The sequence below is a fragment of the Triticum dicoccoides genome, chromosome 2A (assembly GCF_002162155.2).
Source record: "Triticum dicoccoides isolate Atlit2015 ecotype Zavitan chromosome 2A, WEW_v2.0, whole genome shotgun sequence".
NCBI classification, from domain to species: Eukaryota; Viridiplantae; Streptophyta; class Magnoliopsida; order Poales; family Poaceae; genus Triticum; species Triticum dicoccoides.
This window is the reverse complement of record NC_041382.1, coordinates 401,054,109-401,126,197: the sequence shown is the minus strand read 5'-3', so window position 1 is coordinate 401,126,197 and position 72,089 is coordinate 401,054,109. Positions and strand designations below refer to the sequence as shown.

General features: G+C 44.3%; 1 protein-coding gene and 1 pseudogene across 2 annotated transcripts; both read left to right on the top strand.

The window, feature by feature from the left end:
- The first annotated feature begins 26,153 nt into the window (after window positions 1-26,153).
- Window positions 26,154-34,411, top strand: LOC119354691. Of its 2 annotated transcripts, XM_037621436.1 has the most exons (17): window positions 26,154-26,308; window positions 26,710-27,161; window positions 27,284-27,691; window positions 27,834-28,059; window positions 28,139-28,387; window positions 28,484-28,599; window positions 28,704-28,799; window positions 28,885-28,972; window positions 29,431-29,660; window positions 30,152-30,336; window positions 30,488-30,687; window positions 31,063-31,395; window positions 31,504-31,605; window positions 32,116-32,413; window positions 32,908-33,056; window positions 33,354-33,638; window positions 33,803-34,411. In XM_037621436.1, exons 3-17 carry the CDS (start codon window positions 27,393-27,395, stop codon window positions 33,992-33,994), a joined length of 3,048 nt encoding a protein of 1,015 aa, XP_037477333.1. In that variant the 5' UTR covers window positions 26,154-26,308; window positions 26,710-27,161; window positions 27,284-27,392; the 3' UTR covers window positions 33,995-34,411. The 2 variants fall into 2 exon arrangements, with proteins under 2 accessions (XP_037477333.1, XP_037477332.1); XM_037621435.1 differs by lacking the exon at window positions 26,710-27,161.
- Window positions 34,412-34,489: 78 nt separating this feature from the next.
- Window positions 34,490-42,866, top strand: LOC119354692 (annotated as a pseudogene).
- Window positions 42,867-72,089: the final 29,223 nt, after the last annotated feature.

The window sequence follows — 72,089 nt, the reverse complement described above, 5'->3', positions numbered from 1 at the left end:
GCGGGAATACTGCTTGTGCATCCAATCCCATAAACCTCAAAGTTATTCCATATGAGTCCACCATACCTACCTATATACGGTATCCACCTGCCGTTCTAAGTAAATTTGTATGTGCCAAACTCTAAACCTTCAAATAATTATCCTATTTTGTATGCTCGAATAGCTCATGTATCAACTAGGGCTGTCTGTATCTTCCATGTTAGGCGGGTTATTCTCAAGAGGAGTGGACTCCGCTCCTCACTCACGAGAAAATGGCTGGTCACGGGGATGCCCAGTCCCACGCTTTATGCAAACTAAATCAAAATAATTGCAAACAAAACTCCCCCTGGGACTCTTGTTAGTTGGAGGCACTCGTTGTTTTGAGAAAGCCATGGATTGATGCTTGTTGGTGGAGGGGGAGTATAAACTTTACCATTCTGTTTGGGCACCGCCTATAATGTGTGTAGCATGGAAGATATTGCCATCTTTTGGTTGTTATGTTGACAATGAAAATCGCTCAAAATATTATTCATCTCTATTTCAAAACCGAGCTCTGGCACCTCTACAAATCCCTGCTTCCCTCTGTGAAGGGCCTATCTATTTACTTTCATGTTGAGTCATCATGATCTTATTAAAAAGCACCAGTTGGAGAGCACCGCTGTCATTTGCATTCATTACTATTAGTTTACACTGAGTATGACTTGACTGGATCTCTTTTACCATGAATTACGATGTCTAGTCAGTCCTTGATCTTTAAAGGTGCTCTGCATTTATGTTTTGCGGTCTCAGAAAGGGCTAGCGAGATACCATCTTGTTATATCATATTATGATTGTTTTGAGAAAGTGTTGTCATCCGAGATTTATTATTATTGCTCGCTAGTTGATTATGCCATTGATATGAGTAAACATGAGACCTGAGAGTTATTGTGAATATGGTTAGTTCGTAATATTTGCTGAAAACTTGAACGATGGCTTTACATATTTACAACAACAAGAGCAAACAGAGTTTGTATAAGTTTTTCTTTATCACTTCCAGTTTGTCAACTGAATTGCTTGAGGACAAGCAAAGGTTTAAGCTTGGGGGAGTTGATACGTCTCTGTCATATCTACTTTTCCAAACACTTTTGCCCTTGTTTTGGACTCTAACTTGCATGATTTGGATGGAACTAACCCGGACTGGCGCTGTTTTCAGCAGAATTGCCATGATGTTATTTATGTGCAGAAACAAAAGTTCTCGGAATGACCTGAAACTCCACGGAGCGTCTTTTTGGAAATAATGAAAAATATTGGCAAAAGATCAAGGCCAGGGGGCCCACACCCTAGCCACGAGGGTGGGGGGCGCGCCCCCTACCTCGTGGGCCCCCTGGAGCTCCTCTGACCTCAACTCCAACTCTATATATTCTCTTTCGGGGAGAAAAAAATCAAGGAGAAGGATTCATCACGTTTTACGATACGGAGCCGCCGCCAAGCCCTAAAACCTCTCGGGAGGGCTGATCTGGAGTCCGTTCGGGGCTCCGGAGAGGGGAATTCGTCGCCATCGTCATCATCAACCATCCTCCATCACCAATTTCATGATGCTCACCACCGTGCATGAGTAATTCCATCGTAGGCTTGCTGGACGGTGATGGGTTGGATGAGATTTATCATGTAATCGAGTTAGTTTTGTTAGGGTTTGATCCCTAGTATCCACTATGTTCTGAGATTGATGTTGCTATGACTTTTCTATGCTTAATGCTTGTCACTAGGGCCCGAGTGCCATGATTTCAAATATGAACCTATTATGTTTTCATCAATATATGAGAGTTCTTGATCCTATCTTGCAAGTCTATAGTCACCTACTATGTGTTATGATCCGGCAACCCTGAAGTGACAATAATCGAGACCACTCCCGATGATGTGTAGCGACCGACCTCAGACGATCAAGCCTCTGTGTATCTGTGCCATCCCTGGATCGATATGCTGGCACACACAGTACATCAATGTATATATCAAAGTGCAATCACATGTATAAATAACATAAAACTGATATATACCTCATAAGTCTCAGCGGAAACAAACAATCGGGTGTGGAGTCCCATCAACGCCATCGGCAAGTTGAGTGTAGACCGTAACCCAATCAATGGAACTCATTCATCGTATAAAATCCTGCAACATGATAAGCTGCAGCCGTGTAGATCAGTACATTGAATGTACCGGCAAGATCACTGTAAGAAAAACAGATGATAAAACTATTCTATATGCAATATGGCTTTGTGGCTCTGGGTCTGAGGTTTTTGCGTAAAAGCTGGTTTTATTGTCCCTACAACAAAGGAATATCAGGAGTCTGTACTATGGAGTTCTCTATCATGATATGGTTCCGCCAACCGATGTCTCATAGCCAAAATCATCATAAGTTCTCTCATAGCCCAAATAATCATAAGTTGCCCACAATTAAATTATGAGTCCGGTGTTGAGAGTTCCGAGATAGATCCAAGTCCAGAGGCTCAATTTGTCCATAACCGGGGACACGGCTAATCGATTAGGTTTTAACCCTCTGAAGAGGTTTGTACACTTTACCCGCAAGATTCGATCCCTCCCCTTTCGTCCTCGCACTTCATGATGTTTGAGAATAGGACGATCGAAACATGGTCTTCCGAAGAGTTCCTCTGACCACTGTCCGGTGCTCATCCAATCCTACCGTAGTTCTACATCTGCTAGCACTGTCCCAGCCAGAGTCACAACTAAGGTCAACCAAGCTAGAGCCCATAGTGACTTGTGGTTGCACAGGTAAGCTTCCGGGCATGAAGTATTCTTCCGTCTCTTTGAGTCTGGGTGAAGCTTTCCGCAAGATGTCATGGCGCTTCTCCATGCATCCCGGCCAACCACTGGTTTCTCCAGGGTGCCCGTCAACCGTCCTTCACCCAGTAGTGTGTATTGAATTCTTGTCTTGAGTCTCGAAATCTTGAGGAGTCCTGAAGATGCAGTCCTTGTCGGTGCCATCATGAAGTTGTCGCCATTGACGTAGAGTCCTCCTTCTTCACACCACTCTCATGCATTCATACCAAACCCCGTCTACTACAGCGTAGCATTAAAACTATATAACGTCCCGGGTTTGGTAACTGGGAGATGGGTTTCTACCTCATGCATTCTACTCAACTACAAGATTCAATAACACTACTGGAGGGATTGTTGAAAGGGTGCTACTACATGCAAATAAACATAGGTATGGAAAATATGGTCAAAGTGAACTTTCCTGGTAAGTTGATGAAGATAACAACGCTATCGAAATAACTTGATAGGACTATACGCAACTCTCCGATGAAATCTATAATAACAAACATGACATTTCACATAAGCAAGCATTCTAGCAAGCAAATCTAACAATCAAAAGAAAACTCAATAAGAAAACCCAATACAAAACAAATAACACGTCGAAAGAACTAATAGGGGAAACTATAAAGAACCTACTAGGAAAACCTTTTGCCTTAACTACAAAAATAGTTTTGGCCTAAGCAAAACTTAACAAAGAAAATACTAAACTAATAATTTTAACAGAAAATAAAATTTAATTCAACTAAGTTAACATAAAGTATTTTTCATAAAGTTTTACTAGCAAAAAGAAACACATAAAAAGCTAAATTAAAACTCTAATTATGCTTAAAACAAACTAGTAAGAAAAAGAAATAAAACATTTTACTTTTCTGTAAATAAAAGTTCACCCTCTAATACTACAGAAACAAATCTGAACTAAAATATAACAAAGGTGAAAATAAATTTTAATATAATTAATACAACAGAAAACAACAGCAAGTTAAAAATAACTAGTGCAGTGTTGTTTTCGTGAAAAACTAATTTTAATAAAATCTATAAGTACCCAAATTAATCCTACTGCTATGCAAGGTCAAAACAAAGCAGTGGCAAAAAGAATCGCCTAAAAATATTAATTCTAGCTCATATTATAGCAGAAATACTAATCTGACTAAAACCCATATAAAACAATTTTTAAAAACTAAAATATGGCCTAAACTATTTTATACAGAAACTTTAGGAAATTTGCAGACTGGAGCAAAAAGAATCAATCAAAAACTCTAAATAACCTAAGAGATATAAATTTTTCAAGATTGGAACTTTCTGTTTTAAAAATAGAAACGAAAATAACACACAAAAAAACTAACGGGCACTACTGGGCCAAAGGGGTGCGATCTGTAACAAACTAACGCTCACGTGATAACTAACAACTGCGTACAGTGGGCTTTATAGAATAAAACCGATCGGGCCGGTTTAAATTAAACTATGACTTAACGAAGTAAAAAATCGATCTAATGAAAAAAATCTGCTAAACTGATCTAATCTAACAAAACGATTAGATCTAAAGGAGGAAAAAACGAATAGTGGGGGAGCGCTCGTGCTTACAGAGAGGGCGGCGCTGGGAGAGAAGAAGAGTGCCGGCGAGGGCGATTGCTCCGACAGCTCGCGGTGGAGGCGGCGATGTCCAGCGGGTGGAGGACTCCGAGGGGGTCCGATTTTTAGTTGAAGGTGAAGGTCGGGGATGACGGACATGAGCGGAGCGTCGAGATGAACTCAGTGCTCCGGCAATGTCGGGGAGGTCCACGGCGAGGCTCCGGTGCTCCCTGGACAAGGAAACGATGTCAAGGAGATGCGCAAAGGTGAACCGTCTCGGCTCCGGCAAGATCCAAACGAAGATCACGTGAGGCAGAAGTGGTTTCGGCGTGGGGGTTTGGGGGCGTGGGCCGAGGAGGTGGCTGGGTATTTATAGGACATGTTCTTGAGGCAGGGGGCAAGCCGTAGATAGGGTTTCCGTCATTTGCGCGTGCGGCATCGCAGCCATGCCCGAGCTGGGATCCTCATGTTTCGTGCGACGGGAGAAGATGACAGGTGGGGTCCAGCGCCAGGGAAAGGGAGAGAGGGATGCACGTGAGAGAGAGGTGGCGGTGGCGCTCCTGGGAGTTCCTCTCGAGTGTACGTGCACGCGTGCGCTAGCCATAGCGCTAGCGCTAGGCTGGGTCGGCCTGTGGCTGGGCCTCGCTGCCCTGGCCGGGCGGATTAAAAAAACGTTTATTACTATTTTTAAACAGTGAGGAAAACTAATAAAAAGAAGAAAAACAAAATATTCTATATAGGCATTTTATATACCAAAAGTTTTAGAATAAAATTTCCTAAAACATGAACATATTTTGACGGACAAATAAAATACTAAAAACAACATTTGTTTTTGAAATAACTCCAAAATAGAATCTGAGTTTCAAATAATTTGCAAATGTTTTTTTCAAATTTGAATCTCAATCCAAACATTGTCTCTGATTTTTTGGAGTGTCATTTTCCTCCTCTCATATTATTTTTTTATCAGAGAATTTTTACAAGATCCAAACTAAAAATCAAATAATTACTCAAATAGAAATTTTTTGGGGAAGTCCTTCTATTCCCTCTCATTTGATTTTTTTTGTTTCAAATTCCACTCATTTTCAGTCAATCAATCAAACAAACAATAAAATTTATTTAATTAACATAACATTCCAAAATTTAGAATTTTGGGATGTTATATGATGACCGTAGTTTGAGGAGTTCATGTATTCACTATGTGTTAATGCTTTGGTCCGGTACTCTATTAAAAGGAGGCCTTAATATTCCTTAGTTTCCATTAGGACCCCGCTGCCACGGGAGGGTAGGGCAAAAGATGTCATGCAAGTTCTTTTCCATAAGCACGTATGACTATATTCAGAATACATGCCTACATTACATTGATGAATTGGAGCTAGTTCTGCGTCACCCTAGGTTATGACTGTTACATGATGAACCGCATCCGGCATAATTCTCTATCATCGATCCATTGCCTACGAGCTTTCCATATATTGGTCTTCGCTTATTTACTTTTCCGTTGCTATTGTTACAATCACTACAAAATACCAAAAACATTACTTTTGTTATCATTACCTTTTGCTACCGTTACCACTACTATCATATTACTCTGCTACTAAATACCTTGCTGCAGATATTAAGTTTCCAGGTGTGGTTGAATTGACAATCAGCTGCTAATACTTGAGAATATTCTTTGGCTCCCCTTGTGTCGAATCAATAAATTTGGGTTGAATAATCTACCCTCGAAAACTGTTGCGATCCCCTATACTTGTGGGTTATCAATGTCACTTGAAGCTATGTTGGTATTTCCCCAAAGAGGAAGGGATGATGCAGCACAGCGGCGGTAGGTATTACCCTCAGATGTGAAACCAAGGTTATCGAAACAGTAGGAGAACCACGCAACACAATGTAAACATCACCTGCACACAAATAACAACTTCTCGCAACCCGGCGTGTTAAAGGGGTTGTCAATCCCTTCCGGGGTACGGCGCCTCAAGATAGGCAAACGGACATGAGGTAAATTTGTAGTAGATTGATAGATCGAACGCCAAATAAAATAAATAAGAATAAATCGTAGCAAGGTATTTTTGGGTTTTTCGTTTAGTAGATCTGAAAATAAAAGCAAAGGAAAATAGATCGCAAAGGCAAATAATATGAGAAAGAGACCCGGGGGCCGTAGGTTTCACTAGTGGCTTCTTTCGAGAAAAATAGCAAACGGTGGGTGAACAAATTACTGTTGGGCAATTGATAGAACTTCAAATACTCATGACTATATCCAGACAATGATCATTACATAGGCATCACGTCTAAGATTAGTAGACCGACTCTTGCCTGCATCTACTACTATTACTCCACACATTGACCGCTATCCAGCATACATCTAGTGTATTAAGTTCATGGAGAAACGGAGTAATGCAATAAGAATGCTGACATGATGTAGACAAGATCTATTCATGTAGAGATAGACCCCATCGTTTTATCCTTAGTAGCAACGATACATACGTGTCGGTTCCCCTTCTGTTACTGGGATCAAGCATCGTAAGATCGAACCCACTACAAAGCAGCTCTTCCCATTGCAAGATAAATAGATCAAGTTGTCCAAACAAAACCCAAATATCAGAGAAGAAATACGAGGATATAAACAAACATGCATAAAAGAGATCAAAGAAACTCAAATACTTTCATGGATATAAAAAAAGATAGATCTGATCATAAGCTCAAAGTTCATCGGATCCCAACAAACACACCACAAAAGAGTTACATCATATGGATCTCCAAGAGAGCATTGTATTGAGAATCAACAGAGAGAGAGGAAGCCATCTAGCTACTAACTACGGACCCGAAGGTCTACAAAGAACTACTCACACATCATCGGAGAGGCACCAATGGAGGTGGTGAACCCCATCCGAGATGGTGTCTAGATTGGATCTGGTGGTTCTGGACTCTGCGGCGGCTGGATCAATATTTCGTCAACTCCACTAGGGTTTTGGGAATATTGGGGTATTTGTAGAGCAAAGAGGCGGTCCGGGGGCACCCGAGGTGGGCACAACCCACCAGCGATTGTCTGGGCCTCCTGGCGCGCCCTGGTGGGTTGTGCTCCCCTCGGGGCACCCCCCAGGCGCATCCAGGGCCCATTATGTTACTTCTGGTCCATAAAAAATCTTCGTAAAGTTTACTCCGTTTGATATTTATTTTCCGCGAAGTAAAAAACAACAACTGGCACTTGGCACTATGTCAATAGGTTAGTACCAAAAAATGATATAAAATGATTATAAAACATCCAATATCGATAATATAACAGCATGGAAGAATAAAAAATTATAGATACGTTGGAGACGTATCATCCCCCGATGTGAGAGAGCCACCCGAAATACTTTTTCCGCCACCGCAAGTTTCTGTTCTTGCGAGATCACAACTGGAGGCCTTCTCGGTACTTTGTCGGAGGAGGGATCGACCACGAAGGGGATCTACATCAACCTTGCTGCCCTTCCGATGATGCGTGAGTAGTTTACCACAAACCTATGGGCGCATAGCTAGTCGCTAGATGGCTTCTTCTCTCTCTTTGATCTTCAACGCAATGTTCTCCTCGATGTTCTTGGAGATCTATTCGATGTAATGACTTTTTGCGGTGTGTTTGTTGGGATCCGATGAATTGTGAGTTTATGATCAGATTATCCATGAATATTATTTGAGCCTTCTCTAAACTCTTTCATGCATGATTATTATAGCTTTGTTTCTCTCTCTCTGATCTATTGATTTGGTTTGGCCAACTAGATTGATTTTTCTTGCAATGCGAGAGGTGCTTTGTGATGGGTTCAATCTCGTGGTGATTTATATCCCAGTGACAGAAGGGTACAAGACACATATTTGTATTGTTGCCATTAAGGATAAAAAGATGGGGTTTATTCATGCATGGTTTACTTTGTCTACATCATGTCATCTTGCTTAAGGCGTTACTCCGCTCTTTATGAACTTAATACTCTAGATGCATGCTGGATAGCGGTCAATGTGTGGAGTAATAGTAGTAGATGCAGGCAGGAGTCGGTCTACTTGTCTCGGATATGATGCCTATATACATGATCATTGCCTTGGATATCGTCATAATTACTCACGTTTCTATCAATTGCGCAACAGTAATTTGTTTACCCACCCTACCCTATTTTCAAGGGAGAAGCCTCTAGTGAACACTATGGCCCCCGGGTCTACTTTTTATCACATATTAAAATCCTAAAAATACATTGCTGCAATTTACTTTACTTTACTTTATTTTATATTTTGTGTTATCTATCTATCACTACGAGATTTGATCCTTGCAATTAACCGCCGAGGGATTGACAACCCCTTGTTCGCGTTGGGTGAAACTATTTGTTATTTGGTGTGTAAGTACTACTAACGAGGTGTTGCGTGGTTCTCCTACTAGATTGATAACCTTGGTTCTTAACTAAGGAAAATACTTATCTCTATTGTACTACATCATCCTCTCCTCCTCGAGGAAATCCCAACGCAGCTCACAAGTAGCAGCAATCCCGTAGCTCCAGCCATCATGTCGTGATGCGCGGACCACTTAACATTACAACATATAACCATCGCATACATAAACTCATTGTCATGACGAAGGCTATACCACATCATATGCTAACCTGGAAAACCAAGTTAGACGTCCTCTAATTGGTTTTGAAAAAAATTAATTACGTGGTTGCTAGGGTTTCCGGATAACACTAACTACCTACGTGCATACATAAGGCAATAATTCTTGTTGCTAGATTAATTTTTCGGGTGTGTGAAAGAAGATACTTAATTAAAAATCTCTGCCCCCACAGTAAACTTCGTCAAATACGTGTGACCACCTAGAAGATCATTCAACTGAAGGAAATATGCCCTAGAGGCAATAATAAAGTTGTTATTTATATTTCCTTATATCATGATAAATGTTTATTATTCATGCTAGAATTGTATTAACCGGAAACTTAGTACATGTGTGAATAGATAGACAAACAGAGTGTCACTAGTATGCCTCTACTTGACTAGCTCATTGAATCAATGATGGTTATGTTTCCTAACCATAGACATGAGTTGTCACTTGATTAACGGGATCACATCATTAGAGAATGATGTGATTGACTTGACCCATCCGTTAGCATAGCACAATGATCATTTAGTTTGTTGTTATTGCTTTCTCCATAACTTATACATGTTCCTATGACTATGAGATCATGCAACTTCCAAATACCGGAGGAACACTTAGTGTGCTATCAAACATCACAATGTAACTGGGTGACTATAAAGATGCTCTACAGGTGTGTCTCCGATGGTGTTTGTTGAGTTGGCACAGATCGAGATTAGGATTTGTCACTCCGAGTATTGAAGAGGTATCTCTGGGCCCTCTCGGTGATGCACATCACTATAAGCCTTGCAAGCAATGTGACTAATGAGTTAGTTACAGGATGATGCATTACAGAACGAGTAAAGAGACTTGTCGGTAACGACATTGAACTAGGTATTGAGATACCGACGATCGAATCTCGGGCAAGTAACATACTGATGACAAAGGGAACAACGTATGTTGTTATGCGGTTTGACCGATAAAGATCTTCATAGAATATGTGGGAGCCAATATGAACATCCAGGTTCCGCTATTGGTTATTGACCGGAGACGTGTCTCGGTCATGTCTACATAGTTCTCGAACCCTTAGGGTCTGCACGCTTAACGTTCGGTGACGATTGGTATAATGAGTTTATATCTTTTGATGTACCGAAGGTAGTTCGGAGTCTAGGATGTGATCACGGACATGACAAGGAGTCTCGAAATGGTCGAGACATAAAGATCGATATATTGGATGACTATGTTTGGACATCGGAAAGGTTTCGAGAGAGTTCGGGCATATACCGGAGTACTGGGGGGTTACCGGAACCCCCCGGGGAGTACATGGGCCCTAATGGGCTTTAGTGGAGAGAGAGAGGCAGCCAGGGCAGGCCGCGCGCGCCCTCCCCCTCTGGTCTGAATTGGACTAGGAAGGGGGGCATCCCCCTTTCCTTCCTCCCTCTCTACCCCTTCCTTCTCTCCTAGTCCAACTAGGGAAGGGGGGAATCCTACTCCCGGTGGGAGTAGGACTCCTCCAGGGCGCGCCATAGAGGGCCGGCCCTCTCCCCTCCTCCACTCCTTTATATACAGGGGAGGGGGCACCCCATAGACACACAAGTTGATCATTGATCTCTTAGCCGTGTGCGGTGCCCCCCTCCACCATAATCCACCTCGGTCATATTGTTGCAGTACTTAGGCGAAGCCCTGCACCGGTAGCTTCATCATCACTGTCATCACGACGTCGTGCTGACAAAGCTCTCCCTCGACACTCTGCTGGATCGTGAGTTCGTGGGACGTCACCGAGCCGAACGTGTGCAGATCGCGGATGTGTCGTACTTTCGATACTAGAATCGGTCGATCATGAAGACGTACGACTACATCAACCGTGTTGTCATAACGCTTCTACTTACGGTCTACGAGGGTACATAGACAACACTCTCCCCTCTTGTTGCTATGCATCTCCATGATCTTGCATGTGTGTAGGAAAATTTTGAAATTACTACGTTCCCCAACAGTGGCATCCAAGCCAGGTTTATGCGTAGATATTATATGCACGAGTAGAACACAAAGGAGTTGTGGGCATGGGTATATACATATTGCTTGCCGTCACTAGTTGTTTCTTGATTCGGCGGTATTGTTGGATGAAGCGGCCCAGACCGACATTACGCGTACGCTTACGCGAGACTGGTTCTACCGATGTGCGTCGCACACAGGTGGCTGGTGGGTGACAATTTCTCCAACTTTAGTTGAATCGGATTCAATGAATAGGGTTCTTTCTGAAGATCAAAAAGCAATCACTATACTGCGTTGTGGTTTGTGATGCGTAGGTAAGAATGATTCTTGGTCAGCCCGTAGCAGCCATGTAAAACTTGCAACAACAAAGTAGAGGATGTCTAACTTGTTTTTGTAGGGCATGTTGTGATGTGATATGGTCAAGACATGATGCTAAATTTTATTGTATGAGAAGATCATGTTTTGTAACACAGTTATCGGCAACTGGCAGGAGCCATATGGTTGTCGCTTTATGGTATGAAATGCAATCGCCATGTCATTGCTTTACTTCATCACTAAGCGGTAGCGATAGACGTAGTAGAAATAGTTGGTGAGACAACAATGATGCTTCCATGGAGATCAAGGTGTCAAGCCGGTGATGATGGTGATCATGACGGTCCTTTGGAGATGGAGATCAAAGGCACAAGATGATGATGGCCATATCATATCACTTATATTGATTGCATTTGATGTTTATCCTTTATGCATCTTATTTTGCTTAGTTCGGCGGTAGCATTATAAGATGATCTCTCACTAAATTTCAAGGTATAAGTGTTCTCCCTGAGTATGCACCATTGCTACAGTTTGTCATGCCGAGACACCACGTGATGATCGGGTGTAATAAGCTCTACGTTCACATACAATGGGTGCAAGCCAGTTTTGCACACGCAGAATACTCGGGTTAAACTTGACGAGCCTAGCATATGCAGATATGGCCTCGGAACACTGACACCGAAAGGTCGAGCGTGAATCATACAGTAGATATGATCAACATAGTGATGTTCACCATTGAAAACTACTCCATCTCACGTGATGATCAGACATGGTTTAGTTGATATGGATCACGTGATCACTTAGATGATTAGAGAGATGTCTATCTAAGTGGGAGTTCTTAAGTAATTTGATTAATTGAACTTTAATTTATCATGAACTTAGTACCTGATAGTATTTTGCATGTCTATGTTGTTGTAGATAGATGGCCCGTGCTGTTGTTCCATTGAATTTTAATGCGTTCCTAGAGAAAGCTAAGTTGAAAGATGATGGTAGCAACAACACAGACTGGGTCCATAAGTTGAGGATTATCTTCATTGCTGCATAGAAGAATTACATTCTGGAAGCACCGCTAGGTGACAAACCCGCTGCAGGAGCAACACCAGATGTTATGAACACCTCGCAGAGCAAAGTTGATGACTACTCGATAGTTCAGTGTGCCATGCTTTACGGCTTATAACCGGGACTTCAAGCATATGAGATGTTCCAGGAGTTGAAGTTAATATTTCAAGCAAATGCCCGAATTGAGAGATATGAAGTCTCCAATAAGTTCTATAGCTGCAAAATGGAGGAGAATAGTTCTGTCAGTGAACATATACTCAGAATGTCTGGGTACCACAACCACTTGACTCCGCTGGGAGTTAATCTTCCTGATGATAGTGTCATTGACAGAGTTCTTCAATCACTGCCACCGAGCTACAAGAGCTTCGTGATGAACTATAATATGCAAGGGATGGATAAGACAATTCCCGAGCTCTTCGTAATGCTAAAGGCTGCGGAGGTCAAAATCAAGAAGGAGCATCAAGTGTTGATGGTCAACAAGACCACCAGTTTCAAGAAAAAGGGTAAAGGGAAGAACGGGAACTTCAAGAAGAACAGCAAGCCAATTGCTGCTCAAGTGAAGAAACCCAAGTCTGGACCTAAGCCTATAACTGAGTGCTTCTACTGCAAAGGGACTGGTCACTGGAAGCGGAACTGCCCCAAGTATTTGGCGGAGAAGAAGGATGGCAAAGTGAAAGGTATATTTGATATACATGTTATTGATGTGTACCTTACTAATGCTCGCAGTAGTGCCTGGGTATTTGATATTGGTTCAGTTGCTAACATTTGCAACTCGAAATAGGGGCTACGGATTAAGCGAAGATTGGCTAAGGACGAGGTGACGATGCGCGTGGGAAATGTTTCCAAAGTCGATGTGATCGCTGTCGACACGCTACCTCTACATCTACCTTCGGGATTAGTTTTAGACCTAAATAATTGTTATTTGGTGCCAGCGTTGAGCATGAACATTATATCTGGATCTTGTTTGATGCGAGACGGTTATACATTTAAATCAAAGAATAATGGTTGTTCTATTTATATGAGTAATATCTTTTATGGTCATGCACCCTTGATGAGTGGTCTATTTTTACTAAATCTTGATAGTAGTGATACACATGTTCATAGTATTGAAGACAAAAGATGCAGAGTTGATAATGATAGTGCAACTTATTTGTGGCACTACCGTTTGGGTCATATTGGTGTAAAGCGCATGAAGAAACTCCATTCTGATGGACTTCTGGAATCACTTGATTATGAATCACTTGGTACTTGCGAACCATGCCTCATGGGCAAGATGACTAAAACGCCGTTCTCCGGAACAATGGAGCGAGCAACAGAGTTATTGGAAATCATACGTACTTATGTATGTGGTCCAATGAACATTGAGGCTCGTGGCGGATATCGTTATTTTCTCACCTTCACAGATGATTTGAGCAGATATGGGTATATCTACTTAACAAAACATAAGTCTGAAGCATTTGAAAAGTTCAAAGAATTTCAGAGTGAAGTGGAAAATCATCGTAACAAGAAAATAAAGTTTCTACGATTTGATTGTGGAGGAGAATATTTGAGTTACGAGTTTGGTCTTCATTTGAAACAATGCGGAATAGTTTCGCAACTCACGCCACCCGGAACACCATAGCGTAATGGTGTGTCCGAACGTCGTAATCGCACTTTACTAGATATGGTGCGATCTATGATGTCTCTCACTGATTTACCGCTATCATTTTGGGGTTATGCTTTAGAGACGGCTGCATTCACGTTAAATAGGGCACCATCTAAATCCGTTGAGACGACACCTTATGAACTGTGGTTTGGCAAGAAACCCAAGTTGTCGTTTCTTAAAGTTTGGGGCTGCGATGCTTATGTGAAAAAACTTCAACCTGATAAGCTCGAACCCAAATCGGAGAAATGTGTCTTCATAGGATACCCAAAGGAGACTATTGGGTACACCTTCTATCACAGATCCGAAGGCAAGATATTCGTTGCTAAGAATGGATCCTTTCTAGAGAAGGAGTTTCTCTCGAAAGAAGTGAGTGGGAGGAAAGTAGAACTTGATGAGGTAATTGTACCTGCTCCCTTATTGGAAAGTAGTTCTTCACTGAAATCAGTTCCAGTGATTCCTACACTAGTAAGTGAGGAAGCTAATGATGATGATCATGAAACTTCTGATCAAGTTACTACCGAACCTCGTAGGTCAACCAAAGTAAGATTCGCACCAGAGTGGTGCGGAAATCCTGTTCTGGAGGTCATCTTACTTGACCATGACGAACCTACGAACTGTGAGGAAGCGATGATGAGCCTAGATTCCGCAAAATGGTTTGAGGCCATGAAATCTGAGATGGGATCCATGTATGAGAACAAAGTGTGGACTTTGGTTGACTTGCCCGATGATCGGCAGGCCATAGAGAATAAATGGATCTTTAATAAGAATACTGACGCTAATGGTAATGTTACTGTCTACAAAGCTTGACTTGTTGCAAAAGGTTTTCGACAAGTTCAAGGAGTTGACTACGATAAGACCTTCTCACCCGTAGCGATGCCTAAGTCCATCTGAATCATGTTAGCAATTGCCGCATTTTATGATTATGAAATTTGGCAAATGGATGTCAAAACTGCATTCCTTAATGGATATCTTAAAGAAGAGTTGTATATGATGCAACCAGAAGGTTTTGTCGATCCAAAAGGTGCTAACAAAGTGTGCAAGCTCCAGCGATCCATTTATGGATTAGTGCAAGCCTCTCGGAGTTGGAATATACGCTTTGATAGTGTGATCCAAGCATATGGTTTTATACATACTTTTGGAGAAGCCTGTATTTACAAGAAAGTGAGTGAGAGCTCTATAGCATTTCTGATATTATATGTAGCTGACATATTGTTGATCGAAAATGATACTGAATTTCTGAATATCATAAAAGTATACTTGAATAAGAATTTTTCAATGAAAGACCTCGATGAAGCTGTTATATATTGGGCATCAAGATCTATAGAGATAGATCAAGATGCTTAATTGGATTTTCACAAATCACATACCTTGATAAAGTTTTGAAGAAGTTCAAAATGGATCAAGATCTATAAAGATAGATCAAGACGCTTAATTGGACTTTCACAAATGCTACCCCTCTCAACAAAGCTGGCGACTTTAACCCTTCTTATGTGTTATGTCGTGCTAGTGATGGACATCTTTATGCCAAATTTGTTGGTTCTTCTTATGAGTACATTGAATGGTCTATTTGGTATCCTAAGACCCTTGTTACTAACATCAAAGGACCCATTACAAAATGGGTACCTAAAACCAAGCATTGATCTCTTGTAGGTGTTTGCTTCCGGTGGGGGATCATGGTTGCTCGACAGTGGAGCCACTAATCATATGACCGGAAGCAAGGACTTGGTGGTGGACGTTCACAAGATTCCATCTATGCCCACCAATGTCGAGTGGGGTGATGCCTCATCCTCTAAGGTATTGGGACTTGGCAAGGTTGTCATTTCTCATGATCTCACGATCGAGAAGGTCATGCTTGTTGAGTCCCTTGCATACAACTTACTTTCCTTTCGTCAACTTGCACTCATGGGCTTTGCCACTTTCTTTGATGTTGATACCGTGGCCCTCTTGTGGAGCAAGACTCTTAAAGTAGCCTTCGTTGGGCATGTCGAGAACGGTCTCTATGTGATTAACTTTTCGGAGCGACCCACTAAGACCGCGACATGCCTAATGGCTAAAGTTGACGTGGGATGGCTTTGGCATCGCCGTTTAGCCCATGTAAATATGAGATCTTTGCAAAGTCTTCTCAAGGGGGACCATGTCCGTGGACTAACAAATGTTAGTTTTGCTAAATATCATGCTTGTAGTGCTTGTATCGAAGGAAAGCTACATGAAAAAGCTCACCCTCCCACGACTATCATTTACTCGAAGAGGCCATTGGAGCTCCTTCACATGGATCTCTTTGGGCCTCCATCCTTTGATAGTCTTGGGGGTAGAAAGTATTGCTTGGTGATTGTGGATGATTATTCAATATACACTTGGGTATATTTCTTCAAGAGGAAGAGCGAGACCCAACAAACCATCATTGACTTTGCAAATGAAGCTCAACGTCAACACAATGCAAAGATCTTGACAATAAGAAGTGACAATGGCACCGAGTTCAAGAACTACACCTTGGATGAGTTTCTTAGTGATAAGGGGATCAAGCATCAATATTCCGCACCTTACACCCCTCAACAAAATGGTGTAGTGGGGAGGAAGAACCGGACGTTGATGGATACGGCAAGGACCATGATGGCGGAGTTCAAGTCTCCATACAACTTTTGGGCCGAAGCCATCAACACCGCGTGTCATGCATCCAATCGGCTCTACCTCCGCAAGGGCCTGAACAAGACTCCATATGAGATACTCACCGGTAACAAGCCCAACCTCAAGTACTTCCGGGTGTTCGGGTGTAAGTGTTTCATTCTCAAGAAAGGTGTTCATTTGTCTAAATTTGAGGCTAGAGCTCATGAGGGCATATTTGTTGGTTATGCTACAAACTCACATGCTTACCGTGTCCTCAATAAGTCCACGGGACTTATTGAGGAGACATGTAACGTGAAGTTTGATGAGAATAACGGCTCCCAAGTGGAGAAAAGTGGCACTTGTGATGTAGGTGATGAAATTCCTCCCCAAGCCATAAGAAGAATGGGTGTTGGTTTTATCCTACCCATTGAGGATCCCCTTATGGTCGAAGTAGAAGGACAATGTTCCACTCACGTGGAGCCATCACCAACCCAAGGCCCACACGCTTCCGAAGAACAAAGTGAAGGCCCTCAACCTCATGAACAAAGACCAAGGGCAATATCAACCTCAAGATGGTGTTGAATCACCAAGTGATGCCCAAGGTCAAGTTCTCTCATCCAAGCAAGTTCAAGATCAAGAACGAGCTCAAGACGACGCTCAAGATGATCAAGTAACCGCTTCTCAACTCTCTCCAGAGGAGGAATTAGAGCGTCGTGCCGCCAAGATAGCATCCATGCTATCCATCAAAGATCATCTCATGACAAATGTGCTTGGAAGCTTAAGAAAGGGGGTAAGAACTCGTAGACAATTAGCAAACTATTGTGAACATCACACGTTTGTCTCTTGTGTTGAACCCCGAAAGGTCTATGAGGCGCTCGAGGATTCAGATTGGCTTAATGCCATGCATGAAGAACTCAACAACTTTGAGCACAACAAGGTGTGGAGATTGGTGCCAAGGCCAACGGGGAACCATAATGTCATTGGAACCAAGTGGATATTCAAGAACATGCAAGATGCTTATGGGATTATCATTCGCAACAAGGCTTGTTTGGTAGCTCAAGGCTACTCCCAAGTCGAGGGTATCGACTACGGTGAAACCTTTGCTCCCGTTGCTCGCCTTGAGTCCATTCGCATGTTGATTGCTTATGCTTCTCATCATAACTTTAAGTTACAACAAATGGATGTGAAGAGTGCATTTCTTAATGGTCCTATAATGAGTTGGTATATGTCAAGCAACCCCCCGAGTTCGAGGACCCTTATTTTCCCGATCATGTGTACCAACTCGATAAGGCACTCTATGGCCTTAAGCAAGCCCCACGTGCGTGCTATGACCACCTTACCGAGTTAAGGTCATGGTTTCGAAATTGGGAAAATCGACCCCACTCGTTTTACTAAGAAGGTCAAAGGGGAGTTGTTTGTGTGCCAACTATGTGTTGATGATATTATCTTTGGTTCCCCTGACAAAGCTTTCAATGAGGAATTTGCCGCACTCATGACCTCCAAGTTCAAAATGTCCATGATGGAAGAGTTGAAGTTCTTCCTCGGGTTCGAAGTCAAGCAAGAAAGAGAAGGAACCTTCATCAACCAAGCCAAATACACTCAAGACATGCTCAAGAGATTCAAGCTAAGTGATGTCAAGCCGGCTTCCACTCCAATGCCCGTCAAATGCCAACTTGACATAGATCCCAATGGTAAAGCGGTGGATCAAAAGGTATATCGCTCCATAATTGGTTCCGTGCTTTACCTTTGTGCATCTAGACCAGATATCATGTTGAGTGTGTGAATTTGTGCACGGTTTCAAGCCGCACCTAAGGAAAGCCACTATATGGCGGTCAAGCGAATCTTTCGATATTTGGCTCATGCCCCAAACTTTGGCTTATGGTATCCAAGAGGATCTAACTTCAACCTAGTGGGCTATTCGGACTCCGATTGGGCGGGAGACAAAGTGGATAGGAAGTCAACTTCTGGAGGGTGCCAATTTCTTGGTTGCTCTTTGGTGAGTTGGTCTTCCAAGAAGCAAAGTTGCGTGTCTCTCTCGTCCATGGAAGCAGAGTATGTGGTTGCCGGTAGTTGTTGTGCACTTCTATGGATGAGGCAAACTTTAAAGGATTACAGTGTCATTTGTGACAAAGTGCCTCTTTGGTGTGACAATGAAAGTGCCATCAATATTTCTCTCAGCCCGGTGCAACACTTCAAGATGAAGCATATTAAGATTCGGTATCACTTCATCTGGGATCATATTAGGCGAGGGGAGATCGAGCTCAACTATGTCAACACTCTTGATAACCTTGCAGATATCTTCACGAAGCCCTTGGATGAAGCAAGATTTCGCGAGTTAAGGCATGAGCTAAATATCATTGATTCGAGCAATGTTGCTTGAACCCTTGTGCACCCCACCATACTCAACTTGTTATCTTGTTTAGGTGTAGGCATGGACATAGGGGGAGTGTTATTCTCTCAATGAACTCTTCCTCCCCCCATTATGCATAAATTGATCAGCTCTTTCACATTAGCCATTGTTGATGGTACTTGTGCTTCAAAGACGAGTTTTGATCATGGGCCCAAGGATAATTCTTCGCGGTGCCATACCAATTGACTCAAACATAGGTGGCTCCGGCCACCGCCCTCTCTTTGGAGAGGTTGGTTTGCTTGTTTAGTCATTGTTGTCTCTTGTCTCTCTTTCTTCATGTCTTGCTTGTGTGTGTTGTCTCATGTTTCTGCATTTTGGTGCGTCCGTTCGCTTGAAGGTTGCTTTGGAAAGGCCCTTTGGTCTTCTCTATTTTGAAACCTGCATTTTCTTGGGCACACGATACTACCGCGACATGCCCGGTATTACCGTAGGAGCTGCGCACTGTACTACCGCAGCCAGCACGGCAGTAATTTTTTACTGCCGCCTGGGGGAGCGGTACTACCGCCCTCGGTGCGGTACTTCCGCCCAGGCGGTACTACCGCGCAGTCGAGAGCGCGTGGGGGTTAAGAGCGGGCAGGGGAGTTCCAACTCCCCCATACCCATTCACTCTTTCTCCCCACGCAATTTCTCTCTCTCCTGCCCAAGAACGGCGCCGTAGACCCTTGCCGGATCTTATTCTCCGGCCGCTCTCCTCGCATTCCGTCCGGTGGGATCGTTCCCCACCACTTCCTCTTGCCATGGAACATGGTTTCTTCCCAAATCCCTCTCTCTTTGCTTCGTTCTTTCGTTTCTAGGTTTTTGGGGAGATGCATGTTGTTCTTGAGATTTTAGGCTAAATCTATGCAAGAGTAGGATGTAGGAGAGTAGCAATGCGTAGAGATGGTACTTGATATGTTGTCCCGTGGTAGATTTGATCAACAGTAGTACTGCTTTGTTGTCATGGTTGTGCTCGGATCCAGTTGAGGTTTCGGATCTGACACTGTGCGGTACTACCGCATCTCCGGCGCGGTACTATCACGCGTACAGTACTACCGCTCCTCAGGAGCGGTACTACCGCGTGAGGCGCGGAACTAAAATTTTACTGCCGCTCCGAGACACGGTACTACCGTGCCATCCCGGCGCGGTACTACCGTGGCTAGGAGCAGCACTAAAATTTTAGTACTGCGTAGCCATGCGGTACTACCGTTGTAGTCAAATCTCCCAAGTGGCAATTACCAAGTGCGAGTTCTACTTGTTTCACCTATTTTGCTGTGGTCTTTGCATTGTTCCTTCTCGCTTCTCATGCGTGTTTTTGTGTTCTATGTCTTACGTGGTGGCTCCGGTGCTCCTACTCGCCGTTCCAATCCCAGTCGTGACACGGGCTCCAAGTGTCTGCGCAACCAAGATGAAGCTCCAGAGGGCTCCAATTCCCCTCAACGTAGGACCAAGACCACTACCACCAAGCTCAAGGATCCCACCAAGGGCATGGATGAGATACCACTTGCTAAGTTTGCCTCTCGAAGGAAGATCAATCCCTATGTGAATCCTCATTCCAACTTCAGCGGGAATGATTTGTTCTGGACCAAGCAGCAGTATCTCACTTATGTGGATGTGATCAAGGACAAGCAGAACATCTATGTGGACGTGCACTGGATTGACATGCATCACATGAGGGATGATAGGCACCGTGCTTACTTTGGTGAGGCTCTGGACCTCGTGGAGTAGTTTGGCATTGAGAACGTGATCTCATTCCATTTGGATTGTGACCCTGAGAGTGTGGCCCAGTTCTTTGCCTCGGTCCACTTCAATACTGATGAGGAACGGAAGATGACCAACGGACAGCGGATGACTGCTACATGGAAGGACTTCATGGATTTGCTTCAGGTTCCTAATGAGGGGCTCAACACACCCGTTGGTGTATGCCCTCATGCCAATCCCGAGTCAGCCAACAAGAACAAGCTTCAGCCCTACTATGTTGAGAAGTTGCTTCCCAGTGGCAAAAGGCGTGGGTGCTGAACCCCTTCCTCGACATCATGTATCGCGTCTTCCGCAACTCTCTTTTCCCCGCATTGGTGACAAGGACAAAGTGCATGCCTATCTTGTGGATATGATGCTCATCTGTGAGGAGGCACGTCTCTCTCAGACTCAACCACTTGATGTCTCACATATCATGTGGTGCGAGCTTCGGTTTGCGGTGTTCACCCGTAAGGTACCCATCTATGGACCTTACCTATTTCTGTTGATCACGAGGACTTGGGAGAAGCTCTATACCAATGATGAGTTTCTTGCCCTTGACTGGATTCGTCATGAGCCCATCAAGCTCTGTGTCAAGCCTCAGTGGGCCAACACTACTACCCGTGCTGAGGCAGCGGCTGCTCAGATGGATGTGGATGCAAATGAGATTGAGGAGGAGGACGCTGATGAGGACAGCTCTGCTGGCTACTCGCCTTCATCTTCTGAGCCCTCTTGGGCTAAGAAGCTGAAGAACAAGATGAAGGCTCTGTTCTGCATGCAGGCCAAGGGGCAGTACCTGTCTCATGTTGCTCAGAAGGAGAGTCACCGCCGCGACAAGCGGATCTTGAGGACGTTTGGCGAGCAGATATCCAGCGGATCTGAGAGGGTCATCACGCCAGAGGCAGCCTGGATGGCGAAGCAGGGCTACGAGTGGACTGATTCTGAGGAGGACAAGGAGGAGACCGTCCCAGCTGCCGAGTCTAACGAGTGTTGGAAATATGCCCTAGAGGCAATAATAAAATGGTTATTATTATATTTCTTTGTTCATGATAATTATCTATTGTTCATGCTATAATTGTGTTATCCGGAAATCGTAATACATGTGTGAATACATAGACCACAACACGTCCCTAGTGAGCCTCTAGTTGACTAGCTCGTTGATCAAAAGATAGTCATGGTTTCCTGACTATGGACATTGGATGTCATTGATAACGGGATCACATCATTAGGAGAATGATGTGATGGACAAGACCCAATCCTAAAGCATAGCTCAAAGATCGTGTAGTTCGTTTGCTGTAGCTTTTCTGAATGTCAAGTATCATTTCCTTAGACCATGAGATTGTGCAACTCCCGGATACCGTAGGAGTGCCTTGGGTGTGCCAAACGGCACAACGTAACTGGGTGACTATAAAGGTACATTACAGGTATCTCCGAAAGTGTCTGTTGGGTTGGCACGAATCGAGACTGGGATTTGTCACTCTATATGACGGAGAGGTATCTCTGGGCCCACTCGGTAATGCATCATCATAATGAGCTCAATGTGATCAAGTGGTTGATCACGGGATCATGCATTACGGTACGAGTAAAGTGACTTGCCGGTAACGAGACTGAACAAGGTATTGGGATACCGACGATTGAGTCTCGGGCAAGTAACGTACCGATTGACAAAGGGAATTGTATACGGATTGATTGAATCCTCGACATCATGGTTCATCTGATGAGATCATCGAGGAGCATGTGGGAGCCAACATGGGTATCCAGATCCTGCTGTTGGTTATTGACCGGAGAGTTGTCTCGGTCATGTCTGCATGTCTCCCGAACCCGTAGGGTCTACACACTTAAGGTTCGGTGACGCTAGGGTTGTTAGGAAGACTTGTATGTGATTACCGAATGTTATTTGGAGTCCTGGATGAGATCCCGGACATCACGAGGAGTTCTGGAATGGTCCGGAGGTGAAGATTTATATGTAGGAAGTTGTCATACGGTCACCGGAAAGGTTCGGGGGCATATCGGTATTGTACCGGGGCCACCGGAGGGGTTCCGGGGGTCCACCGGGAGGGGCCACCTCTCTCGAAGGGCCTAATGGGCTGTAGAGGAAAGGGGAACCAGCCCTACATGGGCTGGCCGCATCCCCCCTTGGGCCCATGCGCCTAGGGTTGGGGGGGAAACCCTAAAGGGGGCGCCCCCCTTGCTTGGGGGCCAAGCCCGCTCCCCTTGGCCGCCACCCCTATCTAGATCTCATCTAGAGGGGGCCGGCCCCCTTCCTCCTTCCCCTATAAATAGAGGGGCAAGGGGAGGGTTGCACACAACATCCAAGGCGCAGCCCCTCCCCTTCCCAACACCTCTCCTCCTCCGTAAGAGCTTGGCGAAGCCCTGCCGGAGTACTGCAGCTTCACCACCACCACGTCGTCGTGCTGCTGTTGGAGCTCTCTTCCTCAACCTCTCCCTCCTCCTTGCTGGATCAAGGCGCGGGAGACGTCCTCGCTCCGTACGTGTGTTGAACGCGTAGGTGTCGTCCGTTCGGCGCTAGAATCTTCGGTGATTTGGATCACGACGAGTACGACTCCATCAACATCATTCTCTTGAACGCTTCCGCTCGTGATCTACAAGGGTATGTAGATGCACTCTTCTCTCCCTCGTTGCTAGATGACTCCATAGATAGATCTTGGTGATGCGTAGAATTTTTTTAAAAATTCTGCCACGTTCCCCAACAACGAGGAGCGTGCGAGTGATTACTCCGCTTGAGCCACCACTTGTGTTGTAGGTGTCCTCTCTGCCTTTTTGGTGTCTCGATACCAAAGAGTGTAGGATTTGCGAGTTGTGAGTCGTGTTTTCGTTTGCTTTGTCGTTGGACCTCGTTTGCTTTGGTCTGGTTTGCGCTTGTGAGACCTTTCTATCATGTGGTGTAAGACATATGCACTCTATCATATTTTTTTGAGCTTATGCTATCGTGTGCTATTTACATTATGCTCGTATGTACTATCTTGCTTAGTGTTAGCCTTTTTGTTGCAAGATATGCCTTGTCTATAAAATATAGGGGGAGTGTTGATCCTAGTATGTGTGCCGTGCAGTCCAAAGCACTCATCTAGATAGCACACATCTAAGGGGAGCCCGTCTATATTTTAGAGGTATGGGGTTTGCCCATGTTCTATGTTATCTCACTTTATGCAAATCCCGTATTGTCATCAATCCACCAAAAAAAAGAGATTGTAAGGGCATATTTATCCCTTAGTTGTTTTGGTGATTGATGACGATGCTTTTGCGGACTAATCGTGTGCATTGAGTATTTCAGACATTTTCATCACTAGGCACAAGACGACTTGGTGCCCCTCGAAGACTATTGAAGACATCGTTTATCTACGTTTCTTTTCGGTGGATTTGAGTCACTATTAAGAGGGGGTCTGTTTTGAAAAGGTTTCGGTGGAATCATCACGTACACATCTACTTCTTTGCACCACCTTTTCTTTGGCACTTTGGAGCATCCTCCGTCTTTTCTTGTCCATGCAAAATGTCGTGGTTGCTGATCTGGGGCATTTGGTAGTACAGCTCCTAGGAGCGGTAGTACCGCAGGCCCTTGCGGTAGTACCAGCCTCTGGCGCGGTAGTACCGCAAGTGCCCACGGTAGTACCACTTCCTTGGAGCGGTAGTACTGTGGCCTCAGGCCAGGCGCTGCTGCTTTTGCGGTAGTATGGGCGGATGTAATTTTTTACATCCGCGCCCTACGCGGTAGTACCGTGCCAGGTGCGTGGTAATACCGTGCGCTCTGGCCAGGCTCAGCAGCTTGCGCGGCAGTAGGAGTGGATGTAATTTTTACATCCGCACCCCGCGTGGTAGTACCGCTCCTGGCTTGCAGTACTACCGTGTCGGATTTTTGCATAGGTCCCAACTCAGCGGAAGTTGCCACAGATGTATTTTTATATGTCCGTGCCTTCCCAAAATCTGGACCATCCCTACCTTGCGGTAGTATCGCAAGGGGGAGCGGTAGTACCACGCCAGCGGTTCTACCGCCCTCTGCTTCATTGCATCTGGGTTGTTCTAGTTTCTACTGCTAGGGCGGTAGTACCGCGGGGCCCTGCGGTAGTACCGTGTGCCCTTGCGGTAGTACCGTGTCCCCGGCGCGGTAGTACCATGCTATGCATGCTGAGTTGGTGGATAACGGTTGGATTTGTTCTTCCACTATATAAGGGGTGTCTTCTTCTCCGAGTTGACTCTCTTTTATCCTCAAGCTTCATTGTTGCTTCAAGCTCCATGTTCGCCCGATCTCTCTCCCTAGCCAATCAAACTTGTTGATTCTCTAGGGATTGGTTGAGAAGGCCTAGATCTACACTTCCACTAAGAGAAATTTGATTCTCCCACTCATCCCTTGCGGATCTTGTTATTCTTGGGTGTTTGAGCACCCTAGACGGTTGAGGTCACCACAGAGCCATATTCCATTGTGGTGAAACTTTGTGGTATCGTTGGGAGCCTCCAATTAAGTTGTGGAGATAGCCCCAATCTTGTTTGTAAAGGTCCGGTCGCCGCCTCCAAGGGCACCAATAGTGGAATCACGGCATCTCGCATTGTGTGAGGGCGTGAGGAGAATACGGTGGCCCTAGTGGCTTCTTGGAGAGCATTGTGCCTCCACACCGCTCAAACGAAGGCGTACTTCCCCTCAAAAGGAAGGAACTTCGGTAACACATCCTCGTCTTCACCGGCTCCACTCTTGGTTATCTCGTGCCTTTACTTGTGCAAGCTTATTTGTGTTATATCCCTTGCTTGCCTGTGTACTTGTTCTTATTGCATGATATATGTTGCTCACCTAGTTGCATATCTAGACAACCTACTTTGATTCAAAGTTTAAATTGGTAAAAAAAGCTAAAAATTGTTAGTTGCCTATTCACCCCCCTCTAGTCAATTATATCGATCCTTTCAGAGGGGTGCTGGTCAACGAGGCCCGTTTGAGGCGCCCGTCTGTGTTGAAATTTCGTGACCGGTCAGTGACCGGGTTGCCCGCTCGAGCGTTTAAGATGGGTTTGGAGCGTCCTGCTGTAGATGCTATAAAGATACTAAACAATAGTACTTGTTGGGAGGCAACCCAATATATACTATCTTTTATTTTCTTGTTCAGTATATCGGTCTACATAATTATTCGTACCGTAGTAATTATGTTTTTTTTCTTTTCTTTTATGCCAAGCTAAACCTTTAGGAGGTTGCGATGCATGTTTGTTAGGTTCTGTGCATAAACGGAAACAAATATTTTTGCGTTTAGTGTTTGAATTTTCATTCTGTATTGGATACTCCCTAAAAAAATGATTTAGACAATGTGCAGGCCAACAAACGAACAAACACATGTTTGTGTTGGGTTGGATCGCTGCTGCAAAGCCATAGAAAACAACGAGACAGAGAGAGAAAATAGAAAATGGGAGGAAACCTGTAGGCACGACGGCATCTGGGCTGCCGCCTCCGGGATATTCTTGGCATTTCTTGGTCCATCCCTTGCCCAAATCAAACGCAACGCGAACCAAATGCACGCACTCCCCCCCTCACTCCCGTCCACCTCCACCGGATCAGGGAGGCAGTTGCCACACCACACCACCCGCCTCTCCCCCCTTCCGCCCACCGGCAAGGCCATTCCCGCGCGCCGCCGGTCACCCAGGTGCACCTCCACCCCCTTTTTTCTCCTCCCCCCGTCCTATGCCCGGATGCCAATCCCATTGCCTGCTCCTCACGAACGCATCGTCGTTCCATCTTGCATTGCGTTACTCCTTCACGCAATCTTGCTCCGGCTTCACTCGCTCCTCCTCCATGCCCATGCACACGCGCGGCACGCCGGTAAATTTATCGGTCGCTGATGGGTGCGACGGCCCAAAGATTGGCGCTCTTCGCTTCTCTTTTGGTGCTCAACCTGTCCCCGGCACCCCTGCCGGCCAGATTAGTTGAAATAGGGGAGATACACCCGCCTGCGTGCTTGCACTTTCCTGTCGAATGCCATGGTTACTAGTTTAATGTGTTGATTAATAGCATGCTGCTAACGTTCTTTTTTCTTTTTTAAAAAAGGGAGAGGCTGTCATACAATTTAAGAATCCTTTAATCCGACTGAATCTGCATCAAGTAGTCCTCCTCAGTTTATTTATGCAGCAAATGGGATTATGTCGGCCCTTCGCGTTTCGACCTTTCAGGATAATCTGTTCCCTTCCACTGTGAATTGACTCTGAATTGTTTCACCCACTACTTGTTAATCTAGCTGTTAAACGAGTTACACAAAGGCATAATATCGACCACTAGTATTGGTTCTTGACTACAGGCATGGTTTCTTGCTCTGGCAAACTATCTGGGCTCGCTCATTGTGCCATGCTAAGTTCTTGCTTATATCATAGTACGAAGTATATGTGCTACTGGGATTGGATGTAAATAGTTGTTGGTATAATTATAACACCCATACTTGATACTTCCGTCTTGGTCACAGAATTTCAAGAGGAAAAAAAAAGGAATTTATCATCATCACTGTGGTACTGTTTCTCTTCATAACTACTACAACCATACGATGAGCAATCATGTACTTTGGCGTTCCTAAATTCATGCATCAACTCCTTTTGTTTTGCTGAATTCTGACAACATCTAATGCACGCAGAGCATCAATTTATCTTCAAGCTTGCAGACTCGAAGGAACACTTGTCGTGCATTGTGCATATCATTTCTCTGAGAAAAGTAGCCATAGTACTTAAAGCAACATTTCTTGGATGGGTTCAGACAAGCAGAGTGGTAGCCCACTATTGGGAACCCTCAAGATGGAGAGGGTTCGGACGATCCTGACACATACGCCATATCCTCATGAACACTCGAGGCATATCATGACGGCAGTGATAATTGGGTGCCTCTTTTTCATCTCGTCCGACAATATGCATACTCTGATACATAAACTGGACAGCAATATCAAATGGTGGTCCATGTATGTTTGCTTGATTGGTTTCTTCTACTTCTTTTCATCTCCCTTCCTTGGAAGAACAATTCAGCCGAGTTACTCAAATTTCAACCGATGGTATGCATTCATTCATATTTAGACTTCCTAGAACTCAATTGCAAATATATTTGTCGTCCTTATTACACCATAGAATCTTTATGCATGTACCACATTAAGTTGTTAGGAGAACTGAATTATCAAATATATTGCATAATTGCAGGTATGTCGCTTGGCTTTGCTTTGCATCCCTGTATCATCTCCCTAGCTTCCAATCAATGGGCGTTGATATGCGCATGAACCTTTCACTTTTTTTGACTATATATTTCTCTTCTGTCCTCTTCATCACCGCCTTTCACATCATATTTATTGGTCTCTGGTACATTGGACTGGTTGCTCGCATGGCAGGCACAAGACCAGGAATATGGACCATAGTACAAAACTGTACTGTACGTTTACTAAAAATATTTTTTTATTTTTATTTTCTTCAAATTGCTCCTGGGAAGATTAATTTCGAATCTCTTCCAGGTCATCAGTATTGCGTGCTGTGTATTCTACAGTCATTGCGGGAATCTTGCTGTGCCCAAAAGCGAATCTTTTGACAAGAGTTCTGATCCAAGTTTGCTTGCTTTTCTTAAAAACGAAAATGGAACCACATGGATATCAAATTTTCTCTTTATGAATGAACTAAAAGATCAGATATGTTCATCTTGGTTTGCACCTGTTGGATCCGCAAGTGACTATCCTCTTCTGTCAAAGTGGGTTATATATGGGGAGGTAACACTTGCATCTCTTTGATTCGTCTACTCTTTGCTCTCATATTTTCGTTTGGCAACATCCATGCTCCACTTCTTTGATCATGTTATTCTCCAGTTAGTTTGCAGTGGATCCTGTGCTGGCCCATCAGATGAAATATCTCCTCTGTACTCACTGTGGGCTACATTCGTTGGCCTTTATATTGCCAACTTTGTTGTGGAGAGATCAACTGGGTGTGTGCTTATTGTTTTACGCAGTGCATGTTTTATTCCAAAATTTATCTCTCTCTTCAATACTCTGTCTGAGTATTTCTTATTATCCACTGCAAATACTTCAGATGGGCTCTTACTCACTTGTCACCAGTATCAGAAGAAGAGAAGCTCAGAAAACATATGAAACCAGATTTCTTGGATATGGTACCTTGGTACTCAGGGTAGAGCCCTCTAAGCTCCAGCAATTTAGGTTCCAGATGAGAGCAACGGAAGAAAATGCCTGACTTCTTCAACTTCATTATGTAGGACATCGGCTGATTTATTCAAGACGACGTTTGATCTTATGGTCTCTGTAACTCTTTTTGTTGGGCGATTTGACATGCGCATGATGCAGGTAAGTGGTGTTTGGCGAGGAATTAACTACCATTCAATATAAAATTTCCACCATGGACCTAAGTTGATCTAAATTTCTATGTTAGATCATCGCTGTAGTTGCTTTCACCTAAAAATATTGCGCCCATCCTTTTAAATTTTTTAATCTTGATGCACACGTTGTCCTCACTCGTGCGCACCCGGGAAAACATCCCGGTCGATCACCCTTTCCCACATTGCTCCTAGCCATGCACGCTTAACCAAGGGGTTATTAGGAGATGAGCTTCTAGAAAAGAAGATGCACCTTCTTAGCATGTGTATTACTATTTATGCTTTTAAGGTAAGATACTAGGATGTCACATCATGTCTATGATGACATCATGTATGTAATCATAACACTTTAAAGTCAAGCTTTTGTCTGCCTCTATGTACATGATTAGTGCACTATTTTTCTTCATCCTTTTCTATATTTTACTGTAGGCTGCAATGAAAAGTACTACAGATGAAACTCGGAATGACGATGTGCTCTATGACTATTTTAATGAAAGAGAAGACCTTTGGTTTGACTTTGTCGCAGACACTGGTGATGGTGGAAATTCATCATATACAGTTGCCCGGCTGCTGGCTCAGCCATCCATTCAGACTGTAATTGGTGGTTCTATGCATACTCTTCCACGTGGAAATTTGCTTGTTATTGGCGGAGATCTTGCGTAAGATTGCACCATGTTAATCAGTTTTGACTCTTTTCTTCAGTAAATTTATCTCTCTCCATATGTGCAAATCATCTAGCTCTTGACTGTATTTAACCAGTACGGTCACACAATTGATTGTATCATAATACTATGGAACTCTCCTAAAAAGAAGTAATTCTATAAAACTTATATAGCCACCAATGTTCTAGTTGTACGCCGGACAATCTATCTAGGCTGTTAACCGCTTGGTTGAGTTTCTTTAATAATTTTTGGAATGAAGTGTTAATATATATTTTTGGTTTCCTCTAGTAAATTATGAGTTTTTGCCGTTGAGTATAATTTCTTCTCTTGTAAAAATTCCATATGTTATATACTTTTATGCCATGTATGTATATTTGGTTATCATTTGCACATTAGCTGTGACTTTATTGTCCATCCCTAGTGGTTCACTCAATAAATTAGACAGATATATCTCCATTTATTTATGTTCTATCATTTAAAATATGTAGGTATCCAAACCCTTCGTCCTTTACATATGAGAGACGCTTCTTTGGTCCTTTTGAGTATGCTATGCAACCTCCGCGTTGGTATAAGGCTGAACATATAGCTGTGGATAAGCCTGAGGTTCCTCCGGGAGTATCAAAGATGAAAAAATATGATGGACCCCAATGTTTCATAATTCCCGGGAACCACGGTTTGTTCTGTCCATTTATATTAAACTTTGTTTGTCAAAATACGTCTCATTTTACCTCCTTTCTATGGACTCGATGTCAAGTATGTAAGGAAGAAAATTCATGATTTTTCTTAAGGTTTTCCTTTGTTTGTTTCCTTGCCTTCTATAACAGATTGGTTCGATGGGCTTAACACCTTCATGAGATATATATGTCACAAAAGCTGGTTAGGTGGATGGTTTCTGCCTCAGAGGAAGAGTTACTTTGCATTGCAGCTTCCGAAAGGTTGGTGGATATTTGGTCTTGATCTAGCTCTTCATGGTGACATTGATGTATACCAATTCAAGTTCTTTGCAGAACTTTGTCGGAATAAGGTGCATTATTCCGTCCCCTGTTTATCCTTCTGTTTTGAACTGGATTTTTCCATTACTTCTGTTTCCTGTTTTTCAACACACAGTTGTTTAATTACTTCTACCATGTAGCTGACTAATACTAAGATGTCTAGTGAACACCGAAAGCAATATATGCTGACAAATATCTTCTTTTGTAGATATAACCCCTTCTCCAGTATAGGTGGAAAAGTTTCCATGTTGATTTCTTTGTTATCATTTTATTTGGTTGGTTCCTGATGAGTGATTCATTGATCATTCTGTGTTAAATGTTTCCTTAACATTTGAATATATTGGGAATTGGAGATAAATTTTCATTTCCAGATTTAATTGATCCGCTACATTTCTAAAGTTATGCAGGTTGGAGAGAACGACTCTGTGATCATTGTTACACACGAGCCAAACTGGCTCCTCGATTGGTATTGGAAGGAGACTACAGGCAAGAATGTCTCACATTTGATTCAGGACTACCTGAATGGAAGGTGCAAACTTCGTATGGCTGGGGATTTGCATCATTTTATGAGGCATTCTGCAACACCATCAGATAAACCAACTTTTGTTGAACACTTACTTGTCAATGGATGTGGTGGTGCCTTTCTGCACCCAACACATGTTTTCAAAAACTTTGAAAGGTTCTCTGGTACTACCTACGAGTGCAAGGCTGCTTATCCCTCTTATGAGGAATCTAGTGGGGTATGTAGTTTCAAAAGTTAATGGAATCTCTACCATATTTAGCCTATTGATCAGCTTAACAAGCATGTCTGTTATTGTGCAAGAAGATCTTATTAACTACACTTGCAGATTGCACTGGGCAATATATTAAAATTCCGCAAGAAGAATTGGCAGTTCGACATAATTGGTGGTTTTATTTACTTCATACTGGTATTCTCCATGTTCCCACAGGTCAGTTATACTTATTCCATAAGGTGTAGTTTTCTTCCTTGCATATCTTCATTTTCCTAAGGGATTGTTTGGTTGGAAGGGATTGGAGTGGATTGTGGAGGATTAAATCCTCTACAAGTCAAAATCCCCCTCAATCCCCTCCAAACCTCTCCAGAATAGGTTTGACCGAGCAAGGACTAAGTGAAGTACTATACCTTGGATGTCTTACTATTTGAAAATTCGACATATGCCACTAGAAAGTTCCACTTCTGAAAAATGCCAACCTTTCAACCCCCGACTTATTACTTGGAAGGTCATACTGAGTTACCGAGCAATATTACATATGCTATTCAGTTTGGTGACACTAAGCACCTATATTCCTCGCAAATCTTCCTGACAAAGGGAGTTTTTATTGATTCAAAACGTCGCTCCAAGACGATACAATCGATAAGAGTTCATATTCTGCGACTATAGCAGGCTTATAATCTTTGATCTAATCCTGACTCTTGTTCACATTTCCATCTTTTCCAGTGTAATCTTGTTCACATCTTAAATGAGGAAACATGGTCTGGGCGTCTGCAAAGCTTCTCAAGTACAATATGGAGTGCTTTGCTTTTTATTTTTGAACACTCTTATGTCTCCTCAGTAGGAAGTCTAACTTTGTTGATGGCATCATATTCATTTGTACCATCCAAACTCACAAGGAAAAAAAGAGCTATTATCGGTAGCCTGCATGTTTTGGCCCATCTGACTGCAGCTCTAGTTTTAATGTTGCTCATGGAGTTGGGCATTGAAATATGCATACGGAATCATTTACTGGCAACGTCAGGTATGCCATCGCATATTGTACTCCCAACTACACTGCTACTATTAAATTCTTATCATAGGTTCAGATAATACTTTATATTCTTGCTGTTATATCCCTTTTGAAGTGTAAAAGTACCTTATTCAATCATTTGTACGTAGGGTATATTCATTTTATGGTTTCAAACTGGATAAGATCGTAAAAGTTGAACATTATATCGCTCAGGGCATCAATCAAATTGAAGTGGCTAGACGAAATTGATAAGTTCAGTTGGAGAAACATAATCTGTGCCACCATGTCTACGATGACATGTCCTAGGGGTTTATTTGATGAAACTCTGATGGCATGTTCTTTCTAAATTATCACCATCTTTTGCTTAAGTTCCACTCCAGAAAAGTTCTAGCTAAGCTTATGTGCCTAGTCTCCTGTTGTTTCTTCTGACATCAGAGATTTAGCTTATTTCCTGCTTCTTCATTCAAGAAAGACATTTTTTTTGACAAATCCGTTTTCTGTCATAGGTTATCACCCTCTATATGATTGGTATCGGTCAATGGAAAGTGAGCATTTCCCAGATCCAACTGGTCTTCGTACTCGATTGGAACAATGGACGCTTGGACTATATCCAGCATGTATAAAATACCTTATGTCAGCCTTTGACGTCCCAGAGGTGATAAGACTCTTTCTGGAAACATTTTTTACTATTCCAGTATAGATGCATTGCAGTTTTGAACAAATGGATTTGTACTTGTATATCAATTCATTTTTCGACTTTTGTGTATGAAGTACTCCGTCCCATAATATAAGAGTGTTTTTGACACTAGTGTCAAAAACGCTCTTATATTGTGGGATGGAAGGAGTACCTATGAATTATCATCTGACCTCACAAAATCAAAATTTCCTCTTCTGTCCACTTTATGTAGATTTACTTTATCAGACAAAATTTAATATATAAATATTTTTACAGGTCATGGCTGTTACAAGGATCAACATTTGCAAGAACGGCATGATGTCGCTTTCTCGGAGTGTTCTGATCATGTACTATACTTCTGTATTTATCTATTTCTGGATTTTCTCAACTCCAGTTGTTTCCCTCATATTTGGTAGTTACCTATACATATGCATCAACTGGTTCCACATACACTTTGATGAAGCCTTCTCGTCTTTGCGCATCGCAAACTACAAATCTTTCACAAGGTTCCATATTAAGAAGGATGGTGATCTAGAAATATTTACACTTGCAGTTGACAAGGTAACATCAAAATATTCAACATGCTCACATTCACATCTTTTCAGATCAGCATTGCATTGAATGGTACTCCTATCATTTTCAATATAAGGTGGATACAGGTTTTCAGATGTAGAAAACAAAATGCATGTAGGCTCCATTATAAACACGTTGAATCTGGTGAACAGGTCCCAAAGGATTGGAAATTGGATCCCAAGTGGGAGGCAGAGGAAAGAGGGCCTCATCAGCTCAGCCACCACCGGAGATACCCTAGCAAATGGAGGTCAGCCTCATCTCCAGACCCCGTCAGGTCGGTGCGGGTCGTTGACCATTTCACCATCACAAGAACAGTAGCACCAGATCCCGAGACCTCCTGCTGATTCCCTACATCATTGCTGGTGAAGTACTTGCTCGAGACATTAGCGATTGCTTGCGCAGACTGTCAGTTTTTCATCCCATATCCAGCTTGACTTGGGCTGACCTATCATATCTGCTCCGGTGTTGCCTTCAGCTCTCTATGCGAACTTCATCTCCAGCATTGCACAGCATATAGCAGAGATTTACTTGTGCACTAGTTAACTGGTAACAAAGAAGAATGGATGGAGGAAACATAGAAAAAGTTCGATTCATCAGATAGATTGTATTCTGAGTGGATGCTCTTTATAGTTTATACCGAAAGATAGTGGAACACGGCCATTTTTTGTCATATGGAAACACATATCCTGGATGTAGATTTCACTGAAACACGGAGTGTAAATTTCACTATTTTCTGTAGAAGGAACCGAGTTAATTATTTCTGGAATTCGCTTCGTTACTCTGGTGCCATTGATTCTTAGTACATACATCTGCAATGTTATAAATTTCAGAGTTTGCAAATATGTGGCTTCTCATTGCCTGGAGAATATAATCCTCATTCAGCAAAGCATCTTAACATTCAGCTATAAAACGATGGACACAATGGCGCCACAAAGCAGCAACGATTCATTGCTTGGGTGTCACTGCAGCGCACTGATGATTCCTACACCTTTAAAAAAGAAATTATTCGACGAAAATTCCAAAGTTTGCAAATCGGTAGCTTCTCCAATTCTGAAGTCTGGAGATGATAATCATGTGTAGCATCTTGCTTTGCTCACGGAAGGAGTAAGCATCTCAACACTCAGCTATATAAAGGCTCGATCTGCGTGCTAATGGCGTAAGCTCCCTATTCGAGGCCAAGGTAGATACAGTGAGAGAGATAATCATGGCGCAGCAAAGCGGCAATGATCTGAAGGCTGTAATGGAGAAGCTGCTCCAGGCGTTCGAGGACGAAGTGGACAGTGAGCTGCCTCACAGGGCGGAGCTGGACCACATCTTCCGCATCCTCAAGGCAAACAAGGAGAAGATCATCTCGGAGCCACCGGAGGTGGGGAAGAAGGAGAAGCTGCCCGAGCTGCTGCGCAGTATCGGCGATGCCCTGCAGCAATGCAAGGCACGGTCCAAGCAGCAGCAGTCTGAGTCTGACAAGGCCAAGAGCAAGAAGATGACGATGCCGTCGGTGAGCGACTGCAACCCTTTCAAGTCTCGACCCTCGCAGCTGTCCGTCGACCCCTTGCTGGAGCAGACCATCGCCATTCTCGGCGATGTTCCTCCTCCTTCTCCTTCCCCTGATCAGTGCTGAAATCTGAGATGGGCTCTAGGCCCATATTGCAATTTCTGAAAAATCTCTAAGGGCCCATGTGGGTTATATGGCACTAGGTGTGGTGGGAAGTTTAGTCCCACCCCAGAAGTGGAAGGAGAGTTGAAGTGGTTTATAAGGGTTTCTCTTCTACATGCTATTGGAGCTTGAGAAGAGAAGAGGCCCTCGCGCACTCCTCCTCCGCCGCCCGCCTCGGCACGCCGCGCCGCGGGTTGCGGGATTGAGCCGAGCTCACACATATGCGCTTATTTTTGCCAGTCACTAACGGAGAGTTTTCTGACAGCTGGGCCACGATCTGAGACGTCGGATCGTGGGCTGTCACGGACTCGGACGTGGGTCGAGCCCACGTCTCTCCACGCGGCTGCGCCTATAAGTATGCGGTGTCTCCTAACCCTAGCTGCCACGAACAGATCACATCTGCTCACGCGCACGCCCACCGTCGTTCCTTTGCTGCTGCTGCCGCCGGTGACTCCATCCCGTCCGCCACGTACACGGTCGACGGGAGAGCAGGTCTCCGAAACCACGCCCTTCTGGTTCCTGTACGGGGTGAGGGGCGAATAGGTTTTTGGGCAGCGATTACGCGACTGCTCGCTTCCGATCGTCTACATCCTCTACGTCCGCGTCGCCTTCGTCATCACCATGTCCACCGACGCCGACCGTGCCGCCGCCGAGAAAGCTGAAGCCGACAAGAAGGTCGCCGAGGACGCCGCTGCTGCCACCAAAGCCGCGGCCTCTGCGTGGCCTACTGGAGGGTATAACTCGTTTATCCCGCTCCTGATTATTTTCATATTAGCAGTACTAGCAGTATGTGTAGATTTGTCTACTGTTTGCTTAGTACGTGCATATTTAGATCAGAGTGAGTACGTCATCAACTTAGTCAATGCCATGCTAGTGATTTACTCATGGATTAATTTAATCGAGAAATTGCCTATTTACTCAACAATCCAAAAACCTATTATGTGTAGGAATTTCTCGGCAAGTGGCTTTGCCGCTGCACTGAAACCGGATAAGTTTACCGGTACATACTTCAAGCGTTGGCAGACTAAGACCACGTTATGGCTCACGGCTATGAACGTGTTCTGGGTCACCGGTGTCTCCACGGGAACGATTGCTCCTAAACAGGAGAAGGCGTTCAAGGAGGCTACCGTTGTGTTTCTCGGAGCAGTTCTTAGCGTGATCGGAGATAAACTGGTCGACGCATATTTACATGTGCATGTCGCCAAGGACTTGTGGGAGGCGCTCGAATCTAAATTCGGGGCCGCCGATGCAGGGAGCGAGATGTATATTATAGAGCAGTTCCACGATTACAAGATGGTTGAAAACCGTCCTGTATTGGAGCAGGCTCATGAGATAATATGCATTGTTAAGGAACTTGAGCTTCTCAAGTGCGAGTTACTGGGCAAGTTTGTCGCGGGCTGCATAATCGCTAAGCTCCCTAATTCCTGGAGGAACTTTGCCACCACTCTGAAACATCAGAGGCGTGAATTCTCTGTGGAGGATGTCATTGGCCATCTGAGTGTTGAGCAGAATTCGAGGGCAAAAGACTCGCACGGAAAAGGGGCCGAAGGGACTTTTGTTGCCAACATGGTGAACCAGAAGAACTTCAACTCCCACAAGCCCAAGGGAAAGAACGGTGTCCAACACATTACCGACTTTAAGAAGAAGGGTAAGAAGACCTTCAAGAAGAACAAGAAGGACGAGGGTTGCTTTACTTGTGGTTCGGTAGAACATTGGGCCAACAAGTGCCCAAACAAGTACAAGAAGTCAGGACAGGACTCCAAGTCTGTCAACATGATTGTGGGCAACAATGAGAATGGTGCATCTGGGTGCGGTAATTTATTTACTGTTTTTTCAGTGTTTCAACCCAACGATTGGTGGGTGGACACAGGTGCAGGTGTTCATGTGTGTGCTGACATTTCATCGTTCACTTCTTACCAGGTCACAGGTCACGGGTCCGTATTGATGGGGAATGGCGCGAGTGCTTCTGTTCATGGTGTTGGCACGGTCGATCTGAAGTTTACTTCGGGAAGGATCGTGCAGCTGAAGAACGTGCAGCATGTCCCCGCCATCAAGAAGAACCTCGTTAGTGGCTCCCTTCTATGTAGAGAAGGGTTTAAGTTGGTTTTCGAGTCTGATAAATTAGTTGTTACAAAATATGGACTCTTTGTTGGAAAAGGTTATGAGAGCGGAGGGATGTTCCGCCTTTCCCTCGCAGATTTTTGTAATAAAGTCGTGAACCATATTCATTCGAATGTTAATGAATCTGAAGTTTGGCATTCACGTCTTTGTCACATTAGTTTTGGTGTTATGACGCGGCTAGCCAAGTTGGATTTAATCCCGAGTTTCACTTTAGCCAAAGGTTCTAAGTGCCTTTCATGTGTGCAAGCTAAGCAACCTCGCAAGCCTCATAAGGCCGCGGAGGAGAGACACCTGGCACCATTAGAACTCATACATTCTGATCTTTGTGAGATGAATGGTGTGTTGACTAAAGGTGGAAAGAGATACTTCATGACATTGATAGATGATTCCACTAGATATTGCTATGTGTATCTGTTAAATACTAAAGATGAGGCTCTACACTACTTTAAAATCTATAAGGCAGAAGTTGAAAATCAACTTGAAAAGAAAATTAAACGAGTCCGTTCAGATCGTGGTGGAGAGTACTTCTCGAGTGAGTTTGATTCCTTCTGTGCGGAACACGGCATTATTCATGAGAGGACGCCTCCCTATTCACCCCAGTCAAACGGGGTTGCCGAGCGGAAAAACCGTACTCTAACTGATTTGGTTAACGCCATGTTAGATACATCGGGTTTATCCAAGGCATGGTGGGGGGAGGCTATATTGACGGCATGTCATGTCCTGAATAAAGTTCCGACAAAGGATAGTGAGATCACTCCCTATGAGAAATGGGCAAAGAGAAGGACGACACTCTCGTACTTGCGCACTTGGGGCTGTTTGGCGAAAGTCAACGTGCCGATCCCCAAAAAGCGTAAGCTTGGACATAAGACCGTGGACTGCATTAATTTGGGCTACGCTAAGAACAGCGTTGGCTATAGATTTCTAGTAGTGAAATCTGAGGTACCTGACCAGAAGATCGGTACAATTATGGAGTCTAAGGATGCTACATTCTTTAAGGATATTTTTCCTATGAGAGATATGCAAAGCACTTCTAGACAGGAATCTGAGGAGACTCCTGAACCTGCCATCCCTATGGAATATTATGAACAAACACATGATGAAAATCCCGAGGAGGATGACGAGGAAACCCTTGGTAGGGGCAAGAGACAAAGGACTGCAAAGACCTTTGGTGATGATTTCTTCGTGTACCTCGTGGATGATACTCCCACTTCTATTTCAGAAGCGTATGCCTCTCCAGAAGCTGACTACTGGAAGGATGCGGTCCGTAGCGAGATGGATTCCATCATGGCTAACGGGACATGGGAGATCACTGACCGTCCCTATGGTTGCAAACCACTGGGATGTAAGTGGGTGTTCAAAAAGAAGCTTAGGCCCGATGGTACGATTGAAAAGTACAAGGCTAGGCTTGTGGCCAAGGGCTATGACCAGCAAGAAGAGGAAGATTTCTTTGATACTTATTCACCTGTGGCTAGACTGACCACCATTCAAGTATTACTCTCGTTGGCGGCCTCACATGGTCTTCTCGTCCATCAGATGGATGTTAAGACGGCTTTTCTAAATGGAGAGCTAAAGGAGGAAATCTACATGCAACAGCCTGATGGCTTTGTGATAGATGGTCAGGAAAGAAAGGTGTGTAGGTTGATAAAATCTTTATATGGCCTGAAACAAGCACCTAAGCAATGGCATGATAAGTTTAATACAACTCTGACATCTGTTGGTTTCGTTGTTAATGAGGCTGACAAATGTGTATACTATCGCCATGGTGGGGGCGAAGGAGTTATACTGTGCTTGTATGTTGATGACATACTGATATTCGGAACAAACCTCAAAGTCATTGAGGAGGTCAAATCGTTTCTATCTCAGAACTTTGAGATGAAAGACCTTGGTGTGGCTGATGTTATCTTGAACATCAAGCTACTGAGAGATAATGAGGGTGGGATCACACTTCTGCAATCCCATTACGTTGAGAATGTGTTGAGTCGTTTTGGATATTCGGACTGCACACCATCTCAAACACCATATGATCCTAGCGTATTGATTCGAAAGTCCAAAGGCATGGCTAAAGATCAATTGAGATACTCTCAAATCATTGGTTCACTGATGTACCTAGCGAGCGCAACGAGGCCTGACATCGCGTTTGCTGTGAGCAAACTGAGCCGGTTTGTTTCCAAACCGGGTGATGTACATTGGCATGCTGTTGAGAGAGTTATGCGCTATCTGAAAGGTACTATGAACTATGGACTTCACTATACCGGATACCCGTCGGTACTTGAAGGGTATAGTGATGCGAATTGGATCTCTGATGCTGATGAGATGAAGGCCACAACTGGGTATATGTTTACTCTTGGAGGTGGCGCTGTTTCCTGGAAGTCTTGCAAGCAAACTATCTTAACGAGATCGACAATGAAAGCAGAATTAACGGCATTAGACACATCTGGTGTTGAAGCGAGATGGCTTCGAGATCTTTTGATGGACTTGCCATTGGTTGATAAACTGGTTCCGGCTATCCTTATGAACTGTGACAATCAGACTGTCATCACCAAGGTGAAGAGTTCAAAGGACAACATGAAGTCCACCAAACACATAAGAATGAGATTAAAAGCTGTCAGAAAATTAAGAAACTCCGGAGTGATAGCGTTAGACTATGTCCATACGGCTAAGAATCTGGCAGATCCCTTTACAAAAGGGCTATCACGTGTTGTGATAGATAATGCATCGAGGGAGATGGGTATGAGACCCACATGAGTTGCCATGGTGGTAACCCAACCTATATGATCGGAGATCCCGTGAACTAGGACCTGGGAAAACAAGCCAGTGGTGAACTGAGGAGAGTAACTATACTAACCCACTCCGTTGGAGATGCAATACTCTTGATACTGTATGGTAGGATGACTACGGTCTCAATGTGTTCCAAAGCTTATAAAAGCAAGATGCTATCCTACAGAGCGATCTTTGGAGGAACACACCTATATGAGCCCGACTGCTGGTCACAGTCTATGAGATTGGGGTGATCTCTAGTAAGCTCATGAATGGGCCAGGAGTGTGACTTATATGCTCCACCCGAGGGGTCAGCCTTCGGCAGCCTAGTACTAGTAAGACATGTAGTGAAACTTCTTTACGCCAAACTGACAATTCAAGGCATAGTCCATTGTTCAGTTGTGAAGGAGTGTAGCCACTTGTTCTAGGTGAAGTACAACCTTAACAGGTCTTTACTGAAACACTGGTATATCGAAACAGCAATTGGAACAGAGGACACAATGGGCCCTCGAGATCTGGTGGGGGATTGCTGAAATCTGAGATGGGCTCTAGGCCCATATTGCAATTTCTGAAAAATCTCTAAGGGCCCATGTGGGTTATATGGCACTAGGTGTGGTGGGAAGTTTAGTCCCACCCCGGAAGTGGAAGGAGAGTTGGAGTGGTTTATAAGGGTTTCTCTTCTACATGCTATTGGAGCTTGAGAAGAGAAGAGGCCCTCGCGCACTCCTCCTCCGCCGCCCGCCTCGCCACGCCACGCCTCGTCACGACGCGCCGCGGGTTGCGGGATTGAGCCGAGCCGAGCTCACACCTATGCGCTTATTTTTGCCAGTCACTAACGGAGAGTTTTCTGACAGCTGGGCCACGATCTGAGACGTCGGATCGTGGGCTGTCACGGACTCGGACGTGGGTCGAGCCCACGTCTCTCCACGCGGCTGCGCCTATAAGTATGCGGTGTCTCCTAACCCTAGCCGCCACGAACAGATCACATCTGCTCACGCGCACGCCCACCGTCGTTCCTTTGCTGCTGCTGCCGCCGGTGACTCCATCCCGTCCGCCACGTACACGGTCGACGGGAGAGCAGGTCTCCGAAACCACGCCTTCTGGTTCCTGTACGGGGTGAGGGGCGAATAGGTTTTTGGGCAGCGATTACGCGACTGCTCGCTTCCGATCGTCTACATCCTCTACGTCCGCGTCGCCTTCGTCATCACCATGTCCACCGACGCCGACCGTGCCGCCGCCGAGAAAGCTGAAGCCGACAAGAAGGTCGCCGAGGACGCCGCTGCTGCCACCAAAGCCGCGGCCTCTGCGTGGCCTACTGGAGGGTATAACTCGTTTATCCCGCTCCTGATTATTTTCATATTAGCAGTACTAGCAGTATGTGTAGATTTGTCTACTGTTTGCTTAGTACGTGCATATTTAGATCAGAGTGAGTACGTCATCAACTTAGTCAATGCCATGCTAGTGATTTACTTATGGATTAATTTAATCGAGAAATTGCCTATTTACTCAACAATCAGGATGCAGGAGAAGAGGCCGTGACGGAGTACTACCAGTGGACAACGAGCTACGTGGATGAGAGCCGGATATACGGCTGGGACAAGGAAGCCAACGATGTAGTCGACGCCCTCGTCGGCAAGGAGGGGGAGGAGGAGGATCAGGTGCTGTTCAGGACGGCGGGCATCGCCGGGATCCACGGCAGCGGCAAGACGGCGCTGGCGCAGAAGGTGTTCGTCCACGACAGGATCAAGGACGCCTTCCCTCTCCGGCTCTGGGTTTGCGTGGGCCCGCCGGACCACGAGGACAGGTTCAACCTCCTCTACCGGATGCTCGACAACCTCGGCCTCGACACCGCCAAGGTGGAGGACATCGTCGACAAGGCCGACGTGGTCGTCAAGGCAGCCACCGACGAGGACAAGATCAAGTCCAGGATCGGCGTGCTGCTCTTCATCCTCTACGTGACGCTGTACAAGACGGGGTACCTTATCGTGTTCGACGACATGAGGGCGTACAGCGACTGGTACAGCAACCTGACGCTGCAGCCACCCAAGGACGGCGAGTGGTACGAGCGGCTCGCCTACGGCCTGCCCAAGGCAGGAAGAGCGCCGTGCTCGTCACCAGCCGCAGCGAGGACGGCGCCAGGGTGATGGTGCGCACCGGCGGCGTGTTTCACCCTCCCAAGCTCGAGGGCGAAGAAGGGTGGAAGCTCTTCCACCGGGAGTACAAGGAGGCCAAAGACAAGGACAGGAAGGACAAGGGCGAGAAAGACAAGGGCGACAAGGAGGAGGAAGACAAGCTTTACAAGGAACTCGAAGAGATGAAGAAGGAGATCATCGGAAAGTGCCTCGGCCTTCCGGTGGCCATCGTCCAGGCGGCCAAGGGCTTCGCCGCGCTCGAGCACGAGCCGGAAGCTGACGCCAAGGATAACGCTGCCGCGGATCAGACTGCGACGAGCAAGACCGAACCTGGACCTGCAACTGAGGCGACGGAGGCCAATCAGTCTGCTAATTGAGCTACTGACTCACTGTGCGCGTGCTTATGTGCTCTGCTAAATGTTTGTTTCGTACTGTCGAGTGTGCCTTTTTTTTCTTTTCTTGTCTCCTTGATTTACCTTTTTTTTTATTACGAGAACCAATTGACCATGGAGTTTCGGGGCGTGTGTAATGTTTGTTCGACCGACCTTGTGGAGACTTCTTCAAATTTGAACTTTTTTTAGATTTGCTAATTCTTATCTACTACTCCCTCCGTTCCAAAATACTTGACTTTCATTTGTTTAAAAATAAATATACTTATATACTAAAACATGTCTAGATATATCTATATTTTGATAAATGGAAGTCATGTATTGCGAAACGGAGGAAGTATATAAGAATTTAATAATATGTTACATGTAAATTGTCAACCACACATCAAAAGGCTGGAATATTCGTGCAAAACTTTTGATCTTGTCCTTGCAAAAAGCTGTAGCACCTACCCGAGCACATCATCGCCGGGGATGGAACCACTTGGTACTATAATGGGTTGGCCACCAGTTCACAATCGGCTGTAAATCGGACACAAGATAAGTGGACATCGGACTGCGCCCAAACCGCCTCCCCTTTGACCAACAGATACGAAGGCGGCTACGAAGAATGTCGGCGCTTCAAACGGTCGTCATTCGACCAGCAGATACAACAGCGGATCGTCGGAAACCGGCAGCCGAGCACAAGAGCTAAGATCTCCCCAAAGGGAAGAGTGCTCCTGCTCACGCCATGTTGCTGACGCACACACACCACTATTGTGATTAAGCTCCAAGGAGGAGCAAAATCATCAGGTCGTCGGCAACTTGCTTCCTCCTCTTCCATCTCTCCTCCTCCTCTCCCATGGTGGCTAGAAGAAAGCAAAAAAAAAAGGGAGAAAACACAAACGCCAGATCCTGGTAACCTACGAGCTTATTGACGAAGCTACCACCGGACCACGTTCCTCCATCCACCATGGAGGCCAGCAAGAAGGAGTAATCGGGCCGTCGACACTACTCGAGCAGCCGGGCCGCCGACGCTGCTCGAGAGCGCCGGAACAGAGCTCCAACGCGACATCACGTTAGTCGCCCCGAAGGCAAGACAGGACCTACAACTGCTCTGTACATGGAAGCCCTGTGCACCTCCCACTCCAGGACGATGCATGGGCGCTGCTGTCAGTGAAGAAAGAGCGATGGGGAAGGAAGGGGGAGTTTGACTTTGTACACTAGCCATACAACATTTTCTCTTCTCACTCTTCTCTTTTCCTTCAGTGAATTGGAGTTCTTCAGTCCCGTAAGATCATCTGCAGCTCCTCATATCCTCCCTATACCTTCAGACAGACAGCCCGGTCATTGTTCGAATAGGAAAGAGACCTAATCGAACCCTCACTTTATCCCTGTATGTTTTGATTGTCCACAAACCTTTATATCACCAATATATGGGGAGGGTATTAGGACTTGCGGACGCGCACAGTGACTGTCCAATCAGTCCACCACATAGGATCACCCAAAACCATATTTTCTCTTTCTTTATTCATTCTCTTTTCTTCCTATCTCCATCCCCACCAATCATGTGCATGCATGTGATCGGACAATTTAGGGACAAAGTGGGGCACATGGCTGCATGGATGCACAAATAAGGGCTTTAAACAGACACGCCCCGACAATGACCGGGTGTGTCTGTGGACCTTGAAGAAGCCAAATTTGAGGAGACCGACTGTAGATGCACTAAATGACTCTTCTTCCCGCTGCAGCTACGTCCATAGTCATTTTTTTTGTTTTCTTCTTCTATTTTCCTTTTTCATATATTCGTTTCAAATTTATGGTTTTTTAAATTCGTATTTTTTGCCAATGTCACTTGCATGTTCATCTTCAACATGCAACTGCAAGTGTCACCTTTGCCCCACAACTGCCTATTTTCAACACTGTTGCAAACTTAGGTTAATTTTTTTGTTCGAAGGGCAGTTGCATGTCTCGTACTAGACAACTGCAAGTGTCATCCTTGGTTGCAATTGCATGTTTAACTTAACCGCAAGTCTGTAGGATGGGGCGGAAGTTTTTGTCGGTGACATTTGCATGTATATATACCATAAAAAACGCAACCATAAGAGTTGCCTGTGCCTCGCAACTGCATGTCTTTAACGCGATTGGAACCACGGGTCAGAAGTGTATTTTCGTCAAGAGGGTTATTGCATGTTAACTCTAAACTTGCAACTAGCTTGATTGAGTTACATGTTCGTCTTAGACACGCATTTTGCCCGACCCCATGCTACCTCTTGAGCACTGCGTTCGTTTTCCCCGAAGAGGAAGGGATGATGCAGCAAAGTAGCGTAAGTATTTCCCTCAGATTTTGAAAACCAAGGTATCAATCCAGTAGGAGGCTACGCGCGAGTCCCTCGTACCTGCACAAAACAAATAAATCCTCGCAACCAACACAAATAGGGGTTGTCAATCCCTATAAGGCCACTACGAGAGTGAGATCTAATAGATATGATAAGATAATATTTTTGGTATTTTTTATGATAAACATGCAAAGTAAAATAAAGGCAAAGTAAATAGCAAAGGAAATAACTAAGTAGTAGGAGATTAATATGATAAAGATAGACCCGGGGGCCATAGGTTTCACTAGTGACTTCTCTCGAGAGCATAAGTATTCTACGGTGGGTGAACAAATTACTGTTGAGCAATTGACAGAATTGAGCATAGTTATGAGAATATCTATGTATGATCATGTATATAGGCATCACGTCCGAGACAGGTAGACCGACTCCTGCCTGCATCTACTACTATTACTCCACTCATCGACCGCTATCCAACATGCATCTAGAGAATTAAGTTAAAAACAGAGTAACGCCTTAAGCAAGATGACATGATGTAGAGGGATAGACTGATGCAATATGAAGAAAAACCCATCTTGTTATCCTCGATGGCAACAATACAATACACACCTTGATGCCCCTACTGTCACTAGGAAAGGACACCGCAAGATTGAACCCAAAGCTAAGCATGTAACGCCCCGGACACACTCGCCGATAGTCGTTACTTCTGGCGGGATCTAGACTGGCCCCACAGATCAATACTAGTCTTTTTTGCGCACTTTGTCCTCACTCATGCGCACCCGGGAGCAACTTCCCGGTCGGTCACCCATCCTGGCACTACTCCAAGCTGAGCACGCTTAACTTTGGAGTTCTGTCCGAATGGGCTCCCGGAAAAGAAAAAATTCCTTATTGATATGAGTAGTCTATCATCCCTAATAAGCCAGGCCATCACATATACCCCCACTCAGAGGAAGCGACGTCCTCGTCGGGCCACAGGAATGTTCCCTCTTGGCACATACGTCTGTGCTTCCAGTCCGGTACATGTGTCATGCCGTGTGCCACGACGGGTCACAAACGTCATGAACAACATGACCACGCACCTGTCCACAACCATCCGTGTAACCGCGAGGGTCGGCTCTGATACCAACTTGTAACACCCCGAACACACTCGCCGGTGGTCGTTACTCCTGGCGGGATCTGGACTGGCCCCATAAATCAATACTAGTCTTTTATGCGCACTTTGTCCTCACTCAAGCGCACCCGGGAGCAACTTCCCGGTCGGTCACCCATCCTGGCACTACTCCAAGCTGAGCACGCTTAACTTTGGAGTTCTGTCCGAATGGGCTCCCAGAAAAGAAGGAATTCCTTATTGATATGAGTAGTCTATCATCCCTAATAAGTCAGGCCATCACAAAGCACTTCTCCCATTGCAAGAAAGATCAATCTAGTAGGCCAAACCAAACTGATAATTCGAAGAGACTTGCAAAGATAACCAATCATACATAAAAGAATTCAGAGAAGATTCAAAAATTATTCATAGATAGACTTGATCATAAACCCATAATTCATCGCTCTCAACAAACACACCGCAAAAAGAAGATTACATCGAATAGTTCTCCACAAGAGAGGGGGAGAACATTGTATTGAGATCCAAAAAGAGAGAAGAAGCCATCTAGCTACTAACTACGGACCCAAATGTCTGAGGTAAACTACTCACACTTCATCGGAGAGGCTATGGTGTTGATGTAGAAGCCCTCCGTGATCGATGCCCCCTCCGGTAGAGCTCCGGAACAGGCCCCAAGATGGGATCTCGTGGATACAGAAAGTTACGGCGGTGGAATTAGGGTTTTGGCTCCGTCTCTGATCGTTTGGGGGTATGTGGATATATATAGGAGGAAGGAGTACGTCGGTGGAGCAACAGGGGGCCCACGAGGGTGGAGGGCGTGCCTGGTGGGGGTGGGCGCGCCCCCCTACCTCGTGGCCTCCTGTTTTCTTTCTTGACGTAGGGTCCAAGTCTCCCGGGTCTTGTTCGTTGAGAAAATCACGTTCCCGAAGGTTTCATTCCGTTTGGACTCCGTTTGATATTCCTTTTCTTCGAAACCCTAAAACAGGCAAAAAACAACAATTCTGGGCTGGGCCTCCGGTTAATAGGTTAGTCCCAAAAATAATATAAAAGTGGATAATAAAGCCCAATAATGTCCAAAATAGTAGATAATATAACATGGAGCAATCAAAAATTATAGATACGTTGGAGACGTATCAAGCATCCCCAAGCTTAATTCCTGCTTGTCCTCGAGTAGGTAAATGATAAAAACAGAATTTTTTAATGTGGAGTGCTACTCGGCATAATTTTAATGTAATTCTTCTTAATTGTGATATGAATATTCAGATCCGAAAGATTCAAGACAAAAGTTCATATTGACATAAAATAATAATACTTCAAGCATACTAACAAAGCAATTATGTCTTCTCAAAATAGCATGGCTAAAGAAAGTTATCCCTACAAAACATATAGTCTGGCTATACTCTATCTTCACCACACAAAATATTTAAATCATGCACAACCCCGATGACAAGCCAAGCAATTGTTTCATACTTTTGACATTCTCAAAACTTTTTCAATCTTCACGCAATACATGAGCGTGAGCCATGGATATAGCACTATAGGTGAAATAGAGTGGTGGTTGTGTAGAAGACAAAAATGGAGAAGATAGTCTCACATCAACTAGGCGTATCAACGGGTTATGGAGACGCCCATCAATAGATATAAATGTGAGTGAGTAGGAATTGCCATGCAACGGATGCACTAGAGCTATAAGTATATGAAAGCTCAAAAAAGAAACTAAGTGGGTGTGCATCCAACTTGCTTGCTCATGAAAACCTAGGGCATTTTGAGGAAGCCCATCATTGGAATATACAACCCAAGTTCTATAATGAAAGATTCCCACCAGTATATGAAAGTGATAACATGAGAGACTCTCTACTATGAAGATCATGGTGCTACTTTGAAGCACAAGTGTGGTAAAGGATAGTAACATTGTCCCTTCTCTCTTTTTCTCTCATTTTTTTCTTTTTTTATTTGGGCCTTTTTTATGGCCTCTTTTCTTTCTCTCTTTTTTTTTAATTTATTTTTCGTCCGAAGTCTCATCCCGACTTGTGGGGGAATCATAGTCTCCATCATCCTTTCCTCACTGGGACAATGCTCTAATAATGATGATCATCACACTTTTATTTTTCTTACAACTCAACAATTACAACTCGATAGTTAGAACAAGATATGACTCTATATGAATGCCTCTAGTGATATACCGGGATATGCAATGACTCATGAGTGACATGTATGAAAGAATTATGAATGGTGGCTTTGCCACAAATACGATGTCAACTACATGATCATGCTAAGCAATATGACAATGATGGAGTGTGTCATAATAAACGAAACAGTGGAAAGTTGCATGGCAATATATCTCGGAATGGCTATGGAAATGCCATAATAGGTAGGTATGGTGGCTGTTTTGAGGAAGGTATATGGTGGGTGTATGATACCGGCGAAAGGTGCGCGGTATTAGAGAGGCTAGCAAAGGTGGAAGGGTGAGAGTGCGTATAATCCATGGACTCAACATTAGTCATAAAGAACTCATATACTTATTGCAAAAATCTACAAGTTATCAAAGCAAAGTATTACGCGCATGCTCCTAGGGGGATAGATTGGTAGGAAAAGACCACCGCTCGTCCCCGACCGCCACTCATAAGGAAGGCAATCCAAAAATAAATCATGCTCTGACTTCATCACATAACGGTTCACCATACGTGCATGCTACGGGAATCACAAGTTTCAACACAAGTATTTCTCAAATTCACAACTACTCAACTAGCATGACTTTAATATCACCATCTTTATATCTCAAAAACAATTATCAAGTATCAAACTTCTCATAATATTCAACACACTCATAAGAGATTTTTTTTATTCTTGAATACCTAGCGTATTAGGATTTAAAGCAAATTACCATGCTATTAAGACTCTCAAAATAATCTAAGTGATGAAGGAAATATGCCCTAGAGGCAATAATAAAGTTATTATTTATTTCCTTATATCATGATAAATGTTTATTACTCATGCTAGAATTGTATTAACCGGAAACATAATACATGTGTGAATACATAGACAAACAAAGTGTCACTAGTATGCCTCTACTTGACTAGCTCGTTGATCAAAGATTGTTATGTTTCCTAACCATAGACATGAGTGGTCATTTGATTAACGGGATCACATCATTAGGAGAATTATGTGATTGACTTGAGCCATTCCGTTAGCATAGCACTTGATCGTTTAGTTTGTTGCTATTGCTTTCTTCATGACTTATACATGTTCCTATGACTATGAGATTATGCAACTCCCGTTTACTGGAGGAACACTTTGTGTGCTACCAAACGTCGCAACGTGACTGGGTGATTATAAAGGTGCTCTACAGGTGTCTCCGAAGGTACTTGTTGGGTTGTCATATTTCTAGATTAGGATTTGTCACTCCGATTGTCAGAGAGGTATCTCTGGGCCCTCTCGGTAATGCACATCACTTAAGCCTTGCAAGCATTGCAACTAATGAGTTAGTTGCAGGATGATGTATTACGCAACGAGTAAAGAGACTTGCCGGTAACGAGATTGAACTAGGTATTGAGATACCAACGATCGAATCTCGGGCAAGTAACATACCGATGACAAAGGGAACAACGTATGTTGTTATGCGGTCTGACCGATAAAGATCTTCGTAGAATATGTAGGAACCAATATGAGCATCCAGGTTCCGCTATTGGTTATTGACCGGAGACGTGTCTCGGTCATGTCTACATAGTTCTCGAACCCGTAGGGTCCGCACGCTTAAAGTTCGATGACAGTTATATTATGAGTTTATTTGTTTTGATGTACCGAAGGAGTTCGGAGTCCCGGATGAGATCGGAGACATGACGAGGAGTCTCGAAATGGTCGAGACGTAAAGATTGATATATTGGACGACTATATTCGGACATCAAAAAGGTTCTGAGTGATTCGGGTATTTTCGGGAGTACCGGGGAGTTACGGGAATTCGTATTGGGCCTTAATGGGCCATACGGGAAAGGAGAGAAAGGCCTCAAAGGGTGGCCGCACCCCTCCCCATGGGCTGGTCCAAATTGGACTAGGGAGGGGGGCGCCTCCTTCCTTCCTTCTCCTTTTCCCTTCCCTTTCCTTCTCTCTTACTCCTACTACTTGGAAGGGATCCTAGTTCTACTAGGAAAGGGGGAATTCTACTCCCGGTGGGAGTAGGACTCCCCTAGGGCGCGCCATAGAGAGGGCCGGCCCCTCCCCTTCTCCACTCCTTTATATACGTGGCCAGGGGCACCCCATAGACACAACAATTGATCTCTTGATCTTTTAGCCGTGTGCGGTGCCCCCCTCCACCATAATCCACCTCGATTATATCGTAGTGGTGCTTAGGCGAAGCCCTGCGTCGGTAGAACATCATCATTGTCACCACGCTGTCGTGCTGATGAAACTCTCCCTCAACACTCGGCTGGATTGGAGTTCGAGGGACGTCATCGAGTTGAACGTGTGCAGAACTCGGAGGTGCCGTGCGTTTGGTACTTGATCGGTCGAATCGTGAAGACGTACGACTACATCAACCGCGTTGTGCTAATGCTTCCGCTTTCGGTCCACGAGGGTACGTGGACACACTCTCCCCTCTCGTTGCTATGCATCACCATGATCTTGCGTGTGCGTAGGAAATTTTTGAAATTACTACGTTCCCAATAGTGGTATCAGAGCCAGGTTTTATGCGTAGATGTCATATGCACGAGTAGTATACAAGTGAGTTGTGGGCGATATAAGTCATACTGCTTACCAGCATGTCACACTTTGGTTCGGCGGTATTGTTGGATGAAGCAGCCCGGATCGACATTACGCGTACGCTTACGCGAGATTGGTTTTACTGCCGTGCTATGCACACAGGTGACTAGCGGGTGTCGGTTTCTCCAACTTTAGTTGAACCGAGTGTGGCTACGCCCGATCCTTGAGAAGGTTAAAACAGCACTAACTTGACAAACTATCATTGTGGTTTTCGATGCGTAGGTAAGAACGGTTCTTGCTCAGCCTGTAGCAGCCATGTAAAACTTGCAACAACAAAGTAGAGGATGTCTAACTTGTTTTTGCAGGGCATGTTGTGATGTGATATGGTCAAGACGTGATGAGATATAAGTTGTTGTATAAGATGATCATGTTTTGTTGAAGTTATTGGCAACTGGCAGAAGCCTTATGGTTGTCTCTTTATTGCATAAGATGCAAGTGTCAAATAATTGCTTTACTTTATCGCTGTGCGATAGCAATAGTTGGCGAGACGACCATGTGACGACACATTGATATAAATCAAGATGATGGAGATCATGGTGTCATGCCGGTGACGATGGAAATCATGACGATGCTTTGGAGATGGAGATCAAAAGCACAAGATGATGATGGCCATATCACGTCACATATTTTAATTGCATGTGATGTTTATCTTTTATGCATCTTATTTTGCTTAGTTCGACGGTAGCTTTATAAGATGATCTCTCACTAATTATCAAGGTACAAGTGTTCTCCCTGAGTATGCACCGTTGCGAAAGTTCTTTGTGCTGAGACACCACATGATGATCGGGTGTGATAGGCTCTACGTTTAAATACAATGGGTGCAAAATAGTTGCACACGCGGAATACTCAGGTTAAACTTGACGAGCCTAGCATATAACAGATATGGCCTCAGAACACTGAGACCGAAAGGTCGAGCGTGAATCATATAGTAGATATGATCAACATAGAGATGTTCACCATTGAAACTACTCCATCTCACGTGATGATCGGACATGGTTTAGTTGATATGGATCACGTGATCACTTAGAGGATTAGAGGGATGTCTATCTAAGTGGGAGTTCTTAAGTAATATGATTAATTGAACTTTAATTTATCATGAACTTAGTCCTGGTAGTATTAGTATATCTATGTTGTAGATCAATACCTCGCGATGTTGCTCCCCGTTTAATTTTTATATGTTCCTAGAGAAAACTAAGTTGAAAAATGTTAGTAGCAATGATGCGGATTGGATCCGTGATCTGAGGATTATCCTCATTGCTGCACAGAAGAATTATGTCCTTGATGCACCGCTAGGTGACAAACCTATTGCAGGAGCAGATGCAGATGTTATGAACGTTTGGCTAGCTCAATATGATGACTACTTGATAGTTTAGTGCACCATGCTTAAATGGCTTAGAATCGGGACTTCAAAGATGTTTTGAATGTCATGGACCATATGAGATGTTCCAGGAGTTGAAGTTAATAATTCAAGCAAATACCCGAGTTGAGAGATATGAAGTCCCCAACAAGTTCTATAGCTAAAAGATGGAGGAGGATAGCTCAAGCAGTGAGCATGTGCTCAAATTGTCTGGGGTACTACAATCGCTTGAATCAAGTGGGAGTTAATCTTCCAGATAAAATAGTGATTGACAGAATTCTCTAGTCACCATCACCAAGTTAGTAGAACTTCGTGATGAACTATAATATGCAAGGGATAACGGAAACGATTCCCAAGCTCTTCGTGATGCTGAAATCGACGAAGATAGAAATCAAGAAAAGCATCAAGTGTTGATGGTAAACAAAACCACTAGTTTCAAGTAAAGGGACAAAGGGAAGAAAGGGGAACTTCAAGAAGAACGACAAGCAAGTTGCTGCTCAAGTGAAAAACCCAAGTCTGGACCTAAGCCTGAAACTGAGTGCTTCTACTGCAAAGGGACTGGTCACTGGAAGCGGAACTACCCCAAGTAATTGGCGGATAAGAAGGATGGCAAAGTGAACATAGGTATATTTGATATACATGTTATTGATGTGTACTTTACTAGTGTTTATAGCAACCCTCAGTATTTGATACTCGTTCAGTTGCTAAGAATAGTAACTCGAAACGGGAGTTGCAGAATGAACAGAGACTAGTTAAGGGTGAAGTGACGATGTGTATTGGAAATGGTTCCAAGATTGATATGATCATCATCACACAGTCCCTATACTTTCGGGATTAGTGTTAAACCTAAAATAAATGTTATTTAGTGTTTGCGTTGAGCATGAATATGATTGGATCATGTTTATTGCAATACGGTTATTCATGTAAGTTAGAGAATAATTGTTGTTCTGTTTACATGAATAAAACCTTCTATGGTCATACACCCAATGAAAATGGTTTATTGGATCTCGATCGTGGTGATACACATTTTCATAATATTGAAGCCAAAAGATGCAAAGTTAATAATGATAGTGCAACTTATTTGTGGCAATGCCGTTTAGGTCATATTGGTGTAAAGCGCATGAAGAAAATCCATGTTGATGGGCTTTTGGAATCACTTGATTATGAATCAGTTGATGCTTGCGAACCATGCCTCATGGGCAAGATGACTAAGACTCCGTTCTCCGGAACAATGGAGCGAGCAAAAGATTTGTTGGAAATCATACATATTGATGTGTGTGGTCTGATGAATACTGAGGCTCGCGGCAGGTATCATTATTTTCTGATCTTCACAGATGATTTGAGCAGATATGAGTATATCTACTTGATGAAACACAAGTCTGAAACATTTGAAAAGTTCAAAGAATTTCAGAGTGAAGTGGAGAATCATCGTAACAAAAATAAAAGTTTCTACGATATGATCGTAGAAGTAAAATATTTGAGTTACGAGTTTGGCCTTCAATTAAAACAATGTGAAATAGTTTCACTACTCACGCCACCTGGAACACCATAGTGTAATGGTGTCTCCGAACGTCGTAACCGTACTTTATTAGATATGGTGCGATCTATGATGTCTCTTACCAATTTACCACTATTGTTTTGGGGTTATGCATTAGAGACAGCTACATTCACGTTAAATAGGGCACCATCTAAATCCGACACCATATGAACTATGGTTTGGCAAGAAACCTAAGCTGTCATTTCTTAAAGTTTGAGGTTGCAATGCTTATGTGAAAAAGTTTCAACCTGATAAGCTCAAACCCAAATCGGAGAAGTGCGTCTTCATAGGATACCCAAAAGAAAATGTTGGGTACACCTTCTGTCACAGATCCGAAGGCAAGATATTCATTGCTGAGAATGGATCCTTTCTAGAGAAGGAATTTCTCTCGAAAGAAGTGAGTAGGAGGAAAGTAGAACTTGATGAGGTAACTGTACCTGCTCCCTTATTGCAAAGTAGTTCATCACAGAAATCTGTTCCTGTGACTACTACACCAATTAGTGAGGAAGCTAATGATGATGATCATGTAACTTCAGATCAAGTTACTACCGAACCTCGTAGGTAAACCAGAGTGAGATCCGCACCAGAGTGTTACGGTAATCCTGTTCTGGAGGTCATGTTACTTGACCATGATGAGCCTACGAACTATGAGGAAGCAATGATGAGCCCAGATTCCGCGAAATGGCTTAAGGCCATAAAATCTGAGATGAGATCCATGTATGAGAACAAAGTATGGACTTTGATTGACTTGCCCAATGATCGCTGAGCCATTGAGATTAAATGGATCTTCAAGAGGAAGACGGACGCTGATAGTAGTGTTACTATCTACAAAGCTAGAATTGTCGCAAAAAGGTTTTCGACAAGTTCAAGGTGTTAACTACGATGAGAGTTTCTCACTCGTATCTATGCTTAAGTCTGTCCGAATCATGTTAGTAATTGCCACATTTTATGAAATCTGGCAAATGGATAAACAAAACTGCATTCCTTAATGGATTTATTAAAGAAGAGTTGTATATGATACAACCAGAAGGTTTTGTCAATCCTAAAGGTACTAACAAAATATGCAAGCTCCAGCGATCCATCTATGGACTGGTGCAAGCATCTCGGAGTTGGAATATACGATTTGATAAGTTGATCAAAGCATATAGTTTTATACAGACTTGCGGTGAAGCCTGTATTTACAAGAAAGTGAGTGGGAGCACTACAACATTTCTGATAAGTATATGTGAATGACATATTGTTGATCGGAGATAATGTAGAATTATTCTACAAAGCATAAAGAAATGTTTGAAAGGAGTTTTTCAAAGAAATACCTCGGTGAAGCTGCTTACATATTGAGCATCAAGATCTATAGAGATAGAACAAGACGCTTGATAAGTTTTTCAATGAGTACATACCTTGACAAGATTTTGAAGTAGTTCAAAATGGAACAGTCAAAGAAGGAGTTCTTGCCTGTGTTACAAGGTGTGAATTTGAGTAAGACTCAAAACCCGACCACGACAGAAGATAGAGAGAGAATGAAAGTCATTCCCTATGCCTCAACCATAGGTTCTATAATGTATGCCATGCTGTGTACCAGACCTATTGTATACCCTGCCCTGAGTTTGGCAAAGGAGTACAATAGTGATCTAGGAGTAGATCACTGGACATTAGTCAAAATTATCCTTAGTGGAATAAGGATATGTTTCTCGATTATGGAAGTGACAAAAGGTTCGTCGTAAAGGGTTACGTCGATGCAAATTTTGACACTGATCCAGATGACTCTAAATCTCAATCTGGATACATATTGAAAGTGGGAGCAATTAGCTAGAGTAGCTCTGTGCAGAGCATTGTTGACATAGAAATTTGCAAAATACTTACGGATCTGAATGTGGCAGGCCCGTTGACTAAACTTCTCTCACAAGCAAAACATGACCACACCTTAGTACTCTTTGGGTGTTAATCACATAGCGATGTGAACTAGATTACTGACTCTAGTAAACCCTTTGGGTGTTGGTCACATGTCGATGTGAACTATGGGTGTTAATCACATGGTGATGTGAACTATTGGTATTAAATCACATGGCGATGTGAACTAGATTATTGACTCTAGTGCAAGTGGGAGACCGAAGGAAATATGCCCTAGAGGCAATAATAAAGTTATTATTTATTTCCTTATATCATGATAAATGTTTATTATTCATGCTAGAATTGTATTAACCAAAAACTTAGTACATGTGTGAATACATAGACAAACAGAGTGTCACTAGTATGCCTCTACTTGACTAGCTCGTTGATCAAAGATGGTTATGTTTCCTAACCATAAACATGAGTTGTCATTTGATTAATGAGATCACATCATTAGGAGAATGATGTGATTGACTTGACCCATTCCGTTAGCATAGCACTTGATCATTTAGTTTGTTGCTATTGCTTTCTTCATGACTTATACATGTTCCTATGACTATGAGATTATGCAACTACCGTTTACCGGAGGAACACTTTGCGTGCTACCAAACATCGCAACATAACTGGGTGATTATAAAGGTGCTCTACAGGTGTCTCTGAAGGTACTTGTTGGGTTGGCGTATTTCGAGATTAGGATTTTTCACTCCGATTGTCGGAGAGGTATCTCTGGGCCCTCTCGGTAATGCACATCACTTAAGCCTTGCAAGCATTGCAACTAATGATTTAGTTGCGGGATGATGTATTACGGAACGAGTAAAGAGACTTGCCGGTAACGAGATTGAACTAGGTATTGAGATACCAACGATCGAATCTCGGGCAAGTAACATACCGATGACAAAGGGAACAACATATGTTGTTTTGCGGTCTGACCGATAAAGATCTTCGTAGAATATGTGGGAACCAATATGAGCATCCAGGTTCCGCTATTGGTTATTGGCCGGAGATGTGTCTCGGTCATGTCTACATAGTTCTTGAACCCGTAGGGTCCGCACGCTTAAAGTTCGATGACCGTTATATTATGAGTTTATTAGTTTTGATGTACCGAAGGAGTTCGGAGTCCCGGATGAGATCGGAGACATGACGAGGAGTCTCGAAATGGTCGAGATGTAAAGATTGATATATTGGACGACTATATTTGGACATCAGAAAGGTTCCAAGTGATTCGGGTATTTTCGGGAGTACCGGGGAGTTACGGGAATTCATATTGGGCCTTAATGGGCCATATGGAAAAGGAGAGAAAGGCCTCAAAGGGTGGCCGCAACCCTCCCCATGGGTTGGTCCGAATTAGACTAGGGAGGGGGGGGGGCTTCCTTCCTTCTCCTTTTCCCTTCCCTTTCCCTCTCTCCTACTCCTACTACCTGGAAGGGATCCTAGTTCTACTAGGAAAGGGGGAACCCTACTCCCGGTGGGAGTAGTACTCCTCGAGCGCGCCATAGAGAGGGCCGGCCCCTCCCCTCCTCCACTCCTTTATATACGTGGCCAGGGGGCACCCCATAGACACAAAAATTGATCTCTTGATCTCTTAGCTGTGTGCGGTGCCCCCCTCCACCATAATTCACCTCGATCATATCGTAGCGGTGCTTAGGCGAAGCCCTGCATCGGTAGAACATCATCATTGTCACCACGCCGTCGTGCTGACAAAACTCTCCCTCAACACTCGGCTGGATCGGAGTTCGAGGGACGTCATCGAGTTGAACGTGTGCAGAACTCAGAGGTGCCGTGCGTTCAGTACTTGATTGGTCGAATCGTGAAGACGTACGACTACATCAACCGCGTTGTGCTAACGCTTTCGCTTTCGGTCTACGAGGGTATGTGGACACACTCTCCCCTCTCGTTGCTATGCATCACCATGATCTTGCGTGTGCATAGGAAATTTTCGAAATTACTACGTTCCCCAACAAGTGAAGCATGAGAGATCAACAGTTTCTATAAAACAAATCCACCACCGTGCTCTAAAAGATATAAGTGAAGTACTAGAGAAAAACTATATAACTCAAAAGATATAAGCGAAGCACATAGAGTATTCTAACAAATTCTAAATCATGTATGGCTCTCTCAAAAGGTGTGTACAACAAGGATGATTGTGGTAAACTAACAAACAAAGACTCAAATAATACAAGACGCTCCAAGCAAAACAAATATTATGTGGCGAATGAAAATATAGCTCCAAGTAAAGTTATCGATAGAAGTAGACGAAAGAGGGGATGCCTTCCGGGGCATCCCAAAGCTTTGGCTTTTAGGTGTCCTTAGATTATCTTGGGGGTTCCATGGGCATCCCCAAGCTTAAGCTCTTGCCACTCCTTGTTCCATGATCCATCAAATCTTTACCCAAAACTTGAAAACTTCACAATACAAAACTTAAAGTAGAAAATCTCGTGAGCTCCGTTAGCGAAAGAAAATAAAAGACCACATCAAGGTACTGTAATGAACTCATTATTTATTTATATTGGTGTTATACCTACTGTATTCCAACTTCTCTATGGTTTATAAACTATTTTACTAGCCATAGAATCATCAAAATAAGCAAACAACACACGGAAAACAGAATCTGTCAAAAACAGAATAGTCTGTAATAATCTGTAGCTAGAGCAAGATCTGGAATCCCAAAAATTCTAAAATAAATTTCTGGACGTGAGGAATTTATCTATTAATCATCTGCAAAAATAATTAACTAAATAACACTTTCCAAATAAAAATGGCAGCAGTTCTCGTGAGCGCTAAAGTTTCTGTTTTTTACAGCAAGTTCAACAAGACTTTCCCCAAGTCTTCCCAACGGTTCTAGTTGGCACAAACACTAATTAAACACAAAAAACACAACCAAAACAGAGGCTAGATAAATTATTTATTACTAAACAGGAGCAAAAAGCAAGGAATAAAAATAAAATTGGGTTGCCTCCCAACAAGCGCTATCGTTTAACGCCCCTAGCTAGGCATAACAAGTAAGAATAGATCTAGGTATTGCCATCTTTGGTAGGCAATCCATAAGTGGCTCTCATAATAGATTCATAAGGTAATTTAATTTTCTTTCTAGGAAAGTGTTCCATGCCTTTCCTTAATGGAAATTGGAATCTAATATTTCCTTCCTTCATATCAATAATTGCACCAATCATTCTAAGGAAAGGTCTACCAAGAATAATAGGACATGAAGGATTGCAATCTATGTCAAGAACAATAAAATCTACGGGCACATAATTCCTATTTGCAACAATAAGAACATCATTAATTCTTCCCATAGGTTTCTTAATAGTGGAATCCGCAAGGTGCAAGTTTAGAGAGCAATCATCAAAATCACGGAAACCTAACAAATCACACAAAGTCTTTGGAATCGTGGAAACACTAGCACCCAAATCACATAAAGCATAACATTCATGATCTTTAATTTTAATAGTTGGTTCCCACTCATCATAAAGTTTTCTAGGGATAGAAACTTCCAATTCAAGTTTTTCTTCATAAGATTGCATCAAGGCATCAACGCTATGTTTAGTAAACGCTTTATTTTGACTATAAGCATGAGGAGAATTTAGCACGGATTGCAACAAGGAAATACAATCAATAAAGAGCAATTTTCATAGTTAAATTCCTTGAAATCCATAATAGTGGGTTTAGCAACATCTAGGGTTTTAATTTCTTCAATCCCACTTTTATCAAATTTAGCATCAAGATCAACAAATTCCGAATTCTTGGAACGTCTTCTAGGTAAAGGTGGATCATATTCAGTCCCATCATTATCAAGATTCATATTGCAAAACAAAGATTTAATAGGGGACACATCAATAACTTTTAAATCTTCATCTTTATTTTCATAGGAACTAGAAGAACATGCTCTTATAAAGGCATCTTTCTTAGCACGCATCCTAGCGGTTCTTTATTTGCACTCATCAATGGAAATTCTCACGACTTTGAGAGACTCATTGATATCATGCTTAGGTGGAATAGATCTAAGTTTCAAATAATCAACATCAAGAGCAATTCTATCAACGTTCCTAGCCAAATCATCAATCTTAAGCAATTTTTCTTCAATCATGGCATTAAAATTCTTTTACGAAGTAATAAATTCTTTAATATTAGATTCAAAATCAAAGGGCATCTTATTATAATTTCCATAAGAATTGTTGTAGGAATTACCATAATTATTAGAGGGATTACTAGGATAAGGCCTAGGATTGAAATTTCCTCTATACACGTTGTTACCAAAATTGTTCCTACCAACAAAATTCACATCCATAGATTCATTATTATTCTCAATAAAAGTAGACAAGGGCATATCATTAGGATCAGAAGAAACACTCTTATTAGCAAATAATTTCATAAGTTCATCCATCTTTCCACTCAAAACATTAATTTCTTCTATTGCATGCACCTTTTTATCAGTACATCTTTCAGTATGCCATTGAGAATAATTAACCATAATATTATCTAGGAGTTTAGTAGCTTCTCCTAAAGTGATTTCCATAAAAGTGCCTCTCGCGGCCGAATCTAAAATATTTCTAGAAGCAAAATTCAATCCGGCATAACAATTTTGTATAATCATCCACAAATTTAAACCATGAGTAGGGTAATTACGTATCATTAGTTTCATTCTCTCCCAAGCTTGTGCAACATGTTCATGATCAAGATGCTTAAAATTCATAATATCGTTTGTAAGAGAGATGATCTTAGCGGGAGGAAAATACTTAGAGATAAAAGCATCTTTGCACTTGTTCCATGAATCAATACTATTTTTAGGCAAAGAGGAAACCAAGCTTTAGCACGATCTCTAAGCGAAAAGGGAAACAACTTCAATTTAACAATATCATTATTCACATATTTCTTCTTTTGCATGTCACACAAATCAACGAAGCTATTTAGATGGGTAGCGGCATCTTCACTAGGAAGGCCGGAAAATGGATCTTTCATGACAAGATTCAGCAAAGTAGTATTAATTTCACAAGATTCAACATCGGTAAGAGGAGCAATCGGAGTGCTAATAAAATCATTGTTGTTGGTATTGGTGAAGTCACACAATTTAGTATTATCTTGAGTCATCGTGACAAGCAAGCAAACTAACACACAAGCAAACAAAAAGCAAGCGGGCAAAAAGAGGCAAATAGAGAAAGAGAGGGAGGATAGAGAGAGAGGGCGAATAAAACGGCAAGGGTGAAGTGGGGGAGAGGAAAACGAGGGACAAATGGAAAATAATATAATGCGGGAGATAAGGGTATGTGATGGGTACTTGGTATGTTGACTTTTGCGTAGACCTGCCCGCAACGGCGCCAGAAATCCTTCTTGCTACCTCTTGAGCACTGCGTTGGTTTTCCTCGAAGAGGAAGGGATGATGCAGCAAAGTAGCGTAAGTATTTCCCTCAGTTTTTGAGAACCAAGGTATCAATCCAGTAGGAGGCTACGCGCGAGTCCCTTGTACCTGCACAAAACAAATAAATCCTCGCAACCAATGCAAATAGGGGTTGTCAATCCCTATAAGGCCACTTACGAGAGTGAGATCTGATAGATATGATAAGATAATATTTTTGGTATTTTTTATGATAAAGATGCAAAGTAAAATAAAGGCAAATTAAATAGCAAAGGAAATAACTAAGTAGTAGGAGATCAATATGATAAAGATAGACCCGGGGGCCATAGGTTTCACTAGTGGCTTCTCTCGAGAGCATAAGTATTCTATGGTGGGTGAACAAATTACTGTTGAGCAATTGACAGAATTGAGCATAGTTATGAGAATATCTAGGTATGATCATGTATATAGGCATCACATCCGAGACAAGTAGACCGACTCCTGCCTGCATCTACTACTATTACTCCACTCATCGACCGCTATCCGGCATGCATCTAGAGTATTAAGTTAAAAACAGAGTAACGCCTTAAGCAAGATGACATGATGTAGAGGGATAGACTCATGCAATATGAAGAAAAACCCATCTTGTTATCCTCGATGGCAACAATACAATACGTGCCTTGATGCCCCTACTGTCACTGGGAAAGGACACCGCAAGATTGAACCCAAAGCTAAGCACTTCTCCCATTGCAAGAAAGATCAATCTAGTAGGCCAAACCAAACTGATAATTCGAAGAGACTTGCAAAGATAACCAATCATACATAAAAGAATTCAGAGAAGATTCAAATATTATTCATAGATAGACTTGATCATAATCCCACAATTCATCAGTCTCAACAAACACACCATAAAAAGAAGATTACATTGAATAGTTCTCCACAAGAGAGGGGGAGAACATTGTATTGAGATCCAAAAAGAGAGAAGAAGCCATCTAGCTACAAACTATGGACCCGAAGGTCTGAGGTAAACTACTCACACTTCATCGGAGAGGCTATGGTGTTGATGTAGAAGCCCTCCGTGATCGATGTCCCCTCCGGCAGAGCTCCAGAACAGCCCAAGATGGGATCTCATGGATACAGAAAGTTACGGCGGTGGAATTAGGGTTTTGGCTCCGTCTCTGATCGTTTGGGGGTATGTGGATATATATAGGAGGAAGGAGTACGTCGGTGGAGCAACAGGGGGCCCACGAGGGTGGAGGGCGTGCCTGGTGGGGGTGGGCGCGCCCCCCTACCTCGTGGCCTCCTGTTTCCTTTCTTGACGTAGGGTCCAAGTCTCCCGGGTCTTGTTCGTTGAGAAAATCACGTTCCCGAAGGTTTCATTCCGTTTGGACTCCGTTTGATATTCCTTTTCTTCGAAACCCTAAAATAGGCAAAAAACAGCAATTCTGGGTTGGGCCTCCGGTTAATAGGTTAGTCCCAAAAATAATATAAAAGTGGATAATAAAGCCCAATAATGTCCAAAACAGTAGATAATATAGCATGGAGCAATCAAAAATTATAGATACGTTGGAGACGTATCACCCCGTACCAGTTGCATGTCCATCCTTGAGTTGCAACTCATCTAATCCGGTTGCATGTCCACCCTAAACACACAATTTGTTCGAACCCGACTTAGTAGCATGTCCACTCTCGACTTGGAACTCACCCGACCCAGTTGCATGCCCACCCTAGACACATAATTTGCCCGACCCGGACCTAGTTGCATGTCCACCCTCGACTTGCAACTCGCCCGACCCAGTTGTCATCCACCCTCCACTTGTAACTCTCCCGGCCTACTTGCATGTCCACCCTTGACACGCAACTTGCCCATAGCACTGATCTAGTTGCATGTTCACCCTCAACATGCAACTTGCCCCACACCGACCTAGTTGCATGTTCACCCTAGACATGCAACTTGCCCGATTCCGATCATGTTGCATGTTCACCTTGACATGCCACTCGCCTGACCCAGTTGCATGTCCACCATCGACACACAACTTGCCCTGACTTGATCAAGTTGCATGTCCACGCCCGACACGCAACTCGTCCGACCTAGTTTCCTGTTCACCATTGACTCGAAAACTCAACAAACCTAGTTGTATGTCCATCCTCGACACACAACTCACCCTGGCCCAGTTGCATTTCACCCTTGATCCAAAACTCAACCAGCCTAGTTGTGTGTCCACCCTCACCCTGATCCAATTGTGTTTGATTACTTTATTTTCCCCATTTTGATTTTATCTCCACCGTGCGGTTTGTTATTCCCAAAATGTTCGCCAATTTTTTTAAGAAGTACACCACATATTGTGAAATGTTCATCATGTATTTATAAAACTTCCGTCATCTATTTAAAAAACATATTCCCCTTGTCCTAAATATTGTTCGCCATGTATTTTTGAGAGGTTATTGTGTATTTTAAAAAGTATATTTTTCGTGTATCTTGAATGTATTTTAAAAATGTACATATGCAGTTTTTAAGAAAGTTCATTGTGTATTATAAAAATATGGCAACATTTTTCTAAATGTGATTTGTTATTTGCGCCTAATTATTTCGCGAACGAGAGTGTTTTTTTAGGGAATGAACAAGAGTTGTATATCAATGTATTACATACAAATTCGTCCGATCCGCGAACCAACCTGTGTTTGGATGGTTAGGAGGACAGTGGTATCTCCAGCCCATCAGGGTTCAAGTCCTACACTTGACATTCCTGAATTTATTTCAGGTTGCCGGCAATGTTTGTTCAATAGGAGGAGATGTTCCCGTTGACTGCGAGGCGCCTATGATGAATTTGTATACTCTCAATATGCTATGTCGCTCAGCCTCTCGGAGGTGTTTATAGGGGTAGGATGTTCGTGTGTGCATTCATAAGATGAGTGTATACGAACGAATTTGATTGTTGTGTTAAAACAATGCCTGATCCAGTTGCGCGTTTATTTTTGAGACATAATGTGTTCTGTCTCGAACACACAACTTGCTTGATCCAACTCATGTAACAGTTGCATGTCCACTCTCCAGATGAAATTCATCCCGATCCAGTTACATGTTCATTCTAGACAGGCAATTTGCCTAACCTCGATTCAGTTGTACTCCCTTCGTTCTTAAATATAGGTCTTTCTAGATATTTCAACAAGTGACTATATACGGAGCAAAATGAGTGAATCTACACTCTAAAATATGTCTACATACATCCGTATATGATAGTCCATTTGAAATCTCTAATAAGACTTACATTTAAGAACGGAGGGAGCACAACTTTATTTGGCCTGAACTCAGTTGCATGTCCAGCCTCAACTCAGTTGCATGTCCAGCCTTACATGTTTAACCCACCTCAACTCAGTTGCATGTCCGTCCTCATCATGCAACTCGTCCGATCCAGTTGCACGTTGATCCCATTGTTGGCGCTTATTTTCTCGAGCGCGCTAGTTGTCTCAGGCCCGTGCTATTTTTCCGCACGGCTGCTGTTGCTTCTTTACTTCCACCATACGATTTCTCAAAAAAAAAACTTCCTCCATGCGAGCACGAGGATCACATTTGGCTGGAGGGTGAGGCAGGTTAATTGATCCGTGTTTCTGCTTTGTCTCTTTGACAGTGTAGGTAATAATTCGTTTACCATTCCGTTTCGAAAAAATAATTTGTTTTTCATTTGTTTTATTTTTTCCTTGTTTTAATCATGATTTATTTCTATGTCACTTATATATTTATCATTAAACACACAACTGCAAAAGTGTCATTTCTATCACTTCATGTTTTCAATGTGACTACATCTTGAGAAAAAGAAGTGTTTGTTGAGGTAATTGCATGTCTTCTACTCTAACCCCGACACACAACTTTTGAGGGCCGATTTTTTTGTCCTAGTTGCATGTCCATCTGTGCCATGCAATTGGACCCGACACACTTTTTGGCCTAGTTACAAGTCCACCCTTACACGCAACTGGGAAGGGGGGCCCATCTTGTCCGAGTTGCAAGTTCACCGTAACAGGTAAATGACCTCGCCTCATTTTTTTTCATAGCTGCAAGTCCATCCTTGATATGTAACTGGGCCTGATCCATTTTTGTGTCACCTACAAGTCCAGGGGGGGGGGGGCTTTTGTCCCTATTGCAACTCCACCCCTGACATGCAATTGAGGGCCCTGCCTTTTTATTGTTCCACTTGCAAGTCCACATTCAACACACAACTGGGACCAACTCATTTCTGTCTGAGTTACAAGTCCAACTACACCCCTTACATGCAGTTGGAGGTGAGGGAGTCCTGGACTAAGGGGTCCTCGAGTGTCCAACCTGTTAGCCATGGGCCGGACTGATAGGCTGTGAAGATACAAAGACCGAAGACTACACCCGTGTCCAGATGGGACTCTCCTTGGCGTGGAAGGCAAGCTTGGCGACTAAATATGTAGATTCCTTTCTTTGTAACCGACCTTGTGTAACCCTAGATCCTCCCGGTGTCTATATAAACCGGAGGACTTATTCCGGAGGACATACATTATCATAACCACACAAGCTAGGCCTCTAGGGTTTAGCCATTACGATCTCGCGGTAGATCAACTCTTGTAATACTCATATTCATCAAGATCAATCAAGCAGGACGTAGGGTATTACCTCCATTAAGAGGGCCCGAACCTGGGTAAAACATTGTGTCCCCTGTCTTCTATTACCATCGACCTTAGACGCACAGTTCGGGACCCCTAACCCGAGATCCGCCGGTTTTGACACCGACATTGGTGCTTTCATTGAGAGTTCCACCGTGCCGTCATCAAGAGGTTTGATGGCTCCTTCAACCATCTACAACGATGCTGTCCAAGGGGAAGTTTTCCTCCCCGGACAGATCTTCGTGTTCGGCTGTTTCGCTCTGCGGGCCAACTCGCTTGGCCATCTGGAGGAGATTGAAAGCTATGCCCCTGGCCATCAAGTCAGATTTGGGAGCTTGAACTACGTCGCGGACATCCGCGGGGACTTGATCCTCGCCAGATTCGAGACCACGGCCACCACTCCTGGCCACCCCGAGGAACATGACCTAAATCTGTCATCGGACTGCATCCAGGAGACAGCTCCCGTAACCGCTCTGGCCTTAGATCCGGAGCAGGCTGCGCCATCCAAGGACGGGAAGCTTAACCCTGCCATGGAGGCCACAGATTCCCTGGCGTTGGAGCCGCACATAGACTTGATCTCACACGATACCTGTGCCACCGAAACTCTGGACTTGTTTCCGTACGTAAGTTCCGAATCACGTGAGCTCATGGGCGCCGAACTTGATAATTTATCGATCTTTGAATTCAACACCGCAGACATCTTCCAGAACCCGCCTTTGGGCGACATGCTAAACTTGTTAAAGAATCTGTCCTTGGCGGAGGACTCACAGCCGAACTATATCCGGTTCGAACTAGGGGCTAACGATGGAGAATTTTGCTCCCCACCCGCCACCCACTTTATAGCCACGGTCGAAGATTTAACCGACACACTTGATTATGACTCCGAGGACATCAATGGTATGGAAAACGATGCCGGAGAAGAAGAGGCCCAGAACCCACCGTTCATCGGACATTGGACGGCCACTTCGTCGTATGATGTTTACATGGTGGATGCACCAAAGGAGAACAACGACGATGACAAGGAAGATCCAGCTGAGGATAAACCTTCCGAAATACAATCCAAGCGCTGGCGTCAGCGGCGCCGCTCTAAGTCACGCCGCAGTAAAGACAGCAACACCGGCACAGGAGAAGATAATACTCCAGAAGGTGCCGAAGACAACGAAGACCCCGTTGAAACAGCTAATGAAAAAGATGAACAGGAAGATGGGTAGGTTAGCCTTGGTAAACAGGCCATGCATGAAGACTCAGAGGACGGAAGTTATCTTCCGCTCTCCGAGGATGAGGTGAGCCTCGGCACCGATGATTTCATCGTGCCTGAGGAACCTCTGGAGCAGGAGCACTTCAAGCACCAACTCATAGCCACTGCAAGGAGCCAAAAAAAGAAGAGATAGTAGCTTCAAGTTGATCAAGATCTGCTCAATGATAAATGGACCGATGTCCTAGCAGCCGAAGAATATGGTCTCAAGCGCCCAAACAAAAGTTACACAAATCACAAATTGCTACCTTAGTTTGACGGGGAGGCACCGGAATACATACCACCATAGTACAATGCGGCTGACCGACCACGGCAACTCACGCCGAACACCAGCCCGCCCCGCCTCATCGCACATGCAGGGGTAAATTAGCCCACGGCCATACATATGACCTCCGGCAAAACCTGAACAATAAAGCAGGACATACCAGATCAATCTACGGATCTCAAGGACGTGCCTCGACACGCGATGATGGCCACCTATTCGGACGTGGCAAACTTAGTCATGCACGGGCTGAAAACCGCAGATGGACTCCATCAGAGCTACGTCGCGATACAACCCGATATAGAGGCGCGACACACCCTCATTGCTTCACTGATGAGGTCATGGATCATCAATTCCCAGAAGGGTTAAAACCCGTGAATATAGAATCATACGATGGAACCACGGACCCCGCGGTGTGGATCGAAGATTTCATTCTCCACATTCATATGGCCCGCAGTGATGACCTCCACGCCATCAAATACCTCCCTTTAAAACTCAAGGGGCCAACTCGGCACTGGTTAAATAACCTGCCTGAAAATTCTATCGGCAGCTGGGAGGACTTGGAAGAAGCCTTCCTCGACAACTTCCAAGGTACATATGTCCGGCCACCAAACGCCGATGACTTAAGCCACATAGTTCAACAACCTGGAGAGTCCGCCAGGAAATTCTGGACTAGGTTCTTAACTAAAAAGAACCAAATCGTCGATTGTCCGGATGCCGAAGCCCTAGCAGCCTTCAAACACAGCATCCGTGACCAATGGCTCGCTCGCCACATCGGCCAAGAAAAGCCAAAATCCATGGCGGCCCTCGCGGCACTCATGACCCGCTTTTGTGCGGGTGAGGATAGTTGGTTGGCCCGTAGCAAAAACAATGCAAGCGACGCCGGCACCCCTGAAGTTAAAGATAACAAGGACAAGTCTCGACGCATCAGATACAAGCATTGAAACAACAGTGATAACACCGAGGATACGACGGTCAATGCCGGATTCAGTGGCTCTAAGTCTGGTCAGTGGAAGAAGCCGTTCCAAGAGAACAATTTGGGTTCATCCAGCTTGGACCGCATACTTGATCATCCGTGCTAGATTCATGGCTCCCCGGACAAACCACCCAATCATACAAATAGAGATTGCTGGGTTTTTAAACAGGTGGGCAAATTAAACGTCGAGAACAGGGAACGCAAAGCGAGGATGATGACGAAGAGCCCTGGCAACCGAACACAGGGGGACAAAAGAAGTTTCCCCCTCAGGTCAAAACGGTGAACATGATATACGCTACCCACATCCCCAAGAGGGAGCGCAAGCGCGTGCTCAGGGACGTCTACGCGATAGAGCCAGTCGCCCCAAAATTTAATCCATGGTCGTCATGCCCGATCACTTTTGATCGCCGGGATCATCTGACCAGTATCCGTCATGGTGGTTCAGCCGCACTGGTCCTAGACCCAATAATTGATGGGTTCCACCTGACTCACGTCCTTATGGACGGAGGCAGCAGCCTCAATCTGCTCTGTTAGGATACAATGCGAAAAATGGGCATTAACCCATCACGGATCAATCCCACCAGGACTACCTTCAAAGGAGTCATACCAGGTGTAGAAGCCCACTGTACGGGCTCAATCACACTAGAGGTTGTCTTCGGATCTCCGGACAACTTCCGAAGCGAGGAGTTAATCTTTGATATTGTCCCCTTCTGCAACGGCTATCACGCACTGCTCGGACGAACTGCGTTTGCTCGATTCAACGCAGTACCACACTATGCTTACCTCAAGCTCAAGATGCCCGGTCTGCGCGGCGTCATAACGGTCAACGGAAATATGGAACACTTCCTCCGTACAGAAGAGCACACAGCTGCCTTAGCAGCAGAACTACATAGTGGCCTTCTCAAGCAGAACCTTAATTCGGCTGCCGAGCCCATGGACACCGTTAAGAGGGTCCGAACTACTCTGCAGCAGGAGAGCTCGGCTCGTCAGGAGCTCGACTAGCAATCCGGCCTCCGTCTCAGTCCTGATAAGGTGGCGGCATTCGTGTCGCGCGTACATAACTATGCACTTAAAATCTCATGGGCATCGACGGAGGCATAGCTAGATTGTGGTCCATAGTACGGCTCAACCGACATCGGATACACATATACTTTCACTTTTACTTGTTTCCTTTGTAGGTCTCAATCCCACAGGCCCCATCTGGTGGACTGGTCATCGTCCCTCTTGAAGGATAAACACACCAGATGGCGAGAAACGCAGACATATGGGGATTTTTTAGGTGATTCCATTAACGATAACTCTACCTGTTTTTCAGGACCCACATGGAGCTCTCCCTTGGTTTCGGCATGTCAAATAGCCTGTGTCTTATTGCACTACCTATATCAATGTGCCTTGACGTACTAATTAAAATACAATGAGAACAGTTTGCGGCTGGAGCTTTAGGACCCTAGCCTTTTACCTTTGTACCTTTTCTATTTTCTTTCTCTTTTTTCAGCTCCCCTATGGATAACCCTATCAGGTAGTACCCGTACACTTTGGTATGTTTGATGTTCGCCAGGGGCTTCATAGCACACCACATTACGGCAACAAAAGTCTGAACACTTTTTATAAGTATAGTTCGGCACCCCGAATTTAGCATTATATGCATTGGCTCCGAATCATGTCTTTGGTCAATAGTTGGGTTGCCCGGCTCATGTGCTTGCTACCTTACGTTCCGCTATATCAGCTAAGATAGTCTGGTTGCCTAGTTCGTTGCGCTAAACAACTCCTACAAGGACCATATAATTGGATCAAGATTGTTTAGATTCCATCCCGAACACCCCCGTACTACCGACATGGGGGCAGAAGCCGACGAGTGGCCAACCCTCAGATTTCAAACAACACGACCTCACAGGAGGAAAAAAATTAAAACATAACAAGCATTATATTACACAACATCGTTGATTCATGTTACAAGACAGGATAATACGAATATTTTCATGGGAATATAACATCCTTCGCACATTGCTCCGCCACAAGGCAGGATCCCTCCAGGACACCATCAAAATATAACTCGGGATGGCGGTGCTCCTTGCCCTTAAGCGCCCCCTCGGTCATCAGCTTCTTGGCATCCATCTTCGCCCAGTGCATCTTGACACGGGCAAAGGCCATCCGAGCACCTTAAAATACAGACCGATCGCTTTATGACCTCAAGCCATGGGCAGGCACTAAGAAGCCGCTTCACAAGTCCAAAGTAGCTGCTGGGTATCGGCGCGGCAGGCCATAGTCGGACTATCAGGTCCTTCATGGCTAGCTCGGCCGCCTTGTGCAGCTCGACCAGCTGTTTCATCCGGTCGCTGAAGGGCACCGAATGTTCTGGTCCAAGATATTGAGACCAGAACAGCTTCTCCGTAGAACTCCCTTATTCGGCTCGATAGAACTCAGCAGCATCTGATACGTTGCGCGACAAATTCGTAAATGCCCCTGGAGAGCTCCAAATCCGGGTAAGTAAAAGGAACGTTTCCTTCACAGACTTGCTTTGCATAATGAAAGCCTTACCCGCCGCGATGTTCTTGGCCGCCTGGATTTCTTGAAGGGTGCTCTGGGCCTCGGCTCTAGCCTCTTCTGTGCTCTGGCGGGCCTTCGCAAGTTCGGACGCTTGCGTCTTAGAATCACTCTCCAAGGACTCATACTTCTTGGCGGCGTCCTAGAGCTCTTGCTGGACCTCGCTGACCCGAGCCTCGTGTTTTTCGCATGCGGCGCGCTCCTTGGCCACTTTGTCCTCGGTCTCGGCTGACGCCTTCTTGAGGGCCACCACCTCGGTCGTGGCCCCTAATAAAACTCATGACCCTTTAGTCATCATGAAACATTCATCCTTCCTATGCGCAGGTCACTGCATACCTTGGCTGTCCTCCAGCTGCTTCTTTATGAGGCTGAGCTCTTCTTCGGCCCGCTCCAGGCTCTGCTTCAGGCCAGAGACCTCCGCAGTATGAGCGGCAGCAGCCAGCAGCGATGCCTGCTTATTCACATAGACATCTTATGTTAGACTCCTGCGAAAGTTATTTTGATCCTCTATTCGGATTTTTCTTTCCGAACACCGAACAAAGCATCAGGGGCTACTGTCTACACTGTGACATCCTTTCTACAATTACACTACTTACCTCAAAACCTGTTAAAAGGCTAGCGCAGGCTTTAGTCAGTCCGCTTTTAGCGGACTGAACCTTCTCGATTACTGTGCCCATAAGGACACGGTGCTCATCCACAATGGAAGCGCCTCGCAGCGCTTCCAGTAGATTATCCGGTGCCCCGGGCTGGACAGGGGTCACCGGCGGAATACGCATACCCCCTTCTTTCGAAGGAGGTTGCGTGCCGGATTCGGGAGCCGCATCGGTCTCCGGAATCGAGTCCGGCTGAGGGCCGGACCGAACACGACCCTCCTCGCCACCAGTCTCCCTGGGGATCGGCTCCCGCTGGTGTCCGGCGACGGAGGCATCGCCTTCTGGCGCCTCCTGAGCCTCTCCCCGGCCCGAGAAAGTCCTTCGGGACAACACCTCCGTGTCGTCCTTGGTCTTGGGGGAGTCAGCGGGCGGCGGTGACACGCTGGCCATCTCCTTTGAATCTAGCGAACCCTTTGTCAAGGATCGCAGGGAGCTATCGCGAGCTGGACTGTGATGGAATAATTTAAACATATTAATACTACAAAATGGAAAGGCCAGGCATTTGGATGTCCATAAGGTTTTTTGTACTTACGAGGCGGCCCGAGGCTTGGTCCGGGGCATCCGCTCCGGACTGCTATCGACATCCCACGCGGAGTCATCCGCAAGGGAACCCTTCCCCCTCTTGTGCACCTTCGCCTCCAAATTTGGGGAGGCCCCCCTTCTCTTCCTTCCCCCTCTAGGGGGGGATTCGATTTCTTCCTCCTCCTCGTCGTCATCTTCGGCGGCCGAAGAGCGAGTCCCGTCTTCGGACGTCACGTCCGAAGCGCCTTTTCGGCAAAGGCCAC

Coding starts and splice junctions, on each gene's coding strand:
- LOC119354691 (XM_037621435.1), top strand. CDS start 27,393: ATGGGTTCAGACAAGCAGAGTGGTAGCCCACTATTGGGAACCCTCAAG. Junction 28,800..28,884: donor ATGGTACCTTGGTACTCAGG/GTAGAGCCCTCT, acceptor TTCATTATGTAG/GACATCGGCTGATTTATTCA. Junction 30,337..30,487: donor CATAATTCCCGGGAACCACG/GTTTGTTCTGTC, acceptor CTTCTATAACAG/ATTGGTTCGATGGGCTTAAC.